The sequence below is a fragment of the Meles meles genome, chromosome 4 (genome assembly GCF_922984935.1).
Source record: "Meles meles chromosome 4, mMelMel3.1 paternal haplotype, whole genome shotgun sequence".
In the NCBI taxonomy this organism is placed as follows: domain Eukaryota; kingdom Metazoa; phylum Chordata; class Mammalia; order Carnivora; family Mustelidae; genus Meles; species Meles meles.
In genome coordinates this window covers 103,041,655-103,095,604 of record NC_060069.1, presented here as the reverse complement: position 1 = coordinate 103,095,604, position 53,950 = coordinate 103,041,655, and the positions used below count along the sequence as shown (strand labels likewise).

The 53,950-nt window shown below is 38.4% G+C and overlaps 2 protein-coding genes across 3 annotated transcripts; one reads left to right on the top strand and one right to left on the bottom strand.

Moving 5' to 3' along the window:
* The first annotated feature begins 19,325 nt into the window (after window positions 1–19,325).
* GTPBP8 (GTP binding protein 8 (putative)) lies at window positions 19,326–38,241 on the top strand. Of its 2 annotated transcripts, none has more exons than XM_046003241.1 (6): window positions 19,326–19,731; window positions 21,548–21,646; window positions 23,499–23,629; window positions 24,241–24,340; window positions 26,472–26,590; window positions 38,064–38,241. In XM_046003241.1, exons 1-6 carry the CDS (start codon window positions 19,396–19,398, stop codon window positions 38,110–38,112), a joined length of 834 nt encoding a protein of 277 aa, XP_045859197.1. In that variant the 5' UTR covers window positions 19,326–19,395; the 3' UTR covers window positions 38,113–38,241. The 2 variants fall into 2 exon arrangements, with proteins under 2 accessions (XP_045859197.1, XP_045859196.1); XM_046003240.1 differs by lacking the exon at window positions 38,064–38,241 and adding an exon at window positions 31,220–31,715 and having other exon boundaries at window positions 19,328–19,731.
* On the bottom strand, window positions 35,694–47,331 carry NEPRO (nucleolus and neural progenitor protein). Its single transcript, XM_046003239.1, has 9 exons — window positions 47,203–47,331; window positions 45,450–45,604; window positions 43,819–43,898; window positions 43,297–43,428; window positions 42,791–42,868; window positions 41,776–42,137; window positions 41,537–41,598; window positions 38,236–38,489; window positions 35,694–36,241 (listed from the first exon to the last, which is right to left on the bottom strand). The coding sequence occupies exons 1-9, from the start codon at window positions 47,303–47,305 to the stop codon at window positions 35,779–35,781; spliced, it is 1,689 nt and encodes a 562-aa protein (XP_045859195.1). The 5' UTR covers window positions 47,306–47,331; the 3' UTR covers window positions 35,694–35,778.
* Between the last annotated feature and the right edge of the window lie 6,619 nt (window positions 47,332–53,950).

Below are 53,950 nucleotides of genomic sequence, written 5' to 3'. Positions count from 1 at the left end.
GGTGCCTGGGTGGCTCAGTGGGTTAAAGCCTCTGCCTTCGACTCACGTCACAATCCCAGCATCCTGGGATTGAGGCTTGCATCGTGCTCTCTGCTCAGCGGGGAGCCTGCTTCCCCCTCTCTCTGCCTGACTCTCTGCCTACTTGTGATCTCTCTCTCTATCAAATAAATAAATAAAATCTTTAGAAAAAAAAAAAAGACACACATATAGCCGACAGACACATGAAAGATGCTCAGCATCACTCATCACCACGGAAATGCAGATCAAAACTGAAATTAAAAAGCAACTGCTACATATACATCTGGGTGGCTCAGTGGGTTAAAGCTTCTGCCTTCGGCTCAGGTCAAGATCCCAGGGTCCTGGGATCGAGCCCCACATTGGGCTCTCTGCTCCGCAGGGAGCTGCTTCCTCCTCTCTCTCTGCCTGCCTCTCTGCCTAGTTGTGATTTCTCTCTGTCAAATAAATAAAATATTTAAAAAAAAAGCAACTGCTATGACACATCAACTCATGCCTGTCAGAATGGCTAAAATCAACAACACAAGAAACAAGTGTTGGTGACGCTGTAGAGAAATAGGAACCCTCATGTACTGTTGGTGGGAATGCAAACTGGGGCAACCTCTGTGGAAAACAGAACAGAGGTTCCTCAAAAAATTAAAAATAGAACTACACTATGATCCAGTAATCTCACTACTGGGTGTTTACCCAAAGAATATGGAAACACTAATTCTTGTGTTTTTTTTTTTAATTTTTATTTTTTTAAAGATTTTTATTTATTTATTTGACAGAGAGAGATCACAAGTAGGTAGAGAGGCAGGCAGAGGGAGAGGGAAAAGCAGGCTCCCTGCTGAGCAGACAGCCTGATGCCGGGTTTGATCCCAGGACCCTGAGATCATGACCTGAGCCAAAGGCAGAGGCTTAACCCATTGAGTCACCCAGGCGCCCTGAAAATACTAATTCAAAAGAATACATGCACCCTTGTGTTTTTTGCAGCACTATTTACAATAGCCAAGACATTGCAAAGCAGCCCAAGTGTCCATATATATGCAATGGAACATTATTCTACCATAAAAAAGAATGAAATCTTGCCATTTGCTACAACATGGACAGAACTAGAGAGTATAATGCTAAGCGAAATAAGTCAGTTAGAGAAAGACAAATGCCATAGGCTCTCACGCATATGTGAAATTCAAGATACAAACAAATGAGCAAAGGGGGGAAAAAGAGAGAGAGACACAAACCAAGAAACAGACTCTTAACTATAAACTTAATTATAAACTGTAACTGATGGTTACCAAAGGGGAGGTTGGTGGGGATGATGTGTGAAATAGGTGACAGGAATTAAAGAGCACACTTATCATGATGAGCACTGAGTAATGTATAGAACGGTTGAGTCGCTATACTGTATACCTGAAACTAATATAATGCTGTATGTTAACTATATTGGAATCAAAATTTTAAAAAAAATCAGCGCATATGAAAGACAGAACGATGTTATGCTGGTTAATGTTGTGGTAGCCAAAATAAAGGGGCTTAGGAAGCTTTAATACATTAGAGCTGCTTTAAGATATGCCCCCAAATTTGCGCTGTTGATTTACTCAAAAACTGATTTATCTGCCTATAAATGCTTTTGAAGTAAACTTTTTCCAGCCAAATGTCCCCAGTGTCAGATTCAGACTTAGCCACAATTGAAACTAAGTAAGAAGATGTTGCTCTCTTGGCCATTACATAGAAGCTTTGCATGGATCTTGAATACTTACTACATGGACTCTATTGACCTTTTACTCCTGACTCTCTCTTCTCCATTGCTTGTCTTTTGCCTTCTGGATTTGAGTGCTCACTGCCTAGAACTCAAGTACCTGCTTGCCTCTCCTTTCTTAGCTGAATTTTCCGGATGTGTATTCTTGCAAAAGTGAGCCAATACTTACTTGCCTTATTATTTTTATTTTCTGTGAGCTCTCTGCCTTAGACACACGGCTTGATTTACCCTGCACACACACACACACACACACACACACACACACACACACACCCTCACACAAGCACACTACTAAACACTTAGTCCCAAATCCCTCAATCAACCCTGTCCTCCTACTACCCAAGTACTAATGTAACAATTTCACAGAGGTGAAAGACCAGTGCCTAGCAATGCGGAGAATTTCAAAGACCTCAAACTCTACAACATTCCAGTATTTATTTCACTTCTGCCCTGCCCTTGTGGCATGATGGTTAGAGATTTAAGGCTAATGAATTACTACTATAATTGAGACATGATAATTCAATGTACAATAACATAAAATGGCTGCTCTTTTGGCCATACCCTATATCCCCACTCTCTAATTCACCTCTCTGCAATCTTCATTGATTCCAGCTTTGAAGGTTCAAGCTCTTCTGAAATCCTGGATCTTCTTACATTCATAATCATTAAATGTACCAATAAATAACTTAAAAGAGCCTCACTAATTGTTATTTGTATTTTCTACATTCTACTATTATGCCAATGTTTACCTTGAAATTTTTCACTTCCAACACACAGCTGATGCTATGTCATCCCTATAATTCTTCCTAAAAAGTTAGACATAACATCTATCATGTGAGAGTTAATCATTATTTTTGGATAAAATTCACAGCTTATGCAAAAAGAAAAATTTGAAAATAAAATAAGTGCAATATCACCAAGTAAAGCCAGAGCAGAGAAATTAGTAACCACACTTTGGATTTTTCTAAATATTAATTCTAAGCCCCACTCATGTCCATACCATAGCATATGTCAAACCCTTAGCTTAACATGCAGGCCTCATTCTAAACACTTATAAATATGGCCTCATTTAATCTTAACAACCCTATGAAATGCATATTACTATCCCCGTTTTACAGTTGAGGAAACTGAAGCCAGAGAGATTAAATAAATTGTCCAGTCCCACAGCTAATGAGTGAGGAAGACATGATTTGACCCCAGGAAATCTCACCCCAGTGTCTATCCCTTAGTTATGTGACTACTTAGCTTACTACTTATGTTTTAACTCTCTGCCTTGTCTCCAATACATCTCCTACACTCCTCACCTCTCTTAAATCTGTTCATCCATTCACTCACGGTTTTGCCCAGTTGGGCACTCCTACAACTTCACAGTCATCTGCTTTGGAGAGAGAGAGAGAGAGAGAGAGAGAGAGAGAGAGAGAGAGAGAGAAGTTGGGATTGAAAGGAAGCGACATGGATAAAATGAAGCAAGGAAGGAAGAAGGAAGAAAAGAAAGAAAAAAACCCTGCTCTGTCCCTAATCATCTATTTGCAAATTTACTCATTTAATATTACTCTCTGCTGCCCCCTGGAGATAATTTGGTGAAACTAAAGTTAATGTTTTCATAAACTTATTCATAAATTCAGTAATAGAAGCACTTTGAGATTTTGGTGATGTTTTGATGTGGTTTTGATTGCATGCCTCACATTGCACATTTATTTAACTCTTTTGGAAGCTAGCGAAACAACAAATGACTACTTGATGGGCAGTATAGATATGATGACCTAAAAAAATATTACTGAAAAGAATAATAATCTTCTGAGACACAGATGCCTCAATAAAAATGGTAGGATAAAGAAATGGATGGATTGGTGGATGGACAGATGGTTGGATAGATGGATGGATGGATGGAAAATAGATTCCATGCCTACTTCCAGGGAAATTTGAGATAAAATTGTCATAGGTTGAGCAGAGAGCCCGATGCGGGACTCGATCCCAGGACTCTGGGATCATGACCTGAGCTGAAGGCAGCGGCTTGTGATCTCTGTCTGTCAAATAAATAAATAAAATCTTTAAAAAAAAAAATTGTCATAGGTTGAATATCCTGGAAAGCATACTCTAAAATGGAGTTTAGTGTGAAAGATGTTTATTAAAGAATAACCTTGAACTCATCACTTGTGAAAATGAAGGAACAGGAACTGGGGTGGGCAGAGCCAGAATTAAAACGATAAGGTAGGTCCACAGGTTCAGCTAACCCCATGGGGAGCTCTGGAGCTTGAAAGCCCTTTAGAGTTGTCCTCTATTTTGCTAAAATGGCCATATGTTATACTCCTGTATCTATCAGTCATTAGATATAGCTCTAAGAAGGAGCATGACATAGGGTGAGGTAATCCATGAAGGGCCTGACTTTAACTGACAACACTTACCAACATTGGAGAAAAAAATCCTTTACCGAAGGAATCAGGTGGTACCTCACAATGCCTGCCATGTGGATAAATGTTGGAAGATAATCTAATCTAATTCTGGTCTCAAGTACAATGGTATGTCAGTCAGCCAACTGTCTTTTACCCCCAAGAAATCAAATTAGTGAATAAAAATCTTGTTGAAAATGTAACCAGGGTGCCTGGGTGGCTCAGGGGGTTAAGTGTGGGACTCTTGATTTTGGCTTGGGTCATGATCTCAGGGTCATGAGATCGAGTCCTGTATCAGGCAATGAGCATGGAGCCTGCTTAAGATTCTCTCTCATCTTTTTCTTCTTCTTCTTCTCTCACCTCCCACTCACGGTTTTCTCTCTCTCTCTCTCTAAAAAACAAAACAAAACAAAACAAAAAACGGAACCTAGGGGATTTCTACATTAAGGTGCAGACAAAAAAGGAAAAAGGAATCCCCACCCCAATGCTGGGACCCTCCACTTCCTGAAGCCTACTCACACTACACCTTCTTCCCACAGCCCCATATCCCACCTCCCTGAAGGGAAACTAGACCTGAGGGATGGGAACATGAGGAATGGGGAAGGGTGATGGCCAGAGGAGAACCCCTTTCTCATGGAATAGAAAAGGGAGAGATAGCTGGGGGTCCCTCCCACCATTACCCCTTTCTGTAAACTCCTGATCAGCCCCTCAACCAAGAGTTTGATCCTCTTGTTTCCCCTTGTGCACCCCTTGGTGAATCTTCTGAGATGATTTTTGGCCACTTTGGGACTAGACAGCAATTCCCACAGTGGGGGATGGGAGGTGGACTTTAGAGGCAGTTATGTTATTTTCATCTACGAATGACAAATGGGAAGGGGAAGTCCAGAAAAATACAGAAATGGATTAAAAAGAATGAAAACCCAAGTCATACACCATGCCTAAAACCTAACATTTAGGCAAGAAGGGACAGGAAATTTTAAAAAGAAATATTCCAGGGGTGCCTGGGTGGCTCAGTGGGTTAAGCCTTGGGTTAAGCCTCTACCTTTGACTCAGGTCATGACCTCAGGGTCCTGGGATAGAGTCCCACATCCGGCTCTCTGCTCAGCAGGAAGCCCGCTTCCCCTCTCTTTCTGCCTGCCTCTCTGTCTACTTGTAATCTTTCTGAGTCAAATAAATAAATAAAATCTTTAAAAAAAAAAAAAGAAATATTCCAGAATGAGCCAAATGGGATCACTTTAAATGTTTCAGACGGTATTAAATTAACAAAAAACAATTTCTGTGTACCATTCTAGTAAAAGAATATGAAACATAAAAAGCTGGTATCTGTCTGCAATTTCATTTAATTTACAATAGACCTTTTTCAGGAGAATGACAAATGTTCTTTTGAACTACTACGGTTTTACTATATCAGCAACTTAAAATTTTTGTTTCCAAAATACATATTTGAATCATGCTGTCTATCTTTTATAAGATGTTGTTACATTTTCAATGAATAAATAGAAAATAGTCTAAGTGGTTTAACTTCAAGGAGTTAAATTTGGAAGTTTAGAAATGTTAAAATTTTTTTCCTAGTTTTGAAATAGCTGTTAGGACTTTGGTCCCTGAAGATGAACTTCCCCAATTCACACTTCAGTTTTGCTACTTAGTTTTTGTTTACTGTATTGTTTTTTTTTCTTTCTGTTCTAGAATATTTATTTTATTCTTTTTTCAAAAAAATTGCTGTTATTGGGGCTCCTGGGTGGCTCAGTGTGTTAAGCCTCTGCCTCATGATCTCAGGGTCCTGGATGGAGTCTCGCATTGGGCTCTCTGCTCAGCAGCGGGCCTGCTTCCCCCATTCTCTCTCTGCCTGCCTCTCTGCCTACTTGTGATGTCTGTCAAATGAATAAATAAAATCTTTTTTAAAATTGCTGTTATTTTTGTAATTTCTACTTCTCTACCAAAACTTTTAATTTTGCCCTTTTTTGTCTCTTTGAACATTAAATGGCTATTTTAGAGTTTCTGTCTGATAATTCCAGTATGTAGAGTGTCTGTGGGTAAATATTATCTATTGTTTCTTTTGGTTCTTTCTGTGAAGTTAGTTCCTTCTGTTTCAGGTATTACATTTTTCTTTTCAAATCGTAGAAATAATTTGAGGACCTATAATGATCTTATCTTCCTCCAAAGACAATGTTCACTGAGTTCTGTCAGGACTCTGTGAATTTAAAAATCTGGGATCATCTTAATCCAATTTTAAGGAGAGATTTTCATAAAATCTAGCCTCAAAGCTAGATTGAAATCTATGTGAGGAATGGTTTTATTTTCTTCCCCTTCTTTCCTCCTCTCCCTGCCCCAGAAGAGGCTATCAAAACACCCCTTAAAAACAATCTGAGGGTTTTGGAGGGGTGAGGGGGAGGGCTCCATATTGCATGGAGCACTGGGTGTGGTGCATGAACAATGAATTCTGAAACACTGAAAAGAAATTTTTAAAATAAACAAATAATTAAAAAAAAAAAACCACCACCCCTTAAGCTTTCAGTCAGCTCATTCACATTAATGAGTATCCCAAAGTAAAAGTAGTTTCAAATACTAGCTTCATCAATCCCTATATTTTTTCTCAATCTTGGCCAGGTAATTCTTTGTTACCTTGCAATTTCCATTGATGAATTCCAGAAGAATTATTATAATACTTATTCCTATTACTAACTTTTCTACTTTCCTTTATTGGGAAGGTTGGTATAAATTTCTGTCTGCCATTACTGGATATGGAAGTCCCATCCTTTGATTCTTTACTATTGCTAATCTCTCGCAATCCCTCAGCAAGTCTTTCTGATTCCTCCTTTAAATACTTCCAGATCTTGACCATTTTACGTGTCCACTGTATTGGATTAGGGGGAAAAAGAAGATAAAATTGTGAATTCATGGTTTTTAAAAATAAATCACTATGTCACTTAACTTTTGGACGGCAACAAAAACATAGAGACAACAGAAACTGAAGAACCCTGTGTTTAACAGCTGCTTCATTTCATACAACTTCCTTCAGTCTTCAAAACTTCCCTTATTTTAGATACTTGTCACATTGATTCTGTTAATGAAATATAAAAACTCAGATATTCCATATAACAAATCCAAAAAATTTTCAAGTCCGAAGTCCTGCATTAAGATATATTTCCTGGAGTACTTTTCCTTGAGTACTAATACCTGCATTAACATCTATCTAAATTATTTTTCCATTGACTGCTCTCCTGCTAGTGACCTTTCTTTCTTAAATGTTCTGTTTCTTCTCTTAAATTCTTATTTAATATGCTACCAATGGTTTTGGAGCGGTGTAATATGATTTGAAAGTGTGTCTAGGGGAATTTTCTAAAGAACACTGTTAAGATTATCTCACCTTTGGGGGAAAAAAAGGTTATGAGACTTGAAAATGTTTAGATGTTAAATGCTCTGTGCTGAGAAAAGGTAGATAAGATCTTTTTTTTTTTTTTTGATTTAGTGTTTCTATATTTTACTTGGTTGAGCATGATAAAGCAATCAGAACTATGAGAAGCTTCTAACCAAATTGTCCTAAGAGTGAGTAAACCAATTAAGACTGAGCCCCTACTGGTTATAAGAACCCTGGAAAAAATGAGGCAGAGATGAGCTTGCACCACAAGTTAATCTATAAACCCTAATTCTTCAAAACGAGAACCTCAGAAACACCGCTCATGGAAACACCAGCAGTCATCCCTTCATCTTCAAAAGTCAATCACTATCACAATATCTATCTTGAGGCACCTCCAACCAGAGGGACGGCACCCTGACTTTTGGGAGATACTTGGGAAGAAAGGATGTAGGCAGTGATGTTAAGAGTAGGCTGCTTGTATCTTTGTCCATTAAATAATTTCTGTTTTAAGATCATGCATTTTATGACCACTTAAATCTGGTTTGCCAATATGAAATGATTAGGAAAAGAGGGAAATAAACAATTATTACTGCAAAGAGTTAAGTTTTCCAGGTGTTCCATGAAAGGGAGGTGTTTGCAAAACAGCCTCCAAAGGCCGAAGGAGCCACACATCTGAAGAAAAAGGCTGACAAGTCCAGCCTGATGAAGAGTGGTTTATTAAGGGAACTTACAGACAGATGTGTGTCTCTGGTACCACAGGACAAGTACAGCTCAGCAACCCACCTTTCTAGAGATCTGCTTTGATAGTCCTAGAGGGTGGGAAACTGCTGGGGGATCACCCAGGAGAACATTTAAGAATTGGTGTGAGTCATGGTCATATCTCCACAGCAGATCAAAGACATTATGCCTAGAGGGTGTACTAAGGGTGTGGCTGAACAAAAGAAAGAATGTGAGGGTGGGAGACTGTACGTAAGAAGACTTCAGGTCCTAGAGCAGTCCGCAGAGCAGAATTGTCCAAGATGGCATTAGAAATATGTCATTGAGTATTTAACTTAATATTTGTCTTAGGCCCATTTGAAAGTAACTAATTCCTTGTCCCCAGGATAGCAATATTAATGAATAAGACTCCATACACAGATTGGAACTAGTTTGGGGGAAGTGACAGGCTGAAATACTTCCTAAACATCTTTTTTTTTTTTTTTTAATGCCTTACTTACAGTCGTTTATCCCACTTTTTTCCTTATTCCAAAAGATATTCCCTTCAGGTGCAAAGATTAGGTAATTCAATTATGCTCTATATACATCAGTTTGGAACTCTATTAAATGGGATTATTACTTCCCTCAGGCTCTGTGCTGTAGCTCAGAGTCTGCTTCAGATTTTCTCTCCCTCTCCCTTTTCCTCCCCCTCTGCCTTTCCCCACTTGCGTGTATAAGCTCTCTCTCTCTCTCTCTAAAATAAATAAATAAAATCTTTTTTAAAAATGGGATTAATTCAACCCAATGACTTTAAGAATCCATAGAAATAATGTTTCTACAAGGCAAAGAGATGCATAATAAAAAATTTACATTCTATTAAAAGAAACAACAAAAGTGACTGAGAGATCAAAATATTTTTAATAGTTATTCTTATAAAAGTAACATCTTTTGGCAAAACCAATTTAAACAGTAGTACAAAATAATATAAGGTAAAGAGTAACAATATTCATCCAAGATCTCCAATTCTACCTGCCTTCCAATTCTGTGCTCCAGTTGTGGTAGAGAGAGGAATGACTTCACGAGACATCCATGTCCTCTGCCCTAGAATATGTGAATATGTTACCCTACATAGCAAAAGGGATTTTGCAAATGTAATTCAATTAAGGAGCTTGGAATGGGGAGATTATTTTGTCTTATATAAGCATAAAGGTCCTCATAAGGGAAGGAGGGAGGGCAGAGAGTCAGAGTCAGAGAGAGAGAGAGAAAACATTATAGGCTGATTTGAAAATGGAGGATGGAGTCCCAAGGCAAGGATGACATGCTGCCCCTAGAACCTGATAAAGGCAAGGAAACAGATTCTCCTCTAGAGCTTCCAGAAGGATCACAGCCTTGCCAACACCTTGATTTTAGCCCGGTTAAAGCCATTTCAGACTTCTGACCTCCAGAACCATAAGACAAAAAATTTGTCTTGTTATAAGTCACTAAGTTACTTTGTTATAGGAGCAATAGGAAATTACTACATCATTTAACAACTGCAGTACTTACTCAAACTTCCGTAGTACGTATAAAGGCCTGCTATGATGTTGCTTTATAATTCTGCTTCCTTTATCAGGCCTGCCCCAAATATTTGTGGAGCCAGGTGAGAGTGCAGGTGCAGGCCCATGGATGGTACGGCCAAATATTTTTAAAGTTATAAATCAATGTAACAAATTGTTAAATAATATATGTTCTATCCTCCTACCTTAACAAGTATATGTTTGGAACAAAAAAAAAAAAAATTTTTATTTCTCTTCAGCCTAACAGTATTCATTGTTTTTGCACCACACCCAGTGCTCCATGCAATATGTGCCCTCCCCAATACCCACCACCTGGTTCCCCCAACCTCCCACCCCCCGCCCCTTCAAAACCCTCAGGTTGTTTTTCAGTGTCCATAGTCTCTCATGGTTCATCTCTCCTTCCAATTTCCCTCAACTCCCTTCTCCTCTCCATCTCCCCATGTCCTCCATGTTATTTGTTAGGCTCCACAAATAAGTGAAACCATATGATAATTGGCTCTCTCTGCTTGATTTATTTCACTCAGCATAATCTCTTCCAGTCCCGTCCATGTTGCAACAAAAGTTGGGTATTCATCCTTTCTGATGGAGGCATAATACTCCATAGTGTATATGGACCACATCTTCCTTATCCTTTCATCCATTGAAGGGCATCTTGGTTCTTTCCACAGACCTTGGCCATTGCTGCTGTGAACATTGGGGTACAGATGGCCCTTCTTTTTACTACATCTGTATCTTTGGGGTAAATACCCAGTAGTTCAATTGCAGGGTCATAGGGAAGCTCTATTTTTAATTTCTTGAGGTATCTCCACACTGTTCTCCAAAGTGGCTGCACCAACTTGCATTCCCACCAACAGTGTAAGAGGTGGAACAAAAAATTTTAATGTAAACCTGTAGTTTGTGTAAAGACAAATGCTGGCAAAATAGCAAGTTTGTCAAAATTACTAGTATTAAGCCTGGGTGTTCTTTTAATGGTCCCTCTATATTTAGAAGAGTCATAGGCCATTGTGTGATTGTGTCATAAATCCATTTCTTATTTCTACACAATTTATTTCCCCCTTAGTGAATTAATCACTCATATGCTTTGCCTAGCTTTTTCTCTATTTAAGTTAAATTTATTTATTTATGTGTGTGTATGTGTGTATATATATACAAATGTATATATACATACATATATATAATTTTATTCTAGATATTAGTCCCCTCAGCTATCTCCTGCTTCCAATAAATAGTTTAGAAGAAAATGAAAGCTACATTTTAAAAATCATTTTTATTAACATATAAGGTATTATTTACTCCAGGGGTACAGGTCTGTGAATCATCAGGCTTACACTTTTCATAGCACTCCCCATAGCACATACCTTCCCCACTGTCCATATACCCCACCCTCACTCCCCAGCAACCCTGTTTGTTTCATGAGATTAAGAGTCTCTTATGGTTTATCTCCCTCCCGATCCCATCTTGTTTCATTTTTTCCCTTCCCTATCCCCCATAATCCCCCACCCTGCCTCCCAAATTCTTCAGAGAGATCATATGATAATTGTCTCTCTCTGACTGACTTATTTCACTCAGCATAATACCGTCTAGTTCCATCCACGTCACTGCAAATGGCAAGATTTCATTTCTTTTGATGGCTGCATAGTATTCCATTGTGTGTGTATATACATGTATATATGTATATACACATATACCACATCTTCTGTATCCATTCATCTGTTGATGGACATCTAGGTTCTTTCCATAGTTTGGCTATTGTAGACATTGCTGCTATAAACATTCGAGTGCACGTGCCCTTTCGGATCACTACCTCTGTATCTTTAGGGCAAATACGTAGTAGTGTGATTGCTGGTCATAGGGTAGCTCTATTTTCAACTTTTTGAGGAACCTCCATGCTGTTTTCCAGAGTGGCTGCATCAGCTTGCATTCCCACTTAACAGTGTAGGAGGGTTCCCCTTTCTCCACATCCTTGCCAACATCTGTTGTTTCCTGACTTGTTAATTTTAGCCATTCTAACTGGTGTGAGGTGGTATCTCATTGTGGGTTTGATTTGTATTTCCCTGATGCTGAGTGATGTGGAGGACTTTTTCATGTGTCTGTTGGCCATGTGGATGTCTTCTTTGCAGTAATGTCTATTCATGTCTTCTGGAAAGGCTACATATTTTTATTTTAAACTTTGACTCAAAGACAACATATAGAATTATCTGATGGATTTGAAACTTGTATTTTGTTGTCTTATTTGTTGTTTTTAACCAATATAAGACTCTTTTACCATTTAATTGACTTAGACTATATTTATTATGTTTCTGCGATATTAGGTCTTATTTCAGTTATCTTATTTCTAATTATTTAGTTACCATTCTCTTTAAGGTTATTTACTTATCTTTTTCTAATTTTTCCATTAGAAAAAATTCATTTTCCTTGTTCTATTTTAAAAGATCTGCATCCTGGTTCTAGTCTTATGGTGGATAGTCCAACTTAATAAGTTCATATATATGCTTATTTTTCCCTATAAAGTGTTAATGTTTATCAGTACTTATATCTTCTCTCCACTGCAAAACCAAGAAAAACCTCTAAGCTCACTCTTCTGTTCCTAGGGTCTTACACACCTTCACCCACACTCACAACGTGCTGATAGCTTCCAGACCAGTGCTACTGAAAAGATGATCCACAAATAAGCACTGGTCCACAAATTTGCAATTAAAAAAAAAAAAAAAGGTTTATGCCAGTGTAAATCACTCTATTACTAAACACAGTTTAGTCCAGCTGACTTTCTTTTTTTAGCAAGATTTTCTCAATAAAAGAAGCAGCGTATTGATTTGATGTACATTCACACATAAGTTCCTTATCTCATCCAGATAAAGACAATAAATTGTTTTTGGATTGGGCCTTTGAGTAGCATTGATCTTGGATTTTAGGATATGTTTTCATGCATCACTGCTTAGTCAGTAAAATTTACTAAGCTTGATGTTTACTTTTATCAGTGTTTTTAAAATGCTACTTTATTCTCTTCTTGCATCTAGTGCTGCAACTCAGGAAACTCAGTCGGACTTTTTTTTTTTTTTGCTTAGTGGTTGAGCTGCATTTTTCCTCTGGAAAGTTTTAGCACTTGCTTTATTGAATTTGGTGGTCTAAAATGTGAATTTAATATATCTAGGTATAGAGTTTTCTCATCTATTCTATTCTATGAGCCCTTTCAAATTGAGGTCTTACATTTTCCATTCCAGAAATTTTCAGTAATTATTTTTCTTTTCTTTTTATTTTTTTAAAGATTTTATTGTATTTATTCACTTACTTATTTGAGAGGAAGAGAGCAAGCTTGGGAGGAGAAGAAGGGGGGAGTGAGAGGGAGGGGAAGACTGAGGGGCAAAAAGTCTCTGGCAGACTCCCTGCTGAGCACAGAGCCCAGTGCAGAGCTCAATCCCATGACCCTGAGATCATGACCTGAGCCAAAACCAACAGTCAGAGCCTCAATTGATTGCACCACCCAGGCGCCCCAATAATTATTTTTCAAATACTAACATCTTGCCATTTATTTTACAGTGACTCCAGCCATACTGATATTAACATTTCCTCTCTTATCCCCAACAGCTTTTAATGTCTTTATTTTCTTATTTACTTATTTTTAAAGATTTTATTTTTAAGTAATCTCTACACCCAATATGGGACTCGAACTTACTACCCCAAGACCAAGAGTCACATGCTTCACCCACTGAGACGTCACTATTTTGTTCTTCAGCTGTATTCACTCTGCTGATCAATTATGAAACCCATCCATTGAGATCTTTACTTCAACAATAATATATTGACGTCCAGTACCTAATTTGTTCTTCTTGGAAGTTTCCTGTTTCATATTTCCTATATTCTCCCACTTCTGTGAGGATATTTACTGTTTTTATTTTAAATTCTTTACGCACCAAGTCTGTTCACTCTACTCCTTCTAGAATGATTTTCTTTTTTTTTCCTTCTGGGTTCATAATGTGAGTCTGTGAATTCATCTCATCATGGTAAAATCAGTTAACTACCTTGGAAAATAACAAATATCCAGGGAGAAGAGTCAACATCTAGGCCCTGGTTTTTACCAGTTTAGGCAGTAGAGGGGTACATCACAGAATGAAGACAACCTAACATTACATTCTACACTTAACCGCTCCTGTATCCTCCACCCATGAGATCTGTCTATCAGGTAACGGCCTGGTACCTCTACCGTAGGCATTACTCCTTTGCAAAAGTAATCATAAAAAAAATCTTTTATAATATATTATCCAGTCCATGAGGGGTGTGAGTAAGCAGGTTGGAGGGAATGAATGACCAGGGACCTCGCTGCATTCAACAGCAGTTAAATACCCCAGGGCACACCTAATCAGCCTAGGATCTGCTGTTCAAAGCAGCCACTATCGTGCAGTGCAAACTGTTCTCTAGATGCCCCATGCTTCATTACAGGCATCTGATGTAGCTACTTCCCCCAAAGTTCTAGTTTTGCCATGTCCTACTAAAAAGACGAGAGCAGGTTTATCACACTTTTCTCAAAAATCTCCAGAGAAGTCATTTGTATTTAGAGCAGAACTTGCAATATAATTTCCCTACAATTAAACAATCTCATTATAAGTGCAGATGAGAGACTTCTTTTTAAACTTTTTTTAGACTATTTTTAAATTTTTTACCTTAAGGGGCACCTAGGTAGCTTCTAACTCTTGGCTGGGCTTCTTGTTGGGCTTCTAACTCTTGGTTTCAGCTCCAGTGGTGATCTCTAGATCCAGCCCCGGGTGGAGCTGTGTGTTCAGCATGGAGTCTGCTCAGGATTCATTCCTCTACCCGCCCCCTCCTGCTCTGCTCCTCTCCCTATTCACACCTGCTCTCTCTCTTTCTTAAATAAATAAATAAAATCTTTAAATTTTTTACCTTTTAATCTATGTACAAAAAAGAGTTAACATAGCAGGCTTGTGACTGCAGTCTCAGAAAGGCTTGTTTACAGATTGGACCTTAGGTGGTGCCTGGGAACTTGATTAGAAAACATTCCCTAAATGATAACAGTGACTCAGTGTACCTCTACTATTTGTACGAACAATACAATGAGGGTTACGCTAGGCACCTGCTTTCCTTCCGAGAGTCTGGAATTTCAGTGACTATATATAGTCAGTTACACAGCCACTATGGGCCTACAAGGCCAGCCTGTGATACAAATGCTGGAGTCTAGGCTCAAGCAGGTGTTCCTGGGAGACATTTCACACATTACTGGCAGAGTCAGGTGCATCCTGAGCAACTCCACTAGGAAAGGACACATAGAAGCTTGTGAATGATTTACCTCCAGACTTTACCTTGAGTGCCTTTCCCTTAACCAGTTCTGCTTTGTATACTTTCATGGTGATAAATCATAGCCAAAAGTACAATCATATGCTGAATCCTGTGAGTCTTCCTAAGGATCCACCAAATCTGGGGAGTAATCTTGGGGACTCCTGAAAAAATCTATCTGTATGTGAATTAAACAATCTGAACATATCTCAACCTCTCTGCCTCTGGAACACCATCTCATCTACTCAGAGTGCAAGAGAACACAGCATTCATTTACAATAAAGCAATGAAGATACAGACTGAAGATACACAACAAGGTAAATGTACGCATTAAAATAACCTTGTCTACTAGGCAAGAAGAATTAAAAGTTAATGAAGTTATGAGTGAGGAAAGTAAAATCCACATTTTTTTCTGGCAAACAAACAAACCTATATATAAAAACATGAGTTGAAGAGTGTTCTAAAATATTTTAATAGCACTAATATGGCAGAGAAATCAAACACACAACTACAAATGAGAAAAACTGACTATATAAAACAACTTTTTCTATTGAGAAAAACAACCTTGAAGGAAGTGAAGCTCTACACTACCCTTCCTCCAAACCCAAATCATTCTAAGAACTCACCTCCTACACATGAGCACTGTCTGCTATTTAATCTCCAGATCTCTTTAAAGAAATCTGTTAGTACAGCAGGCACAACCTTAAAAGAAAGCTCAAAAGACTTCTGTGAAGGAAAAACCCTCTCTGAAGTCAGAGATATTCTCTAAAGGTACATTAATGAAATATAAAGTGAAACTAAATTATGATGAGCTCCCAAAGAAGAGGATCGTAGGAAATACATCTCTGCTGTTTCTTGAATGATGGCAAAATAATAAATCTCAAAAATAATTTATAATCCAGATAGAAAATTAGAGAAACAAGTCATACATCATGTTGTATGTGTGGGCCATAAAGTTTTGTGAACATGTTAGGAGATACCTAGTGTATATTTTTAAATTAAATTAATTTATTTGAGAGAGAGAAAGAGAGAGAGAAACTTTAGCAGACTCTACAGTGAGCACGGAGCCCAACGCAGGGCTCCCACTCACAATCCTGAGATCACCACCCGAATGGAAACCAAGAGTTGGATGCTTAACCAACTGAGCCATGCAGGCACCGCGAATGTACATTTTTTAAATGAAATGAACTGTTGTCCAGAAAACTTGAGAAAAACATAGTTAAGTGCATTTTAAATTTACAGCATCCATTCAGATAGTAGTTACTACAACTTAAGCAATTTAAGTCACGTGTGGTAGGTTCTCACACATTCTCATTCATATAGTGCCTCTTCTTCCCCCCCCCCAATATTTTCTTCCTAAAACAAAGGTTGGAGGTCCCAATTAGGTTGTGACCATGTTTTTCTTTTATTTTTATTCCTGGCATCCAGATCAATGCCAGGAACAGCAGGCACTTATTACATGTTAATTACTATTGCTAAAACAAGGGGAGAGTATGGTAGGACAATGTTGAGTGTAGACTGGACACTGAGACCTAGTCCATTACTTTTCTCCTCATTTAAAAGTGAGTTTTCCTAGAATCTCTGCCTTTGCTTCTGTCAGAGCATGCAAACCATTTTTGGTTGATCTAAGATGAGAGTTGATCTATGTGTACGCTATGCTTGCTGACTCTCTGATGTTATTGATTCTACCTATTTTGGTCTACAGTGTTGGCCTTCTCAGGGTCTTAGATGGATTCCCTAAACTTGACATCTACAGAATTTGATCATAAATTGAGATCGCTCTGGAACTAATGGCCAATCATTATAGAGACGGACACCACTGATGGAACAATTGAGATAGCCCTGTCCTCATGGTAAGAACCTACCACTGTTCTACCTGTGTTCCCCCCATTCTCATTAGATGAACATGACAGAACTACAGCATTTAGACCAGATAGAGTGTAGCAATAAAAGCTGGTACTAAGAAATGCATGCAAAGTAGGTAATACCTCTGCAAGTTACTAAATAGGAAAATCTTGTTAACTTTGTGGTGAACAACCTCCCAAGCCGTCAAACAGAAGGTACTTTTTCTCAGGAGGATGAACCATAAACACATCCTGAACTCTACTAATTTTCACAATGTAACTAGATTAGTGACCTTTACCAAACATCATAAATACCCACTGGATGAGGAAATATCCTGAATGGAAGGGAAACCTGAACTCCCTGAAGTCCATGGAGGATAACATTTTGGCCTGCCTAACCTGCAGTCACAGGTGCTTTAAGCCCTAAAGCTTTACTATGTGTCCTCTGTAATAGGTTTGACATTTACATGGGCCACTCCAACTATCCCATGTCTGATGATTCTGGATTTACAAAAGAACAACAAAACATCTTACAATGCTATATTAATCAGGACTCTTGATTGCAGTCAAATCCATGTCAAATCAGGTCCAGTAAATGCAAGATGAAGAACGAACTGACTTGTGTGATGGAGGAGCTGAGGGACAGAGAACATGATATTCAACATAGTTCATCAGGAGTCACACTGCCTGGACCCCTATCTCTCCGTATTGTTTTTGTATGTTAGCATCATTGTCTCTTAAAGCACTGTAGGTGTCCCTCACGTAGCTGGAAAGAATGGCCATCATGAGTGCTAGACTCACATTCTAGCATTTTGACTTAATGGTAGAGCCAGCTGCCCATCCAACTTCAACATAATGACTGTCCCAGTTGGGGTCACCTGCACATTACTCACATAGTCATTATCCTCATAATACATACAATGTATGACCAAACCCTACCTCTTGTGAACAGTAGAGTTCTATTATCAATAGCCCCAACAGAACCACAGGAGCAGATGCTTCCTCTCTATGCAAGGGATGCTGAACAGCAAAAGACAATACACATTCAGTTCAAATGTCTATATCCAAACACTAATTTGATAGGAATAGTTAGAGTCACTTCAAGCATCTATCCTTGTTTACTCCACTCTGGCCACACTGGCCTCCTTGCTGTTCTTCAAAAAGCCATACACATTCCTGCCTCTGAGCCTTTGCACATTTATCTGGAATGCTTCTCTCACCTCCTTCAAGTTTGCATTCAAATACCATCTGTTCAGTGAAGATCATACTACAATCCAACACCCCTACAGCTCTATACACACACACACACACAACTTAGTGACTCAGCTTTGGCTTTTTTCTAAGCATTTATTATCTAATATATTCTGTGTTTTACTTAACTATTGTCTCAAGGCAACAGCATGAGGACAGAAACTCTTATCTGTTTCATTTACTCACTGATATATCTCCAGCACCTAGTGTAATGCCTGGCATATAATTGGTGTTCATTACATATTTGATGAATTAACAAATGATGGAATCTAGCAGGGATGCTTCATCACTCTGTTAGAGTACATCATAGTACAGTACATGAATACAGTCTTCATTTATTGACCTCCCTAGGCTTCTACAGTTTAGCAAAATACACCCAACCTCAGCTGTGGAACTGGACCCAGGGTGGGATTTCCACAGTTCTCTGGGAGGAGCAATCACCTTAGATCAATTTAAGCCTTATCTCACGTCCTTGTTATGTTTCCGCAATCCACATGACGAAGTAGCTGCTTGCTTTCCTAATCCACATTCCTTTTCCCCCACTAGGATTTAAATCCTATTCTGAATCTAAGCCCTGACACCCTATCTAGCCAGGAGGCTAGATCCTTTGAAGAGGGTGCTACTTCACCCAGACGGAGCACCTGGAACCAACATGCTGTTAACTACCAGTGAGAATATCACAAGAACGTGGAGGATGGTGTTGCAACATCCCATCCACCAGACTGAACGCCCTTTAATACTGATTTGGCCTGATCTTCCTGGACTTTGACAGTTCCCTCTCGGACTCTATATCCATTGCCGCTCTCCAACGGAATCAGCTTTGCCGAGTGACGTATACGTCAACAAACATCAATGATCCGTGAGATAACTGGATACTGTGAGGAGTAAACAGGCCTGGAATCCACCAGAGCTTCACACGTTTGCTCCTTCGTGTGACGCTCAAAGGCCACAGGGCCCAGGTGTGTCTTTTCACCTCTGCAAACTGTCAAACGACCTCCTCACAGTGATATACAAGTCAAAGGCTCAGTCATCAGTCTGCAGCTGAGCGTGAGTCAACCTTCAGCCCCCGAGTCCCCACCCCCACCTCCCGGTCTCGAGGAAACCGCGGCCTCGGGCTCTCTGGATTGGAAGCGTTGCGGCGGAAACTTGTGAGGCCAGATGAGACTACAATTCCCAGCAGGCATAGCGGAAGCGGTGTCGCCCGGGCGCAGGCCTGACTTTGGCGCGAAGCGCTGCGCGGGACTTCTGGGAGAGGAAAATGACGGCCACTGGCTTGCGGCTAGTCACCCGCAAGCTACTGGAGCGTCCCGCGGCGTTGCGGCGCATGAACCGAGCCTGCCGCACGTTCCAAACCTTCGCAGAAGTTCTCAGGCTGCCCAAGAGACAAATGACGAAGCTCGCGTTCCCACTACAGGAACTCCAGCGGCAGCTCACTCCAGACGCGAGATTGGACCTTCACGTGAAGATCTTCGACCCGAGCTTGGAGGACATCTCTAAGGCGGAGAGCGTCTTCACGGCCACCGGCCGCAACCGCATCGAGTACCTCAGCTCCGCGGTGCGCCTCGACCACGCCCCGGACCTCGCCCGCCCTGAGGTGAGAGCCGCGGCTGCGCGCACTCCTCACTCAGGTGGTGAAGACTGGGGCAGGCATTTTGCCCTCGCCTATTCTTGTCACCAAACGAGAAAGATTTTCTAGCTTTGTGGGGACGCATAAAATTATTTTAACTAAATAAGCATATATAGTTTTAGTTACTTTGGTAATGAATATACAAGATTAAGTGATTGTAAAAACTAAACCAGTTCAAAAAATTAAATGGCTTTTTATTCTTTCTCCTTCTTAATTGACGTAGGGAAAAACATGCCGAGACAAATGAGACAAAGTGAATAGGAAAAGTGCAATAGTTACACAAATGTGATGGCCCTTATCAGTACGTAATTTTCACCCAATCTGAATTTCCTGTCGTGCAGAAATAATAGTTATATATACATCGCAACTGTGTGGCTTTTATTAAACAACTTTAGTGAAATTCCAGGAGTAGGCATTTTATGCATGTCTTAAGATCTCATTATTTGCAACTGCACCACTGCAGTGGAAACTTTCCTTCGAATTAGAACTGCTATGATAGTTTAAGTAGAACTAAGGGGAGCATAAGTAGTTTAATAATTTTGAGATGACACCGTGTTTTGACTCGACTTCTGAATTGCTGGGCTTTTTGTCCAGTAACTTTTTGTTTCTTGAAATTTAGTTTTATTTATATATTATCATTGGATTTAATCTGGCAGAGCATTTGAAACTTATGCAGGACTCAGATCAATTCATACTGAAGGACTGACCCCAGTCTTGCAAAATATGTAGCATCCCTGGCCCCACCCACTAAGTGCCACCCAGTCCTATTCATAAATAGAAATGCCTTTACGAATTTCTAAAACAACCCCCAGAGGGTGATAACCACCTTCACCTAGAACCACTGATTGGTATTGTACCCCCTTCAATACCATGTTAAAAAGCAGTCATGTATATTAATGGTTAGTATCAGGAACATTATGTTCCTTTCTACACTATAGAGGTCTAAAGGAGGAAAGTTTAACTGCAACAAGAGAGGTCAAGGGAAAAGAATAACCTTGTAAATGCAATGGTGTTGCCCACAGTCTACTCTGGGAGTTTGTGGGGCAATGCAGTTTCAGACATGTAGTTGTACTTTAGAATAAGTTTTGTTGACATGCATATAATTTTTAACTTCAAAAAGCTTTGTAAATATGGAATGCTTAATAAATGTCCCAGGGGCACCTGGGTGGCTCAGTGGGTTAAAGCCTCTGCCTTCGGCTCAGGTCATGATCCCAGGGTCCTGGGATTGAGCCCCGCATCGGGCTCTCTGCTCAACGGGGAGCCTGCTTCCCTTCCTCTCTCTCTCTGCCTGCCTCTCTGCCTACTTGTGATCTCTCTCTGTCAAATAAATAAATAAAATCTTTAAAAAAAAAAATAAATGTCCCAGATGTTCTTGAGTAACATAATGTAATTAAAGGCACAGGTTCTGGTTATAGATGTCCTGAGTTTAAATTCCAACGTCTTCCCTTTTTAGCTATATAATTTTGGGCCAGGTATTTAGCCTCTCTCTGCCTCTAGTTTTATCATTTGTAAAATGGGGATAAATAATATTACCTACCTTATAAGGATGTTGTAAAAAGTAGATAAGAAAATGTATGCTAAGTGCTTTGGACAGTACCTGGCCCTGGGAATCATTCAGTAGATAGTAGTTATATGTTAGAATCTGAGATTCAACTAAACATAAGCCACCTTTTACATGGCTAGGAAAGACAGTTGTTTAACGGATTTTTGCAGCTAAAACAATATATAATAAAAATGTATATATAAACCTTGTACTCAATTATCTTCTTTTTCCTTGTATAAGGTGTGTTTTATAGGCAGAAGCAATGTTGGAAAATCCTCTCTAATAAAAGCCTTATTTTCCCTGGCCCCAGAGGTTGAAGTCAGAGTCTCCAAGAAACCGGTATGTTGAAGGAAAGGGTTGGGGAGGCCCATGGGATATAAAAGAAACAGTATATTGAATGTAAAATATGTCTGAACCATCTCTGAATTGACTAATTAATGTTGAGAGGTACAAGAACTCATACTTGCTAAGTTTCTAGAGCAGTGATTTCTTTCAAACAAGTAGTAAATTAAGACATTTTATTGACACCTGTACATATCCCTGAAGAAGAAGGAAGTATGTCTGGATTTATTTTGGTTGTCTTGCCAGTTTCTTGAGGAAATCTTTTGTTCAAATCTTTTCCAAAGAGTTGCCGCATAAAGTATTGTTGCCATTCTGTGTTTGCTTCTTTAAGATTGATCATCTACTCCTACCCTGATTTTAGAGGAAACTGCTTTGAAGTGGTTTTTCCCTCCTATAATCTTGTATACCTTGCTAAGTCCTTTCTCCCTCCCTTCTCCTACTACCCCTTCTCTCTTTATATATAGATATAGATGCAGATGTACATACATATACATATACTTATACATATATATATAGTAGGCAGACCCCAGTTTACCCAGGGCCAAATGATGTGATTACCCCAGCCAGTCTGCTGTAGTAGCTTTCTGGTGTTTTTTAAATTTCCTCTACTCTTTCTCAGTGATGCAGACTACCAATATCTAAGATATGTTGTCCTTAAAATTCACCCCTAGTTCCTCTCACCTTATTATCTATCCATGGCAAAATGTTCCCACCAACCTACGGCTCACTGCCCCCCTTTCTTTGCATTGGAACTCTTACATGAAGCTTCCTAGTCTTCTCTTGCTCCCCATTTCTTCAGTAGTGGATCCCCTAGCTTCATTACTAATGCTGGTGATTGTAATTCATTAAATCTCCTATCCTTAGGCCTACCCTCTCTCCTCAAATAACACAGCTAAACTCTGATTTCTAGGTAGGGTGGGTTCCCTTCCAGCTGTGAGAGGACAGTGGAAGAAATGTATTCTTGACATTCCTAATCTGTCATTTTTCTGCAGTCAAATGCTTTACCACTGCGCTATACCCCCAACCTAATCTGTCATTTTTCTATGGATAGACACATCAACTGATTGGGAACCTAAGCACTGTTTACAAAATCTTTCCTCTGAAAATATTTGGTCTAAGTTCAACAATTGACTTTTTAAGTTGTTTATCTTAATCTTTTGTTTTCTGATTAATAATGTCATTGGTCATAAAACCATGACACTTTACCATCTTTACATCATTTTAATTTAACACATATTTTATAGTGTTGTACATGCTTTTAAAAAATGGTTTACTGAAAGCACTAAAACCATCTAATGAAACACGCAAAACATCTTGATTTTAGGGAAGCAGTAGTCTAGATGTAACAAACTATCAAGTTTTGCATCTAGATTTTATGAAAACCTGTATGACTGAGAGTAAGTATTTTTAGTTTAACCAATCTGTGCCATAATTTATTTCTCTTTAATATGGATTATTCATCATTATTATTCATCATAGAATCATAATTATTCATCAGAGAATATTGACTAATGCAGTGACACCATTATAGGGTAACTTTTCACTGAGAAAGAGCTAATGAAAAGACTCCGACATATTTTGGGTACATATTCCTAATCAGAAGTTCTTCTTAAGTCATATAGATGCTCTTAAAAAGGAATTGGAGGAAAGAAATAGTATCATCTAAGCTTATCTCCAGCCACTTCTCTTCTATATTCTTTTCCTGTATCATCATCAGCACAGCTAGGATTATATTCAGAACACTTAGCCTTTTAATAAATATTTGCTGATTGAATAGAAAATGTTGAGTCATTAAACATATAAAGGATGTATTCTAAGGAAGCTTTTATTTTTCCATTTATTTTATCAGGGGCACACAAAGAAAATGAATTTTTTCAAAGTTGGAAAATATTTTACATTGGTGGACATGCCAGGTTATGGCTATAGAGCTCCCGAAGATTTTGTTGACATGGTAGAGACCTATCTAAAAGAACGAAGGAAGTAAGGAAAATATTTTCTTATAAATCTAATCCAAAAGCATGTTATAGTTAATTGGGTTCATGTCTCTTTCTCCCGCTAGAGTTCAAGCTTTTTTTTTTTTTTTTTTAAGACTGTATTTATTTATTTGTTGGAGAGAGAGAGAGTGAGCACAAGCATGGGGAGCTGCAGGCAGAGCAGGCAGCGGGAAAGCAGGCTCCCTGCCAAGCAAGGAGCCCAATGCAGAACTTGATCCCAGTACCCTGGGATCATGACCTGAGTCAAAGGCAGACATTTATCCAGCTGAGTCACCAGGTGTCCCTAGAATTCAAGCTTTTAAAGGAAGGTACTCACTCATCTTTGTGTCCAGCCCTAAGCAGAGGATCTTAGGTCCAATACCTGCTATTGAAATAAATTAATATTTAGTAAATTTAGTTATTGAAAGTAATAGCATTGAGATTTATTGGATTATAGAATGAACTTCTAATGAACTGAAAATTCCTTTTGCCTAAAAATTTTTAAATTTGGGAGTGAAAATTATTCAAAAGAAAATTTCTCAGCATAGTGAGGGTCAGGGAAGAAATGAATGAGTATATTTGATATTGTCATTAATTTTTATTTCTGCATTTTTATAGTTTGATGAGAACATTTTTGTTAGTCGATAGTGTTGTCGGAATTCAAAAAACTGACAGTATTGCCATAGGAATGTGTGAGGAATTTTCATTACCTTATGTGGTAAGTATTTCCTTTGAATCATAGTTGCTATTGGAAATAAGTTTGTGTGCATACATGTGCAAATGCTTGTGTGTGTGTGTGTGTGTCTTTTCAGTGAGAGAGCAGGTCTTATCTCTGCAAGGATAGTTTTTGAATAATCTTTTTGGTTATCAGCCATTAGTAGATAAGTTCTGTGGTACTTTTATTCTCTTTTCTTTCTCTCAGCTTTAAGTTTTCAAAATTATAGTCAAAGTAAAGTATTTTTAAGCTGTTCATTTAGTGTTCCTAAGTGCTTTTCCCTTTCATTTTCTTAATGGCAATATAAATATTTGTCTAAAACATATTAGTGGCTCTTTAACAGCAGTTTGGCATATAGTACATTTTGAAGCGTAAATGAAATTGCAACTGAAAAATTTGCTAAAGCAATTTGTAGTTTAAGAACCATTGTAAGAAAATAGCAGGCTCCAGCACATACAGGTAGGATTTTTACAAAACAGTATTTCTTCTGGGAATATCTTACCTGTATTTTTTTTTTCTGTTGTTTGCCCTAGAATAGAATAAAGATTAGTAGGTTGGTATCCACATTTATTTTGCTTCATGAGTTTTCCAGGTAAAATAGCCCTCTGAAGTTCCTTTCTAAGAAAAAGAATCCATTGACTGTAATTTGGTTTCAAAAAAAGAAACCACTAAAATGTAACAGTGAAGTTTAATGCAAATCAAACCATGTTACTAGTCAGTGATGTTTTTGTATTCTTGGGGTTATGGAATTTTGGGATTTTGCAAAAACCCTATGAAGCATAAGCTATAACTACAGTTAGTATGAGTCAAAGGTTTGATTATAGTCCACATAGTAGAAAATACCCAATAGCGCCAAACTGGTTTTAAGTGATACAGTATTCCTGATTTGGTATCATAGGTACCAGTTTATAGAATTGTATATTTTTCTCAGCTTCAAATTTAAAGAAATTTTACTTTGTTTTTGGAAAGAGGTTGTGATAAAGGAATTATGCCTCCTTTTAAATACTAGCATATTTGCTCTTATGAGGAAAGACTCCCAATTGGAGGGACTCACAAGTCATTAGAAACCACATGCTTTCTGCTACTCACTTCTTTTACCATTAACATTTTTTAATAACTGGAAAGCATAAATGATTAGTCAGGAAATTTTAATTTTGTAGAAATTCCCCAGGAAATTGATAGATCAAAGTTTTACTTTTAATTGATTTTGTAATCATTCCTATAATTGTAGTAGATATAAGATACAAATAGCCTGATTTCTAGTTTTTCCTTTGTATTATTGCATATAAGGCAGAACCATTTTGTAGGTCAAAAATGATTATAAGTTGGCAACTTTATTTGGATCAACCTAACACTGTTCGTCTTAGTTAACATAAGATATAGAGTGATCATATGAAATTTGTCTTATGTCAATTACAAATATGGCCCAAGGTCCTTTTCACTGGTCTTGAATCCAAGATATTTTGGCCCTTTGTAGTTAAAGCACCATTAAACAGCAAACATATAGTAGTATATGCTTTATCCATTGCATACATTAACTCATTTAATCTTCATGGTAACTCCTTTTGGAGGTGTTGCTTTTATTTTATAGATGAAAAAATAAGTATAGAGAGAATAAGAAACTTACCAGGGTCATCTAGTTGTTATTAACCACGTGTAGTTAGGGGCGCCTGGGTGGTGTAGTTTGCTAAGCGTCTGACTTTTGGTTTTAGGTCAGGTCATGATCTTGGTATGGTGGAATTGAGCCCTGCAATGGGGCTTTGTGCTCAGCCAGAGTCTGCTAAGTTTTCTGTCTCCTTCTCCTTCCCCCACCACTGTGCACTCATTCTCTGTCTAGAATACATAAATAAATTTTTTTAAAAATTGTAGCTAAAACATAAAATTTTATATTAAAGATTATTTATTTATTTATTTGACAGACAGATCACAAGTTGGCAGAGAGGCAGGCAGAGAGAGAGGGAGAAATAGGCTCCTTGCTCAGCAGAGAGCCCGATGTGGGGCTCGATCCCAGGACCCTGGGATCATGACCTGAGCTGAAGGAAGAGGCTTTAACCCACTGAGCCAACCAGGTGCCCAAAATTTTGTATTAGAAAAAGACTTTATTTCTAATGCTTAAATATTTGTTTTCTTACAGATGGTATTAACAAAAATTGACAAATCTTCCAAGGGACATCTTTTAAAACAAGTGCTTCAGATCCAGAAATTTGTTGACAGTGAAACACAAGGATGTTTTCCTCAGTTGTTTCCTGTAAGGTAAGAGCTGAATTATTTTATAACTTTATGTACTAACATCCTTTAGTATTACATAGTATTTCTTAAATTGAGGTATCACTTAAAATAAGAGGAGTTTGGAAGACTATGCACTTAACCATGAATTATTGGCACAATCCATCAGCGCTTTTATTTTTTTCTTCCTTCTATTTTGTCTTCCTTCTACATGGTAGGTATCTTCATTCTTTTTCTGCCTCATCCTAGCTCAATCCTAGATCACAGCAGAAATAAAATCTTCTTACTTTATAAAATCAGCTAAATAACAGCCACAATAAAGATACTACCATGCTTTTCTCAGTTTCAGAGAAAAATCATCTTTATGGTAGAAAGCTCATTCAGGCTGTGAGGGATAAAAATTTTTCTTTAAAAGGACCACATGTAAAGAAATGCTTCCTATAAGTTAGAATTAAGCATTGGTAGCAGATAGAATGGTTACTTCTAGAGCTGACAATTTTGAGGTATTTGATAGAGTTTAGTGATGAAACATGAGTCTATACTTCTAGCATATACCTTGAATATAGCGTACCTTGTACTAGAGCAGAGATACAGTGCCACTCCCATTTGACTTTCTTACTCTCACTTCTTTGTGGAAAGTAATAGGGTATTTGCTATGAGAAATAATTAAAACCAAGTAACAGTTGTATATGAAACTGTCCCCTAATCAGTCATTCAAGGTCCTACCAATCCAGATCACATTTAAATTGTTTGTAATTATGAACATGCCTATCAGAATCCTTCATTCAGTCATTCCTACAGAGTATTCTTCTCCCTTGACTTTCTTTCAAGTATTTATCCTGTTCACTTGTCTGTGTACCGTCTGTGTAATGGAGACTCCTAAGGGCAGGAATGAGATTCTATTTCTTAGAGCCCTGAGCACTGGCATAGAAGAATAGCTATTTCTTTTAACTGTTTAATAAGGAAGTGAGACCTTCCCTAAAAATGCAGCACAAACAAGATGGACAGATTATGGCTGAACAGCAGCATTTATTGGGAAAAAAATTAAGTTTTAATTGACTGTAAGCTGAATTTGAATTAACAGTTTAATAGAGCTGGGGAAAAACTGACAATGTTTTCTTGACCTACATTAATAGAATTATAGTGTTCCAAACAAGGAAATGATCTAGCACTAGTTCCAAACTGCTTTGAGCTACAGGCCATCAGACCAATCAGGTTAGACTGTGACTTGACATTAAGAACAACTAGAGTTAATCTGAAAACAGATGGTCTTGGGGAAGGTTACATCATTCATAATACTCACCTGGTCCTCATAGTCAACATCCCTATTTCCAGTTACGGTTACAGGTCAAGGAAATGAAGTGGGTTGCAGAGAGGTAATTGTTTAAATAGAAGGAGCATGGACTTTGGGGTCAGACAGCCTTGATTTTGCATGGTTCCTCTACTTCTTGGGCATAGATTTTAAAGCAACTTATTTCATTTTCTGAGTCTGTTTTCTCACTAGTAAAAATATGATTGTTACAAGGATCAAATAAAATGTATTGTGACTGATGCACACACAGCCACATGATAAATGTCAGCTTCCTTTCTCGCCAAGTCGGTCAGTAAGTAGCAAGGTTAGGCCAACAACCCAGAGTATCAGATTCTCACTACTTTTTAAAGATATTCCCTTCTTTAGATACGTCAGCATTCTCTCCTGTATAACCCTGGAATCACTGCTGCCACTTTACTTGCCATAAGTGACAAAGGTACTGTAGAAGCCATACAAGTTTAAGACTTGAGATGCAGGAAGCTGGTGACTTCAAAGAACTTCAACATGTACTGTATATAGAGGAATTTGGTATACTATACTCTGTAGCTCTCAAAACCCAACTCAAAGTAGGGTTATATACGTACCTTGATTTTGTATGCATGACCAAGTCCTAGTCCATCCCTCCAGAAAGAAGTTTGGCCTGTTCATGAAATAATTATTGTAAAATAAGTCAGGTTTTATTTCCTTCTTATACGATTCTTGTAGGAGAAAGGGGGAATTATAGTCCAGCAAGCGTTGGCCTATAAGGCTTTGGCAAAAGTTAAATGCTGAACTTCATGTCAGAACTCTGCCCCAGCTGAGTAGGGATTTGTAAATGGTGTAAAGCTCCTAATGATGCTGGGATCTATCTGTTTTTATAACTGTCATGGGAGAAATATGTAAGTAGGTAGAGTATAATTGCTTTCTATATTGTGGAATTCCAAGCAAAGACAATGGACTCTAAGGACAAAGAAAATCACATTAATTGACAAAAATGTTGTAATTGAGTTCAAGATGCCATAATTAGTGTATGGACAATCCAACTTACATTTCTCCTTCAAGCTATATAACTTCACTTATAACCCAGAAATCATTATAGGCTGTTCTCAAGCAAGCAGCTTTGGTCAAAAAGTCTAAAATGCTATAATATATCAAGAAAGGAATTAAGACTACAGCAGAAAATATTTTACCTTTTTATGTACAGGTATATATGATTCTTGTATCCAGGAAAGTCATAGTGTATTCATAAAAGTCCATGTATCCTGAGAAATCATGTGGTCACTTCCAGCTGACAAATGGATAGATGCATATGGATGGATATAGTAAGATGAGTAGACAATAATAGACACAATAGTGGTGATTATGATTTTTTAAAATGACCAAAAAAAGATCTAAATTATCAAGGTTGTTGAATCTTTGTCACAAAAAGAACAAACTAAAGAAATCAAAACTTCTGGTCTGGAAAATAAAAAGCAAAATAGAAGATATTACAATGGCATTTTTCACAGAAATAGAACAATCTTAAAATTTGTATGGAACCATAAAAGACCACAAATAGCCAAAGCAATTTGAGAAAGAACAAAGTTGAAGGTATCATGTTTCCTGATTTCAAACTATATTATGAAGTTACAGTAATCAAAAAGGTATGGTACTGGCATTATAAAAAGACACATAGATCAATGGAACAGAATAGAGAGCCCAGAAATAATCCCATAAATAGTGTTGGCAAAACAGAAGAGTCACATGCAAAAGAATGAGACGTAGATTACTGTTTTATACTATATAAAGAAATTAATTCAAAATGGATTAAAGACTTGAATGTTAAGGCTTGAAACCATTAAACTCCTAGAAGAAAACATAGGCCCTAACATCAGACTTGGCAATGATTTTTTGGCTTCGACACCAAAAGCAAAGGCAACAATAGCAAAAATAAACATGAGGGACTATATTGAACTGTAAGAAAGCTGCACAGCAAAGGAAACCATCCAGAAAATGAAAAGGCAACCTCCTGAATGAAAGAAAATATTTGCAAATCATGTATCTGATAAGGGGTTAATAACTGAAATACATAACTCCTGTAACTCAATAGCAAAAAAAAAAAAAAAGAAAATGATTAAAAAATGGCCAGAGGATCTGAATAGACATTTTTGCAAAGAATACACACACATGGCCAACAGGAAAATATGAAAAGATGCTTAGCAGGACTAACCATCAGGGAAACGCAACCAAAACTACCACAATGAGATACCACCTCACACCTACTGGAATAATTATTAAAAAGGCCAAAAAAAAAAAAAAAAAACCCACAAGAAATAACAAGCATTGGTGAGAATGTGGAGAAAAGGGAACCCTTGTGCACTGTTCGAAATCAAATTAGTACAGACACTATGGAAAACAGTATGAGATTCCTCAAAAAATAGAACTACCATATGATCCAAAAATACCACTTACAGGTATTTCTCTGAAGAAAACAAAAAGTCTAATTTGAAAAGATATCTGCACCCCCACATTCCTGCAGCATTGTTTACAGTAGCCAAGATATGGAAACAGCCTAACTGTCCATTAATAGATGAATGGACAAAGCAAATATGGTGTATATATATACAATGGAATACAATTCAACCATTAAAAAGGTGAAATCTTGCCATTTGTGACAACATGGGTGGATTTTGAGGGGATTAAGTTAAGTGAAATAAGTCAGGCAGAGAAAAACAAATACCACATGATCTCACTTATATGTAGAATTTGAGAAACAACAAAAAAGCAAAATCATAGATGCAGAGATTAGTGGTTGTCAGAGGTGGAGGTTGGGGGATAGGAGATATGGGTGAAGGGGATCAAAAGGTACAAACTTCCAGTTATAAAATAATCAAGTCATTGAGATGTAATATACAGCATGGTGGTGTTTATACTGTATTGCATATTTGAAAGTTGCTGAGAGCAGATCTTAAAAATCCTCATCACAAGAAAAGGAAGAATTGTAATCATGCCTGGTGACAGAAGTTAACTACATTTTACTGTGATCATTTCACAATATATACAAGTACCTAGGCATTATGTTGTACAACTGAAGCTAATATTACATGTCAATTATACCTCAATTAAAAAAAAATAGTCTGCTTAATAAAAGGCAAAGTAGTAGATATGGTGAAATTTTTAGAATCCTGAAGGAAACTGATCAGATTATGTGTATCATCAGATTTAGAATACAAGAGGCTAGTGGAAGAGAGGAATGGTAGAACAAATCAAGACATTCTGTTTCACACATGGAACTTAAAAGTTTTTAAGCAGTTTTTAAGTTAGATGAATTCAGGTATGTTACTACATCTGAAGTAAAGAAGAAAATTTTTCTTTTGTTTTCACAGTTCTGTGACCTATTCTGGAATCCATCTGTTGAGATGCTTTATAGCAGATATAACAGGAAATCTTAAGACTGATGGCTTTGGCCAACTGGAGTTGAATACCTAGAATTTCAACATTTTTTTAAATGTTGTGTATCTGTAATTTGCAGAAGGATCATTTCAGCTTTAAAACCTGCATCTTTCCAAAGCATGAATGAATTTGTGCTGGGGAAAAAGATCTTGTAAATAATTAAATTATGCAGTTCATTAGAACAGATACTCTTCTTATTTTAACAGCGTTTCTGTTTTAACAAACTGACAAACAAGAACATAAAGAAGTCCATAATATGAAAACCTATTTACTACTATGTAGAAAATGGTTTTTATTGGTCTTTTGTCTTTCTAAAGATAGTGTCTGTTGTGTATATTTAAGTATTAAAATGGATAGGTAAAAAGGGGCTACTTTTCTGTTGAGCACTTACAGGTATATGGAAGATAAATGCTTCTCTCTGTGCCTATAATTAATCTTTTTTCTAAGTCCTTATTTGAATATAATATTCTTGATAAAATTTCAGTCAGTCGATGCTGAAAACATCAGTCTTTTCAGACTGGGATCATTCACCTTCAAGTGAACAGAGGATTCAGAATCAGAAGACCAGAATTTAAGTTCCAGTTCTAGTATTTATTAGTTTGGGCCTTGGGCAGATTACTTGATTTCTCTGCCCTTAATTCATAACTCACAAAGCTATAGAGATTAAAATGGTATTGTACGTGTAAAGGATATCTATATATTCTATATACTTGTAAAGTGAAACCAACGAAGAATACGCAAAATTCAGATTTATCACAGAAAACCTCTTGTCATAGAGAAGGTAACATTTTCTCTATTGAAAGACAAAAACTAAGAACTAGTTTTAAGTGAGAACACTGATATTTGCAAAAGGGAGAAGAAAAAAGTTGATGGGCCAGTTTACAATTGGTACAGTAAAATTCAGAATGGAAAGATAAAGCCTTACTTTGAACTAAAGTTAACAGAAAAAAAAAATTTTTTTTTTTAAGGATTTTATTTATTTATTTGACAGAGATCACAAGTAGGCAGAGAGGCAGGCAGAGAGAGAGGCAGAAGCAGGCTCCCTGCTGAGCAGAGAGCCTGATGTGGGGCTCGATCCCAGGACCCTGAGACCATGACCTGAGCCCAAGGCAGAGGCTTTAACCCACTGAGCCACCCAGGTGCCCCAACAGAAAAAATTTTTATGAAGATGCTACTGACCTGTTTGTGTAAATGGCATAGCTTTTCAATGTGAGGCTGAATATTAACATTATAGCAGTAGCCCTGGTTAAAAACAAGTTTGTGGTTTTTTTAGGGAATTCAATTATGAATATATTTTCAGTTTTATAGTTGATAATCCTGGTCTATTCTAACCACCAGTGTTTTAAGCTGAAAGAAACAAAAAACTTTATGTAGGCATTCACAAAGTGAAATATATGATGACAATAGAACAATCTTAGAAGTCATCATTTTGCCTGACAGTATTACTTTATCTTAGCCTTGGTTCTCCTAAAAGCAGAGCCCAAGACAAGTTTGCATGCAGTTGTTTATTTGGCAAGTGACCCCAGGGAATAGGAGTGATAGAGAAAGGAAACGGAAGAAAGGAAAGTCAATCAATGATGCAAGAGTTGGACATCACATAGGTACTAGTCTTGATCTTGAGGCATCTTCTGGGGAGACTTAGGAAACGTGCCTCTGTGTTGCCTTTGAAGTGGGGAGAAGGTGGCTCCACACTTCTTCCAACTTGTGCATGCCTAAGTGCCAGTTGTTCCTGCAACTTGTCAGAAGGAGCATGAGGAGAGGTCTCTGGAACATGACGTAAAGTGCAGTTGTCCACTCCTACTGGAAACTGGTGGCCACAGGAGTGGCTGAAGTAAGGTCAAGAGGATTCGGGCATGGGAGGTCTCACCACAGTTCTCTTATAAATGATCTAAGTGTTTTAATGCTACCAGAGAGGTAAAATCGGTATTCACTATGATGACACTAGCAGTATTTTTTTTTTCTTTTTTGGTTGGGGTATGGAGACCCCATGGGGTATGGAGAGGGAAAAAAGAGAATCATAATGGGGTTCCACACTCAGCATGGAGCCCAACGTGGGGCTCAGTCTCATGACCCTGAGATAATGGCCTGAGCTGAAATCAAGAGTTGGATACTTAACCAACTGAGCCACCCAGGCACTCCCACTAACAGTAGTTTCTAATCTAATTTACTAGTAAGTTATGGTTTGTATAGTTTAGATTTTACTTTTAAAAATTTAAGACTTTGGAATTTTAAGTTGTTTGGAAAGATTAACTGATCTAGGATATTACATTTCTTATATATAAAATATCGTTTGGTGGACACATGTGAAGCTTTTTTACTATTTCCCCCAGAATTCTAAGGAGCAAGAGAGGGGAAGAGGAGATGAGGAAACTTACTCCAAAGGAACATTAATTAAGTACAAAAAAGTGATAGGCCTGTAGTTCGATCCAGGCTCTAGCCTCCATAGACAAATCACTGAACACTCTGGTTTTTCCCACTGAGGGAAGAATCTCCTTGAACGCTTCAAGTTTCTGATTCTTAAACAAGAATGCCACTTCAGATGAAGCAGTCTAAGTCCAGGGAAACTAAATGTGTGGATTCATCTGCAAATGAAAACAGAAGCAAGACTGGACCTTAAATCTTAGAATCACAGAATCTGATGGCTATGGCTAGACTTGTTGTAAATGAGATCTCCTTAGTATTATCCGTGTTTTAAGGCACTAAGTAGCTACTATCACTTGGTAGCAAGCCAGGATACATACAAACAATGAAAAGGGACTAGAAATGTATTAAGAACTTTGAAGTAAATCAGGATGTTTGCAAGGCTTCAGGAAAGAAGGAAGCTAAAGCGGTGTTTAACTCTGCTTTGCAGGCTACTTGCATCAGATCACCTAAGCGCCTTGTTAAAAATGCAGGCTTCTAAGCACCTGAATAGCTCAGTCAGTTAGGCATCTGACTCCTGATCTCGACTTGGGTTTTGATCTCAGGCTCATGAGGTCATGCAGGCTTCTGTCTCCATCCCCTGGCAGTTTATCAGTCTCTTCAGAAGGGAATCTGCATTTTGAACAACCTGCGAAGCGATTCTCAAAACAGCCTAACACATGAGAACCCCCAGTATAGATAAGTGGGAAAGGTGCAGAAAGAACAAGGCCAGATAAAGAATGCAACGGAAATAGAGTGAGGATGGTGAAGGAAAAGAAGGGTGGGTGTGATATATACTGGGGAACTGTTTTACTTTTCTTTTTTTTTTTTTTTTTTAATTTTTTTTTTAAGATTATTTATTTATTTATTTGACAGAGAGAGATCACAAGTAGATAGGCAGGCAGAGAGAGAGGGAAACAGGCCCCCGCCAAGCAGAGAGCCTGATGCGGGACTCGATCCCAGGACCCTGAGATCATGACCTGAGCCGAAGGCAGCGGCTTAACCCACTGAGCCACCCAGGCGCCCCCTGTTTTACTTTTCTATAAATCTACATGTAACACAAAACTTAATGCCACAACCTTCTTAACAAATAGAAGCTTACTGACCTAATTCTAGTAAACTAGAATATTTGAAAATATGTAAATTTACCATCTCTGGCAATGGTAAAACAATATAAAAATATCAGATGGTAGCATCAACATTAAATTATATGTGTGGCCTCACTCCTGGTTCTGTTTTGTGTAACTAAGCTTTAATTTTTCATTTAACTTTCCTATCTACTTCTACTTTGCTATCTTCTTTGTATTTCATGTATGGTTATACATGTTACCTTACATCCTTTTTGGGAAAAAAGTTTATTCAGAATCACTCACTAGCACCCAAATAAGTAAACCAGAAAAAAAAACCCAAAAACTTTTAGAGAACTCCAAAAGCATTTTAATTTGCCCTCCTGTGAGATAAGGTGAACAAATGAAGTAAAATAATGGTAGTGACCAGTCCCTGAGAATACAGTTAGTGGCAAAACTTTTTAGACCCTTGTGATGATCAATTCTAATTTATAATCAAGACAGCACAATCATTAGAAGCTACAAATATGGTTGTTCAAAGATGGACTTACCTACAACGGAGCCAGTTAAGACCAAAGTGACTTTTTAAGCACTCCTTGACTCCTATATACATCCTAAGGCACAGGGTAGGGTTTTATAAACCTAATTACTCAGTTCTTAATTCCCTGGTAAATCATAAAATTATTCTGTTTTTCAGGGACCCACCAGGTTTAATCAAGGAATTATATCTGCTTTTCAAGGACAGGATATGGTAGATTTTTTTTTTTCATCTAAACCCCTGGCACAAAGTCACATTCAAAATTTGACTATTTAATATTCAAATACTTGTCAGTTAAATGACACAGAGCTACTATAAATGTTTATTGAACTGAAATGAACTGCTGTACAATGTCACACTAAAGCAGCTCCTCTTTGAGTCCAAAGACTCCCAAGTCTTTCCAGATTTTTTTTTTCAGCAATTCCACATAAAACAGCAGAACACCAGATCAGTTTGTTAAGTACTTAAATGTCTCACAAATGAGCATCTAAACTCCCATTAAAGCAAAAATATCATCAATGTCATCTGTCTCCTTAATGGTTCCTGATGCATTATGTTTGTTCATTTGCAATACTGTCCATGAATCAGTTTCATTTTCAGTTCTTCCTGTAAGGTTTTCTTGAATTTGTTTCTCTTTAGTTTGTATGACAGGATTTGAAATTCTGCTACTCAGGAGAAGTTTACTGTTAGGGGAGAGATCATTTCTCTGAACTGTATACTGCGAGAGTCTCCATTTACTGCTATCTGTAGCATTCTGATTCCCTTGAGGGGATGGCTGAATTTCCTTTGAAAGAGTCAACTGCAACTTTCTCTGTAGTTTCCTCTGTTCCAGTAAAAATCTATTCTGAGATCTTCTTCGTCTCACATGACACTTTGAAGTTTTGATTCCTGAGCCACGAAGAAGGCAGTTGCAAATAGATGTTTTTATGCACTCTAATTTCTTTGGCAGACTTTAAAGGACAAGAGAAAGGAAAAATCTGGGATTAAGACACAGAAAGACATTTTCAAAAACTTTTGTCTCCCTTTTTGTCAACTCCTAAAAGAAAAGTACACAAAACTGTACACAGGTCCTATAACTGTGTACAACCTCAGAATCGTCACAAAAAATAAATAGGAAATCTGTGTTTTCAGAGCAGAGTTTCCCTCTGATTCACATTATAGCCAAGTATATCCCCATTTTGTTCCCAAAGTGAAGTACCTCCTACAACTGCCTAGCAAGGCAGCTGTCAGAGCCTCTCCCTGATAACCGCCGGAACTGTTCTTAATGTAACAGTAGTGGAGCTGGGGAAAGGATGTATCACAAATAGAACATCCGCCTGGATGCATTAATCTGTATCTGGATAAATAACTTCATGTTGTAGCAGGGAGTGAACAAGGGAAAAGGAATCAAAGTCAGAGACAGAGTTTACCTAAGAATGAGAAGACAGAGCTTCTGGTGTAGACCACCTGATACCTTGGACTGCCCTAATTGTGATTCATATATCTTCCTCAAGTGTGGGAATTCAGAACTCAAATTGCTGATTATTTTAGGTGCTTTGCTCCTGAATAAGGTATACTGCGACAAGGTACATTACATTGTCTTGTATGTATTTGCTAACGGCCTCACTGTTTGTGTTAGATTTCAAAAGATTAGCACGGATCCGCTACTTCTACCCCTGTCACTCTCCCCTTTTCCTTTTTAAATAAATAGATAACTCGGAGGAAGCCTTTATAATGTAGTGATTCAAGACCAGTTTCCAAAAGCTTTTCTTGTTTTACTCTAAGTGGTGATTTTTAAGTGGGGAGAGGGTAAGTGTACCTCCTAATTAAAATAGAAATAGAAAAATATGCAAACAGAAGAATCAGAGGATCTGAATTGAGTTCTAGATCTCCAGATGTAACAATATGAACAAAATCCCCTATGTCCTCAGCTACAAAATGGGAATAATACTGCCTACCTCAGAGAGTTCTGGACATTAAGCAAATTTAAAACATACTACAGCAAACAACAAAACATACTACAGCAAACAGCAAAACAGTATAAGAGAGCAGTTTTTTTGTGAGGTAGGGAATAATGGTTTAACCAAATACCACTTTGTTACCCTTCTCACTAACTCTTAATTATTTTCATCTCTGTCTCATCTACCCCTTCTCCATCTCGGGCTGAGTTCCACCTTAGAATGGATCATTTTTAGATGGCTACAGGTCTTTAAAGGACCTTAATGTAGAAACCCTTCCACCAATTTTTTTCCTAGAATATTTAACTTCTGCCATAGCTCTCAATCAAAACTTGTTCTTGTTGATCTTTACGGCCTTTTTTGTCTAAAATTGTTATGATGGGCATCTATTATTTTTTTCAATAGAAACATAAAACCCTAAGGCATCTGACTTCATTATAATGCTTCAAGTTTTACAATGCTGACTCACAATCAAAGATAACCACCCTTAAGCAGTTCTGTGAACCTAAGATTCAGAGGGAAAGGAAGAAATCAATACATGGAGAGTCTGGCACTCACAAACAAACATTACCTAACCCTAAGTCCAGAGTCTGGTGTGTGTACTTCTGCCCACACTCTCATCCTGCTGCCCTGAAGCTGTGGGGAGACTGGCTGTCTCTCCTACCAGAGCAGGAGTGAGAGCTAGTGCTCCATGAAGATTAAGTCCATCTTACACAATGCATCCCCTGGCTTAGCATACCACAAACACTTCTAAGGCTTTCTGAATGAACAAATGGAATGGTGAAGAATACAAATGAATAAATCTAATTAACCAAGTTAACTTTCTTCTTCCCAGTGATAACAGCTGTGGCCAACAAAAGCAAACAAAACTGCAGTTTGAATAGATCCTTCTTTTAGCACCCCCCCGGGGGGGCTATCCCATTTTTCAAAAAGCTAACTTGAATATATATACTTTTGCCCTAAATAACAACAGAAAAAATAAAGGAATGGAATTATTATATACCTACCTACACCCTTGAGCTTCCACATGTTTAAGCCGGTTACTTTTAAGAAGTTTGTTACCCAGAAAGGAGGCCTGAGCCTTGAGTTTTTTACTCCTGCACCACAAAATTGCTGTTCGGATTTCTTCAGAGAGTTGAGTAAAACTTTCAGCCTCTCGAAATCTCTGCACAAAACTTTTGGCACAGGGAGTTCCTGTTGCTTTCTGACAAGAATGTTTGGTTGCCTTTAGTTTGGACTGAGAACATTTTAAGTTGGTCTCCTGAAATATGAAAAGGTGAGAAAAATATATTGGATTTCCTACTGACTTGCAAATATATAACAGAGAAAAGTTGACCCCTATGAAAATTAGAAAATATCTTTTTAAAAGAAGGAAAACTTCTTTTAAAGCTCACTGTGATCCGAAGGGGCACGTGCACCCAAAAGTTTATAGCAATGTTTATAGCAATGTCCACAATAGCCAAACTATGGAAAGAAACTAGATGTCCATCAACAGATGAATGGATAAAGAAGAGGTGGTATATATACACAATGGAATACTATGCAGCCATCAAAAGAAATGAAATCTTGCCATTCGCGACAACGTGGATGGAACTAGAGGGTATTATGCTTAGCGAAGTAAGTCAGTCGGAGAAAGACAACTATCATGTGATCTCCCTGATATGAGGAAGTGGAGATGCAACGTGGGGGGTTTGGGGAGTAGGAAAAGAATAAATGAAACAAGATGGAATTGGGAGGGAGACAAACCATAAGTGACTCTTAATCTCACAAAACAAACAGGGTTGTTGGGAGGGGGGCCGGGAGAGGGGGGTTGGGTTATGGACATTGGGGAGGGTATGTGCTATGTGAGTGCTGTGAAGTGTGTAAACCTGGCGATTCACAGACCTGTACCCCTGGGGATAAAAATACATTATATGTTTATAAAAAAATAAATTATTTTAAAAAAAGCTCACTGTGCATTCCTTTGTCTTAAAAAACAATGGGAAGTCATCAGAGAGGGAGACAAACCATGAGACTCTTAACTGTAGGAAACAAACTGAGGGTTGCTGGAGGGGAGGTGGGTCGGGGTTGGGGTAACTAGGTATGGGCATTAAGGAAGGCATGTGATGTGATGTGCACTGAGTGTTATATGCAACTGATGAATTACTGAACTCTACATCTGAAACTAATGTTGGCTAATTGAATTTAAATTTTTTTAAAAACTTAATTTTTTATCCACCGCTACTAACACAAGATTTTTATTTCTCCTCTATGCAGCAACAGACCCCAGCTATAACTGAATTCAGATGCGAATCATAATACAAATATTCTAACACATACAGCTATTTAATCTATACATAAGAATGAAACTGAATAAATATTAGTCAAGGTCTATCTGGCAGGGAAAAGAAAAATCACTGAAGAGCCCTTTTCCTTGACACTACTAGACTATCACAAATTTGTTTTTCACTTATTTCTATACCAAGTTATCCTCCTCAATGATGGGTCGTAAATGTTACTGAAAACACACAAAGGGATGATGCTGAATGTATGTTAAAAATGCTTAACTGAGCAACACTTCCAATTCAACCATCTTTTGATGTGTCTCTTCAACCCCATCTTTCTATGTCAAGTAAAGTCTGGATTGTACCAGCCTTCATTGTTTACGAAAATATGCCACTTACTAGATCTGCTTTCATTTTTCATTCAAAACTGCTCCCAATTTCTCACTTTCAAGAAAAACATAAAAAAGTAGTAGAAAATATAAAAGTAGAGACCTATCAATACTTAGTGTTGGTAACTGATAAAATAAATTTGACCTTAGAAGCAAGCTGAGCATGTTAGTGCTATTAAAACTGTGGTAGTGATTAGTCATGAATAGGGACTGGGGACTAACCAACCAGCTTTAAAACCAGCTCACCAAGGAACAGCTAGATGGACTGCAGAAGTTTTGAGGGTCAGAGAGCCATAGTTCTTGAGACAGAGCTGACAAAATGATTTGGGGGACTGATATAATGGTAAAGAACAAAGACTGTGAAACCAAACTGTCTGTGTTCAAATCCTAGCTTTGCCCCCATACTTGCGGTACGACCTAAGCAAGTTTCTTGTCCTTTCTGAGCCTCAATTTTCTCATCTGAAATATGGAACAATAATAATAGCACCAGCCTCACAGGGCTTTTGCAAGGATTGTAGGAATTAACACACGTAAAGCATTTCAAGAGTAAATGCAATATACATATTAGCTATTATTAGGGCTATGGTGATGATGATTCCTCCCTCTGGAGCTCATAAATTGAAAAGAATATAAATCCAAGCTAGAATCTTTGTAAACATTCAAGAAAGAACTCTGATTTATCAAAAATGATTAAGAATTCTTAAATAGAAAAGAAGATATTATCCATGTAGGACACCAGAAGAAAACAATCTGAGGACAGATGATAAAAGAAGTCAAGTAGTTACCACATGAAAGTGGGTGACACTGATGTATTTATCTGCTGCTAGGTCCAGAACAGAATTTACAGATGACTAAAGCTTGAAGTCTAACTGGGAAAGAAAGAGAGGCCTCATGACAAAAGATGAGGATGACAGTAATGATGAGAGTAGTTAATAACATCTAACCACAGTTAAGTGCTTACATCCTCCAGACTCTGTGCTGAAGACTTTACATGCATGGAAACTGCATAACCCTATGAGGGGCATACTGTATTAGAAAGCAGAGGTATGGGCAGGTCAAGAAACTTACATATGGTCACACCACTAGTACCAACTAAAGCCAGGACTCAAACCATTTCTGTCTGACTGCAAAATTTTTTTTTCTTTTTCTTTTCTTTTTTTTTTTTTTTTTAAGATTTTATTCATTTATCTGAGAGAGAGAGAGCATGAGCAGGAGGCAGAAGCAGAGGGGGAGGGAAAGGGATAAGCAGACTCCACACTGAGTGCAGAGCCTTAATGTGAGGCTCAATCCCAGGACCCCAAGATCATGACCTGAGCCAAAATCAAGAGTCAGATGCTCAACTTACTGAGCCACCCAGGCACCCCAAAACTCATACTCTTAATACAATCCACACCTACAATGGATCCTAGAGACACTTTAGAATTCTAGCAAAACTCCGAGTAAAATGTTTTTGAAGGCATTCTATAATCTGAATTTACTGGATGCACTCAGTCCCTTGGGCCTCTATTCATTCAGAAGCATAGGATGAAAACTAAGGTGGCACTAAACTGAGAGCTGGGGATAAAAACAGAGACTCAATCTCTGCCCTTGGTAAATGGTATCTATTCCACAAATTAGCAGAAATTATAAGTCATAGTAATAGAAGCCAGACAAACCTGAGTAGCTTTGTGTTTCAGCTGTTTGCAGAAAGCTCTCACATCAAATTCTGATGACTTTTCTGTAGAAATGGAGAGACCACGGATACAAAAATTATTTTCAATATCATGCTATTTTCATACTATTAGCATACTATTTTCAAATCAACAAATGCTTAAATATATGACATTTCTTGCCAAATTGCTACAAAAGAAATACAGGGACTTGTAAAAGTCTGTGCTATATAAAAGTAGATTACCTTTGAAGACTTTCTTATTCTTTATTGGCTTTCCAAGATCCACATTATTCTGTGTATTGATCCTCATTTGTTTAGCTTTTTTGGAAATTCTGAGTATAGTTTCTTGACTAGACCTTGGTGATTGCTCTTTTGATAAAAACAGTTTATTTAACAATTTAGTTACTCCTTTAGCTGCAAAAGCTGTAGGCATTTTTTTCTTAAAGACCTCAAAATAGGGCTGTCCTAAAAACTCAGCAATATCAGAAGGAAAAGTAAAATCTTTGAAGTAAGGCAGTGGTTGAATCCTAGAGACCTGCTGAAGCAATCCAAACAATGGCTCATATAAAGACGTAAGCCTTTTCAAAACACCTTTATAGAGAACCCTAGAAAAAGAGAGGAGGTCATGAATTAGCCAGCAATTATAATTTGCAGCTTATGTAATAACCACAATAGATTCAAAGCTGAAAATAAGTATCAGTTTGCCACTATAGATTAAAAATCCTCTAGTGCATATTTGCGAAGAGCGAGATTAGTCCAGCCCAAGCAGAAAAATCCAAGTAAAAATGTTACTTAAAACTAAATAAAGTACTCAATGGGAAGGTGTCTCAAAGGATATCTTATGTATGGTTTTAGCTACGTGGTGAGATTTTAGGCAAGTTTCAGATTCTCTACATCGTCTCTGTTCTTTTGGAATGTCTTAAAAGAAGCATGTATTATTGTTATAATCAGCAAAAAGTAAAGCTATTTCCATTACAAAAAAGAATAATAGGTTAGCTGTTATTCATTCTAATCTTATCACCTCTAATAAGCAGAATAAACAAGATGATTGGAAGTAATACTTGAGAGACCCAAATAATACTTGAGAGACATCAAAGACCTAACCGTGAACATTTAGGTTCCCAATCCACCCCAAGTAAACTCTAATCTGAAGTGAAGAAACAACCCCTGCACCATCAGCATCCCACGGGAAAAGAAATATGAAAACCTAGACTGAGTCAGATGAAAAAGAAATGAAGGATTTTATGTACATACATACCATAACCTGCTCACCAGCCCAACCATCACAAGGTTTAAAATAATGAATTCTTGCAAGCCTAGGTGCTTCACAGTCAAGCTGGAGAATCAAGTTAAAGTTAGAAAACAAAACCAAAGTAACTTGAATTTTGCAAGTTATATTTATGAAAAAAACAGATGGGAAACAGAATTTTCTTGAAGAAATTAAGGCCTTAAAATGTTCTATTTCAATCATGGGAACTTAAAGCAATATGCACTCTTCCAGAGCTCTCATTATTTAGCTTCTATGACGAAGAATTTCTGTCAGTGCCCTTAGGATAATACATGCTAGATGGAGACTGACAGTCTCTGGCTATGGCTGTATCAGGCAATTCCTAGGAAAAGGAGGCCAAGATGCAAAATTTTAAACATACGTTATAACTCCTATAACCTCCTTCCTATAACCTCCTAGCTTTCAAACAGAAATACCATTAAATATATCCAAAGAATTCCAATTCAGAGGAAAGCATTTCAGTTGATCAAGGATACAGAAATGTCTTGCAGCAACAGTCCAAGAAGCGAAGTAACAACTTGCAGGCTCCTAAAATCTTCATGAGCACCAGCTCAACCACTGGTTGGCTAGGAATGACACATGCCTTGGTATTTACAGGCTGGTTTTCACTTCACAAAAATGGAAAATAATGTTATTTTCATTCTTAAACTTCATTACTTATAAACCACTTACACAGCTATTTTCAAGCACAGATGAGCTGGAAGCTCCATTTGAAGTAGTTTTTGTTTAATAATGATTCGCTGGAGTTGACTGACAACAATGTTTCAATATAATCTATCTTGACTCAGATTTCAGTGTCCTGCCAGTCCCTCCCACAAGCCAACAGAGGAGAGATTATCACAAATACCAGGTGCCCCTTATTAAAACAAAATTTGTAAAACTCCCCAGTTGGGTTATATCCCAACACCAAGCAAAGAAAAGTCCAAGGGAGATCACATTGAAGACCATGAGTTCCCAGCCCACCACACAGACCATTACAAAGCCACTGGACCACTTACTTGGAAGAAAACAACTCAGACAGATGTTGAATTGAACCCTCCAAATCCATGTTTTTCAAACGTTTTAAACATTGTTCAACCTGAAAGGGGAAGAGCAGCTCAAACTTATATCATACAGACATGGCCACTGATATGATCACAAAAGCAAAGAAATGCAAAAGTTCAAAGTATGGAAATACACTCAACACAAGAGAATACCTTCATTTTAGGGTAAAGTAATGTGCAGCCCAAAAACAGTTGCCCCTACTTAAAGATTTGAAATTAACCCAGCCAAACAAATTTCTCAAATCAGTTTAACTAGGAATTTACTATGTGTCAGGATGTCATTGATGCTATAAAGGGCACCAAAGTAATTACGAGATTTTTCGCAAGATTTTTCTGAAAAACATGCTTTCTAATAGTGAAACTATTAAAACAAGATAGTAAAGCTAAGAGGTTTCATCTTTATTCAGAAGACAATGGAGAACCATTAAAAATATCAAAGCCTTGTTTTAGGATGATTACCCTGGCTTTGGCATATAGAATATGCAAGCATAGAGGAATCAATTAGGATAGCAAGACAACTAAACGTTGACAAGTTCTGAAGAAAGAGGATGCAGCCAGAACTAAAAGAAGGGTCTAGATGCAGAGAAAGTTTCGACTGATCAATGGACTGAATGGGAGAGATACCTAAAAGGAAGATGCAGAGAAAACAGAACACCAAATTTTTCTGATAGATAATTATTCATAGCTTGGAAGCCAGGAGGAGAAATAGGTTCAATCTGATATGTTCAACATGAAATACATTCAGATTTAGTTTTGGAGTAAAAGACTCATAAGGAGACAAAAAGCTGCCCCACCGAAGAAAACGGGAAAACCACATGCTTCCAGATCTTTCTTTGATGAAGAAATCTCCATTCTTTTTGCCTTAAGTAATGGAAGTAGAAAAAACCAGAGGGCACAAATCTGTAAAGTTAGAGAATATGTCTGTTTCACCCCTGTATTCCAAGCACCACGCACAATACCTGGCACATAGAACTGACAAAAAATACCTGCAGAATTAATAAGGTGAATGAATTTATGAGCTTCTAAGGAACCCAGCTTAGGAGACTTGTCTGTATAGTGTAGTCCCTAAACTAGAGGGCCCAACTGTGTCTTAAACTCTAAAAATTATGGAAACCACTTCCCATAACTTGTTATACAGCTATTTAGTCTAATATATTACTGATTAGATTATATATCCCATAATATATAAACCACAGCTTTGTTCTTTTTATGATTTTAGGATTTTCATTATGATTAGGAAATTGTTTCTTAATGCAACACTTTGTCTTGCTCAAATCACTGTATCTGTGAACTAGGCAAAAGTACTATAATTTATTATAGGTTATATAGAATGGAATTTTTCATAAAAATTACCCATTAGAAGCAAGACTGGCAAAGAATTAAACATAGTACCTTTCTAAATAAATTGCTTTTTGAAATGGTTTCAGGAAAAAGAAAATGAAATCCCACATGCAACTGTGGACTGATAATCTATGAAGTCACGTAATTGACTGGGTTTCCCATAATAACAAAATATTAAGTGGCAGTGTGATCTCATTTTCATCAAGCAAGCATGTTGAGTCATAAACACAGGGCTTCCTCCTTACCTGTTTGAGGGCTAAATGGGGCTTGTGGCGGCCCATCCTGTTGTGATTGCTGTAGAGGACTGCGCATAGCACATCTGTCTCTGCATCTAAGATTTGGTTCTTCAGTGACAGTGTAACAAGACAGCATTCTCTAATTACAGCTGCAACACAGAGATCTAAACCAGAGATATTTAATAAAGGTTAGTATGTATTTCTATATGAAGTTTATTATGTAAAAATACTCTGAAGAAACATCTTCCCTTATTAAGGGGATTAAGAACAAATTAATATAATCAGCTTTAACTATAAGAACACTATTCATAATTTCAAGTATGTGAGAAGATGGAAAATGGTGACTGATGATACAGAGTCCAGAAATCATTAAGAGAACATCTGTTAAACAATAACACATATCTTTATCACATTTATTATGATTTTTAAGAATCTTTCATATGAATACTTTGCAGTCATTTGGTGTGCACTTACACTTAAGTACTTTGATGGCGGGGTACCTGTTCTGTGTTTCTCCAAATCCCCTCTTTTGTTATGTACATAAGCAAGGCAGAATGGATGTACTCTTAGATGCAAAGGTGTGGTATGGGTGTACTACTTTCAGGTAAGAATACATTCAGGTAAGAGAAACCACTGTGGCAACTGGAAGTTACATTATTTGGTGAATGTTTGACTGAACACGGGGTGCTCAGAATGATAACAGCTTCCTAGTCTGAAAAGCTGTTAAGTAGAAGATGGAGGTAATGTGTGTCTCTGTGTCACTAAGGGAAGCACTAGCATCCCAGATGGATAGACTACAAAGACAGATTCCTAAAGAACAGAGAGAACTTTATTTTGTCCCAACTATGTGAAGCCAGAAAGGACTGCTTTGAGAATGGGGAGTTGCTGAATTTCCAGGCCTGACAGAATCCTGTTAAAGAATTTTTTAATACAGGAAGAGGAAGATTATAAATTGCGTAGGTTGGATGGATGTTGAGGAGGATGTGATCAGATAGGTTGTATTTAAAATTAACTATCACTTAAGTGTCCATTTACCATATCAGGCACTGTTCCAAATGCTTTCTAACTGTACCTCTTCCTCAAAACAACCCTCTAAGGCAGGTTCTATGCTTATCCGCATGTGAAAAATGAGCTGAGCACATAAGGGTTAAATAACGACACCCCCCAACCTGCCCACCTCCAGCAGAGCGAAGTGCCAGGAATCAAACCCAATTTGGCTCCTGAGGCACGCTCCTAACTACGGGGCCTACTGCCTGAAAACAGCCGTATCACGGATAAAACACGTTAAGAGCACTTTCCCCTAATGACATCATTAGACGCTTTCAACAACAGGTGATAGGTAGGGAGCGCTAACCCGTTATACAGATGAGGAACTGGAGGCCAGAAAGACTGCCGTCTAAACACAGAGTGCCCCAGCGCCTTCCTAAGAGATCAGGACACAGACTTCAGGGTGAATGGGGTTGCTGGTGGCCTGAGGGAGCCCAGGCTTTCCAGGCAGCACTTCTCCCAGACGCCAGTGGCGTCCACCTCTCTCCGCCCCTGGGCGCGGGGCTGGGCCTTAGGCATTTGTCGCTCCAGGAAAGCCGTGGGGTAGGCACAGTGGGTTTAGTAAAGGATTCCAAAGCAAACCAGAGCCCCTACAAAATTCCTAGCAAACTCGGGACCGAGGGCTCAGGAAGTCCCGCCCTCACCGCGCACGTGCGCCGGCCCGGCCGGACGCCACCTCCGGAAACGTCTGCCGTTCACCGGGCCGTTCGCTCACCTAGAGCTGCGTCGGGGTCCGGTACGGTAACAGCGCTGCGGCTCCCCGCCTTCGGAATTCTCACGCGGTTCCACGGCTCCAGGCCCGGGTGCACCGTAGCCATCTCGGGAGACCGGGGAGGGGCTCGGAAGGGCGGAGCTCGGCGAGACCTAATGAAGCGACCGAGGGAGGAGAGAAGAGAGGAAATCAGGGGGAGGGAGAGGACAAGGGGTGGGACTGGGGCGGGGCCCGGAGGTGGGGGCGGGACCTTCTCGAATGGTGTACCAAATACAGTGGACTGGAGAGGGTGGTCGTCCAGACCCTGGTCACCAACGCTTGGCCGGTTATCAGAAGCACTTTGGGGGAGTTTGGGGTTGGGAGCTGGGGGGAGTTCAGTCCCAGTACTGCTTAATCAGAATCGCTGAAGGGGGGAGGAATCTGCATGGGGTTTAGGCTCCCACGCAGGGAAGTTTTGAAATTAACTTCAAGGCATTTTACAGATGTAGAAACTGAAGTTACCCATACACCCTGACTCTGCATCAGACAGTAGGGAGAACGGAAGAAATTAAATAAAAAGGTTTATGAAAGGTGTGGCATTTGAAACACAGAAGAGGGGATTTACTTTGTCCAAGACCGCCAAGGAAGTTTCCTCTAGCTCCACCAACAGCAAAACCGAGATCACATCAAAGAAACTTAGAGGCCATCTGACTCTCTCCATCAACCCCATACTCTATCAGTGTTTAAGACATGACGATATCACCAGCTCTGCTGATCCTCACCTCGTTAATAACTGTCTAATAGAGTCTTTATCTTGAGCCACACTGACGCTACCTTACTTGAGAAAGTCATCCACTGTAACGTATAAAAGAGACAGTCCGTGGGTTTTGGAGACAGACCACTAAGGTTCTAATTCTAGCTCTGCCGTTTACTAGCTCTGTGACCTCAGGAAAGTTATGTAACTCCTCCAAACCTTAGTATCCTTATAGGTAAAATAAAAATTATAGTCTCTACCTTAGGGTTGTATAGTGCTTTAGAACAGTGCCTGGCATATAAGCAGATATTTACTCTTACCAGAATTAATACTGTTATTATTTCTACTGTTTAGTACAAGTAACCTTGCCCTGTTGAAGCACTTGGCCATGCTCTTCCTACAAGCCTTTGCAAATACTAATCCCTCACTTGGATCATCCCTCCGAAATACAGTCTCCCTCAGCTGTGGTGTTATCACCTCTGAGTAGTTCTTCCTGTGCTTCCCATCCCCACTCCATAACTTGATATAGAGACGCCTTTATATACCACAATAGCGCCTAGAATTGGCCTCTGTAATCGCTTCCTATTGATGCTGTAATAAATCATTACAAACTTAGTTGCTTAAAAGACTTATTATATTTCTGGAGGTCAGAAGCCCAAAATGGATCCCACCGGACTGCAGTTGGCAGGACTGGATCCTTCTGGAAGCTCTAGTGGAGAATTCATTTACTTTTTCCAGTTTCTAAAGGCTACTTGCATTGCAGTCCTTTGTTCATGTGTCCATCCTCCATTTTCAAAATCAATAACGTAGCATCTTCTAGTCTCCTTCCTAGCTCTCTTTCATCCTCCTGCCTGCTTAGAAGTACCCTGGTGATTACACTGGGCCCACCAAAATAACCTGGTATAAGCATTCCATCTCAGAATCTCTAACTTAATCACTTCTGCAAAAACTGTTTTGCAATGTAAGGTAACATAGTCACAGATTCTGAGGATTAGGATGTGGACATCTTTGGGGAGCCGTTATTCAGTTACCATAGACACTCTCATAGAATTAATGTCACTGTGTTGTATGTCTTCTTCAATGGCATATGAGCTTACTGAAGGCAATACTAATCAATATAGTTCACTAATCTTTATAACTTAGTGCTTAACTGAGAGCCTGGCATCTAGTAGGACCTGAATAAATTTCAATAACTTTACTGAAGTATAATGACTATAAGAGAACCACACATATTTAGTGTATAAAATTTGTCAATATTTACTGGTTCAGTAAGGGACTAGATAATGCTTGAATAGAGTTTTTAAAAGATGATTAGGAATTTCTCAGACAGATAAGGGAAGAAGGACTTCCCTGACAGAATGATGTTAAACAACATGGGTTGGAAGAAGCACTAGTCCTGGGTCAGTATTGCTGGAGCATGATATGTGCTGAGGGGTGAAGCTGGGAGTGGTGGTGTCAGATTCTGGGCAGAACTTGGATTTTACCCTGAAGGCTTGTGGTTCCCCAAACTGGCTGATCATAATTAATCTAGATAGCTTTTAAAAAATAGAAATTATCAGGCCCCACTTTGGAAATTCTTACTCATTAGGTATGAGTAGGGCTCTAATCTTTGTTGTTTTACAAGCTCCTTTTGATGGTAGTTTGCGTTGGGGAGCCCTTGCTGTAGGTGATAGAGGAGTCTCTGAGTCTTAGGCAGGACAATTTTAGTCACCTTGTATCAAAAAGCACCCTGAAGAACAGATTTAAAGAAGATGAGATTGGGCGTAAGGAGGTAAAGGAATCTGTTGCAAACAGGCAAGACACGATGATAGCCTGAATTCAAACATAGGCTTGAAGATGAATAGTAGAACTTATTTAAATGTCTGGTATTTATATATTTAGTTGTCTAGCATGACTTCTAGATTTTGCTTTGAGTTTTTGATATAGCATTCAAAAGTAGAACAGATTTAGGTAGGTGGCAAGGATAATGAGATAACTCTTGATATATTAATATATATCTTGAGATTATATATATATATATTATATATATATATATTAATATAACTCTTGATATATTAAGTTTGAAATCACCCATAGGCTGTCCACAATTATATGGCCAATTAACCATTGAATAAATGGAACTATAGCTCAAAGTTTGATGGAAAAGGAGTAATATAGAGATGGTGAATATAGGATAATATTTTAGAAGGTTAGATAAGAAAGGGAGACCATTTAATTTGTAATAGGTTATTGTTTTGGTTCTCATTTTAAGGTAGTATATCAGTCAGGGTTCCACCATTCAAACAGAATCAATAGGAGATATATATATATATATACATGTATATATATACATATATATATATATATTTATGTTAAGGGATTTTTTGAAAGAAATTGGCTTGCACAGTTTTGGGGTTTGGATAGTCAAGTTTGAAATCCATAATAGCAGGCCAAAAAGAGCAGGCAGAAAACTCGGGCAGGAGCTGAAGCTACTGCCGTCTATAAATGGGGTTTCTTCCTACTTCTTATTTTCAAAGAAACTTCAATTCTGTTTTTAAGACTTCTAAACTGATTGGATTGGGTTTACCCAGATTTCCCAGGATAATCTCCTTTACATAAAGTCAACTGATTGTAGCTGACAATCCCATCTACAGAATCCTTTCACAGAAACACCTAGACTTGTATTTGACTGAGTAACTGTGGTTCTATAGCCCAGCCCAATTGATACACAAAATTGACTATCACGGACTGGAAATGACTTGCTCACAAAAAGCTAAAGGAAAGGAGCCAAAGAGTTAGAGAAGCTAGCCATATAATGGAGATAGAGCGGAGAAAATTAATAGAACAAGGCCCATTATCCACTCAGTAAAGTTTTTGAGCATCAGTTGTTTGCCAGGTAACATACTATATCCCAGAGAAGACAAGGATAGGATGAAATATTCAGGTAAAGAGGTTGACTTAAAGATCAAAAAAGCCTTTATGGTCCAAGTCAGGAAGAAAAATAAAAATAGCTTTAGATATTGTCTGACAATTTTCTTTGTTGATTGAAACTTGAACTCAGCTATATGGTTTATATTCAATAAAGGCAAGATGTCCAATTTCCTGGCATGATGTAGAAGGAGGAATCCAAATTCTCAGGGAGGTTGGAATAATTGAATGGATATATAATCTGTGATCTTTACACTCATCCACCCACTAACCCCCAACTATGTCCTCTTAAAAGTCACTCCCTGCACTGAGGCACTGGGAAATACATTAATGAGGTACTACCAGTGTCCTCACAAAGCTCTGTAATGGCTGTCTTCTGTAGGCTCTGGCAATGATAGGAAGATACTACACTTGAAATCTGCTCCCAGAATAATGAAGGCCACATGATACCAATTAACTATAAGAGACAAGATTGATGCGTTTACTATAACAGACAACGGGGACAAAATGGTAATCAAATTGTTTTGACTAGCAGGGATCTTAAGTAGTAGCTAACTGATGATAGAGTCTGTGGAACTGAATAGATTACAGCCCAATGAAATATTGCTTCATCTGTATAGCAGGGGCCAGAAACCTCATTTGAGCACCAAAATGGAGAGACATGACTTCTTATTCAATTTACAGACTTAAACAAGTTCAACAACAGGGGCACCTGGGTGGCTCAGTGGGTTAAAGCCTCTGCCTTTGGCTCAGGTCATGATCCCAGGTTCCTGGGATCAAGCCCCACATCGGGCTCTCTGCTCAGTGGGGAGCCTGCTTCCCCCTCTCACTCTCTCTCTCTGCCTACCTCTCTGCCTGCTTGTGATCTCTGTCTGTCACATGAATAAATTAAAAAAAAAAAAAGTTCAACAACATAGATTCGCTTGGTAGACAAGGAAGCCAGTAAACAGATGTTCATTGTTGTTATTTACAGTAACAAAACTTTGGAAACATTTAAATGTCCATATTTCAGTTACCTATTGCTGGTTAACAATCAAGAACTTAGTGACCGGTTGTTGGACTGGATCTAGAAGACCTAAGATGGCCTTACTCACAATTTTGGCACTCTTTCTGGCATGGCTCAGATAGCTGAGGGTGAGAAGGGATGTCTGGGTCTCTCTCCTTTCATGGCATGATCTGGGCTCACACATATTGTCTGGGACCTTGGTTCTCTTCCATATGACTTTCTCTCATGTGGCATCTCATCCTCTAGGACCTATCTCTCCATATAGACTCTCTTCAGTAGGATAATCTGCACTTCTTTATATGGCAGCTGGATCCACCATGAGCAAAAGCAGATGCTACCAGGCTTTGTTTTGTCTGGGCTCAGAAGTTCCTGAATGCCACTTCCATCACATTCTATTGGCCAAAACAAGTCATAAGGGCAGTCAAAGAATGGACAGACTCCATCTCTTATTGGAAAAAGCAGTGAAGACACATTGCAAAGAGTCAAGGAAACATGGAGACATCAGTCATTCTTTGGAGGCCCTTTTTAACAATATACTACAGTCTAATAAGAAGCATTTCTTTTTAAAAAAAAGTTATGGTAGGGGTGCCTGGGTGGCTCAGTGGGTTAAAGCCTCTACCTTCGGTTCAGGTCATGATCCCAGAGTCCTGGGATGGAGGCCCATGTCAGGCTCTCTGCTCAGCGGAGAGCCTGCTTCCCCTGCTCTCTTTCTGCCTGCCTCTCTGCCTACTTGTGATCTCTGCCTGTCAAATAAATAAATAAAATCTTTTAAAAAAAAATTATGGTAATGTTCTGGTCCAAGATGGCAATGGAGGAAGACCCTGAACTTGCCTCCTTTACAGAACACACCAAATTACACCTATTCATAGAGTAATTCCTCCTGAAGAAGAACTTAGGGCCTACTGAACAGCTTTTGCACAACAAAAAATAGAGATAATGGCAAAAGAGAATAGCAAGAGTGACAGACACTGGTAACAAAGGAAATCCCAACAAAGGGAGCTCCACCCCAAACACTACAAACTGCCATGAAGAGGGATAGTACTGAGGACCGGTGAATCTGTCCTTGGGCACAGAAAAAAAGCCTTGGATTAAAAAACAACTGGCATATGAAAGAGCGACCCCCAGAATTCCAGTGGTAGGGGAAGCTGCAAGAATACTCTCTGAGTCAGAGGGAGGATCTGGAGAACAACAAGGTTTATTTCCCTCCTCCACCTTGAAATCACAGACTTGAGCAGGGTCCAGACACTATAGCCAACTTACCACTTCAGCAAGCCCCAGGTCCTTTAATCCACACCAGCTGCAGTCATGCTGGGGCACAAAAAAAAAACAAAAAAACAAAAACCCGTGGCTTAAAAGAGCAACTAGTTTTCAAGAGAGTCAAGCTTAGAACTCTACCACCTGGCAGCTGCAGAAGGAGGGGAGCTATCCGAACACTCTCTGGGTGGGAGGGGCTGGCGGACACAGTCTACACTCCACCTCCACCTTATTAATGTGAAGAATGTGAAGGGATGGGAAAACATTACCATGTAATGGAAGCAAAAGAAAAAGAGATGGATGGGACAAAACAGACTTTAAAACAAGGACTGTAACAAAAGCCAAAGAAAGGCATTACATAATGATAAAGGGATGGATCCACCAAGAGGATGTAACAGTTGTAAATATCAACACACCTAACACTGGAGCACCTAATACATACAGCACATATTAATGGATATAAAGAGAGAAATTGATGGTAATACAATCATAGTAGGGGACTTTAACATCCCACTTATATCAATAGATCATCTAAGCAGAAAATTAATAAGGAAACAGTGTCTTTGATGACAAAACAGATACATAGAACATTCCACCCAAAACAACAAAAGAAACATTTTTTTTCAAGTACAAATGGAACAGTCTCCAGAATAGATCACATGTTAGACCACAAAACAAGATTTAAGATTGAAATCATACCATGCATATTTTCCAACCACAATGGTATGAAACTAGAAATCAATCTCAAGAAAAAAAAAAAAAACTAGAAAAAACACAAACTTGTGGAGGCACAACAACATGGTACTAAACAACCAATGAATCAATGAAGTAATCAAAGAAGAAATTTAATA

Bases quoted from the DNA above. Each gene is read 5' to 3' on its own strand.
- GTPBP8 (XM_046003240.1), top strand. From the start codon at position 19,396: ATGACGGCCACTGGCTTGCGGCTAGTCACCCGCAAGCTACTGGAGCGT. The intron at 19,732-21,547 runs GTGAGAGCCGCG...TCCTTGTATAAG, and splicing joins CGGACCTCGCCCGCCCTGAG to GTGTGTTTTATAGGCAGAAG. The intron at 21,647-23,498 runs GTATGTTGAAGG...TTATTTTATCAG, and splicing joins TCAGAGTCTCCAAGAAACCG to GGGCACACAAAGAAAATGAA.
- NEPRO (XM_046003239.1), bottom strand. From the start codon at position 47,305: ATGGCTACGGTGCACCCGGGCCTGGAGCCGTGGAACCGCGTGAGAATT. The intron at 42,869-43,296 runs GTATCCTTGATC...TTGATTCTCCAG, and splicing joins TGTTGCTGCAAGACATTTCT to CTTGACTGTGAAGCACCTAG. The intron at 36,242-38,235 runs GTAGGTATATAA...TGTCCTTTAAAG, and splicing joins GTGGAAGCTCAAGGGTGTAG to TCTGCCAAAGAAATTAGAGT.